Here is a 72,089-nt window from a genome sequence, read left to right as displayed (position 1 = left end):
CCATCACCGAAGCCTTTTTTCGTTTGGCTCTGTCTCCTTCCAATAATCATAACACCCCCCAAGTATCTACCTCTAGTGGCTTACCCTCTCAACCTCAACCAAACCCCAAAGGAAGCATTAATGCAATCACCCTAAAGAGTGGTACAAGGTTGGATGAAGTTGGTCTTAAGCCTACATGTGTGAGCAAGGGAATCTACAATAAAGAAATAGAAGAGGAGGTAGAGTCGGATGGAGTTGAGAAGGAAGAATGTTGCAAAAGAAGAGGAGGACCCATTGAAGGTCAAGGAACCCAAAAGGAAAAATTCCCTTGAGGAACCCACACCAATTCCTTTTCTATCAGTGGCTAAAAAAGCCAAGAAGCATGAAGACATTGACCCTAATGTGGTGAAAATTTTCAAGAATGTGGAGGTTGCCGTTCCCCTTTTTCAAGCCATCCAATAAGTTCCAAAATATACCAAATTTCTAAAGGATGTTTGCATTCACAAGGAGAAAATTGGTGAGCTAGGAAAGAGTCTGGTGAGTGACTCTATCTCTTCTCTTATTCTGGAAAAGTGTAATGATCCCAGTCCTTGTTTGGTGACTTCTGTGATTGGTGGGATAGAATTCACGGATTGCATGTGTGACTTGGTAGCTTGTGTGAGTATCATGCCTCTCCCCATCTATGAAAAGTTGAACTTGACACCATTGAAGCGGTCCGGAGCAAAATTTGTGTTGGCGGACAAAAGTATTATGTCGGTTGTGAAAATTGTGGAGAATGTGTTGGTAAACATTCAAGAGTTGCTACTATCAGTGGACTTTCATATTTTGGAGACACCTCCAATTGATTCGGACAAACCGTCTTCCATCCACCTTGGGAGGCCATTTTTTAAGACATCCCGGTTCAAGTTGGATGCATTTTCGGGAGCTTACTCATTTGAAGCCGAAGGAAAAGTGGTAAAGTTCACCTTGGATGGAGCCAAGAAACAAACCCATGAAATATATTCTATCTTTGGTTGTGATCTAATTGAAGAGCAAGTGATTGAGTCTAATGTGGGACAAGAGGAAGAAAAGGTTGTCAAGGAGCCTATCTCATTGAACCACACACAAGTTAAGCATGCCAAGGAGTTGGAGATTTTTCTCCTTGGGGAGGCTTCAAGTATTGATCATTGAATTCATGCACATCTAACTTAAGGACGTTAAACCAAAGTGCTAAGTGGGAGACACCCCACCATGGTAACATCTATTTAACCCTTTCTTTGTTTATATTCTTGGTTTATTGCATTTTTTCTTGTCTTAGCTAGCTTAGGATTAGTTTAATTTTCAGTTTAGTTAGATTGATTTTTGTACGGATCATGAATTTGTGAGTTTCTGGATGTTTTAGGGTTGAAAACCCCTGTTGAAATTTAGTGGTACCTTAGAATTTGAGAAATTTTTTTTTGAGAAATGGTGGACGAAATTGTTATTCATGTGTTATTCCATTTTGCAAAATTCATTGCTTTTCATTTTCTGGCAATGGCGCCAAAAACATGATGCCAATACCATGGTTCACAACTCCGTTCAACTTAACCAGCAAGTGTACTGGGTCATCCAAGTAATACCTTACGTGAGTAAGGGTCGATCCCACAGAGATTGTTGGTATGAAGCAAGCTATGGTCACCTTGTAAATCTCAGTTAGGCAGATTAAATGTTTATGGGTTTCGAAACTAATAATAAAAAGAAAATAAAAGGGATAGAAATACTTATGTAAATTAATAGTCGAAATTTCAGATAAGTGTATGGAGATGCTGTGCTCCTCTTGAATCTCTACTTTCCTATTACATTCATCCAATCCTTCTTACTCCTTTCCATAGCAAGCTGTATGTAGGGCATCACCGTTGTCAGTGGCTACATCCCATCCTCTCAGTGAAAACGTTCCTATGCTCTGTCACAGCACGGCTAATCAGCTGTTGGTTCTCGATCATGTTGGAATAGGATCCATTGATCCTTTTGCGCTTGTCATCACGCCCAGCAATCACGAGTTTGAAGCTCGTCACAGTCATTCAATCCCAGAATCCTACTCGAAATACCACAGACAAGGTTTAGACTTTCCGGATCCTCATGAATGCCGCCATCTATCTAGCTTATACCACGAAGATTCTGTTGGGGAATCTAAGAGATATGCGCCCGGCCTTGAGTAGAATGGAAGTGGTTGTCAATCACGCGCGTTCATAGGTGAGAATGATGATGAGTGTCACGGATCATCACATTCATCAAAGTTAAGTGTAGCGTATATCTTGGAATAAGAATAAAAGAGAATTGAATAGAAAGTAAGAGTAATTGTATTGAAACTTGAGGTACAGCAAAGCTCCACACCCTTAATCTATGGTGTGCAGAAACTCCACCGTTGAAAATACATAAGTGAAAGGTTCAGGCATGGCCGAATGGCCAGCCCCTAAAATGTGATCACAGGATTCAAAATACAATCCAGGATCCAGGATGAGATTATGATAGTCAAAAGTTCTATTTATAATAAACTAGCTCCTAGGGTTTACATGAGTAAGTAATTGATGCATAAATCCACTTCCGGGGCCCACTTAGTGTATGTTTGGGCTGAGCTTGATCTATCCACGAGCTGAGGCTTTTCTTGGAGTTGAACTCCAAGTTATAACGTGTTTTGGGCGTTCAACTCCGGATCATGACGTGTTTCTGGCGTTTAACTCCAGACAACAGCATGTACTTGGCGTTCAACGCCAAGTTACGTCGTTAATTTCCGAATAAAGTATGGACTATTATATATTGTTGGAAAGCTCTGGATGTCTACTTTCCAACGCCGTTGAGAGCGTGCCATTTGGAGTTCTGTAGCTCCAGAAAATCCATTTTGAGTGCAGGGAGGTCAGATTCCAACAGCATCAGCAGTCCTTTTGTCAGCCTTTTTCAGAGTTTTGCTCAAGTCCCTCAATTTCAGCCAGAAATTACCTGAAATCACAGAAAAACACACAAACTCATAGTAAAGTCCAGAAATGTGAATTTAACATAAAAACTAATGAAAACATCCCTAAAAGTAGCTTGAACTTACTAAAAACTACCTAAAAACAATGCCAAAAAGCGTATAAATTATCCGCTCATCACAACACCAAACTTAAATTGTTGCTTGTCCCCAAGCAACTGAAACTCAAATAGGATAAAAAGAAGAGAATATACTATAAATTCCAGAATATCAATGAATATTAATTCTAATTAGATGAGCGGGACTTGTAGCTTTTTGCTTCTGAACAGTTTTGGCATCTCACTTTTTCCTTTGAAGTTTAGAATGATTGGCTTCTCTAGGAACTTAGAATTTCGGATAGTGTTATTGACTTTCCTAGTTAAGCATGTTGATTCTTGAACACAGCTACTTATGAGTCTTGGCCGTGGCCCTAAGCACTTTGTTTTCCAGTATTACCACCGGATACATAAATGCCACAGACACATAACTGGGTGAACCTTTTCAGATTGTGACTCAGCTTTGCTAGAGTCCCCAGTTAGTGGTGTCTAGAGCTCTTAAGCACACTCTTTTGCTTTGGATCACGACTTTAACCACTCAGTCTCAAGCTTTTCACTTGGACCTTCATGACACAAGCACATGGTTAGGGACAGCTTGGTTTAGCTGCTTAGGCCTGGATTTTATTTCCTTGGGCCCTCCTATCCATTGATGCTCAAAGCCTTGGATCCTTTTTACCCTTGCCTTTTGGTTTTAAGGGCTATTGGCTTTTTCTGCTTGCTTTTTCTTTTTCTTTCTAATTTTTTCGCCATTTTTTTTTCACAAGCCTTTTACTTTTCACTACTTTTTCTTACTTCAAGAATCAATTTCATGATTTTTCAGACCATCAATAACATTTCTCTTTGTTCATCATTCTTTCAAGAGTCAACAGTTTTAACATTCATAAACAACAAGATAAAAAATATGCACTGTTTAAGCATTCATTCAGAAAACAAAAAGTATTGTCACCACATCAATATAATTAAATTAAATTCAAGGATAAATTCGAAATTCATGTACTTCTTGTTCTTTTGAATTAAAACATTTTTCTTTTAAGAGAGGTGAAGGATTAATGGAATTTATTCATAGCTTTAAGACATGGTTACTACATACTAATGATCATGAAGTAGAGACACAAAACATAGATAAACACAGCATAAAAACCGAAAAGCAGAAAGAAATAAGAACAAGGAATGAATCCACTTGAGTGAGGGTGGCGCCTTCTTGAAGGTCCAATGGTGCTTTTTGAGCTCCTTTATGTCTCTTCCCTGCTTCTGTTGCATGATTCCTAGTAATTTTGGTGTTCCTATCCTTAGTTTCTCCCAATAATTGTGTGGAGGACAATTTATCCCCTGAGGTATCTCAGGGATCTCTTGATTTGCAGTCAAATGTTCTACCACTGAGCTATAAACCCTTTACATGAGTCTTTCCATCTCCCATGACTCAGAGGTGAAAGCTTTTGTCTTCCCTTTTTTTCTCTTCTTCTTTTTTTTTTTTGGATGTCTCTGGCCTTAGGTGCCATTAATGGTTATGGAAAAGCAAAAAGCTATGCTTTTACCACACCAAACTTAGAAAATTGCTCACCCTCGAGCAAGAGAAGAAAGAAGAGAAGAAGAAGAAGAAGAAGAAGAAAATATTGAGGAGAAGGGAGAGATGGTGTTTCGGCCAAGGTATAGAAGAGGGGGTTGTGTTGTGTGAAAATGAAGTGGAATGGAGGGGTTTATATAGGGAAAGGGGAGAGGGTAGGTTCGGCCATTTTAGGGTGGGTTTGGGTGGGAAAGTGTTTTTGAATTTTTAAAGGTAGGTGGGGTTTATGGGGAAGAGTGGATGGATGTGAGTGGTGAATAAAAAACAGAAGGGATGACCATGAATGGAGAGAGAGAAGGCGAGGTATGTGGGGATCCTGTGAGGTCCACAGATCCTGAGGTGTCAAGGAATTCCATCCCTGCACCAAATAGGCATGTAAAATGCCTTTGCACACCATTCTGGCGTTTAAACGCCCATTGGTGCACGTTCTGGGCGTTCAATGCCCACATGTAACATGTTTCTGGCGTTGAACGCCAGTTTCATGCTTGTTACTGGCGTTCAGCGCCAGCTTTTCCTCTCTAGGCACATTCCTGGCGTTCAGCGCCAGAATGTTGCTTGTTTCTGGCGTTCAGCGCCAGAATGATGCTCTGTTCTGGCGTTGAACGCCGGCCAGATGCATCTTACTGGCATTGAACGCCAGCTTGTGCTTCCTCCAGGGTGTGATTTTTTTTCTTCTGCTGTTTTTGATTCTGTTTTTAATTTTTATGATTTTTTCGTGACTCCTCATGATCATGTACCTAATAAAACACAAAATAACAATAATATAGAATAAAATAAAAATTAGATAAAATTGGGTTGCCTCCCAACAAGTGCTTCTTTAATGTCAATAGCTTGACAGTGGCTCTCATGGAGCCACAAAGGTGATCAGGTTAATGTTGTATAGTCCCAACACCAAACTTATAGTTTGGATATGGGGTCTTAACACCAAACTTAGAGTTTGGTTGTGGCCTCCCAACACCAAACTTAGAGTTTGATTGTGGGGGCTCTTCCTGACTCTGAACTGAGAGAAACTCTTCATGCTTACTCTCTTTTATCACAGAGGGATAGGCATGTGCCTTAAACACAAGGTAGTCCCCATTCAATTGAAGGACTAATTCACCTCTGTTGACATCTATCACAGCTCCTGCTGTGGCTAGGAAAGGTCTTCCAAGGATGATGCAATCATCCTCTTCCTTCCTAGTGTCTAAGATTATGAAATCAGCAGGGATGTAAAGGCCTTCAACCTTTGCTAACACGTCCTCTACTATTCCATAAGCTTGTCTTAATGACTTGTCTGTCAATTGTAATGAGAACAAGGCAGGTTGTACCTCAATGATCCCCAGCTTCTCCATTACAGAGAGTGGCATAAGATTTATCCCTGACCCCAGATCACACAGAGCTTTTTCAAAGGTCATGGTGCCTATGGTACAAGGTATCAAAAACTTGCCAGGATCTTGTTTCTTTTGAGGTAAAATTTGCTGAATCCAGGTATCCAGTTCACTAATGAACAAGGGAGGTTCACTTTCCCAAGTCTCATTACCAAACAACTTGGCATTCAGCTTCATGATAGCTCCTAAATATTGAGCAACTTGCTCTCCAGTTACATCTTCATCCTCTTCAGAGGAAGAATAGTCTTCAGAGCTCATGAATGGCAGAAGGAGATTTAATGGAATCTCTATGGTCTCTATATGAGCCTCAGATTCCTGTGGATCCTTAATAGGAAACTCCTTCTTGCTTGAGGGACGTCCCAGGAGGTCTTCCTCACTAGGATTTTTGTCCTCCTCCTCCCTTGTGCATTCGGCCATATTGATTATATCAATGGCCTTGCACTCTCCCTTTGGATTCTATTCTGTATTGCTTGGGAGAATACTGAGAGGAGTTTCAATGACTTTCTTACTCAGCTGGCCCACTTGTGCCTCCAGATTTCTGATGGAGGATCTTGTTTCACTCATGAAACTGAAAGTGGCCTTTGACAGATCAGAGACTATAGTGGCTAAATTAGAAGTGTTTTGTTCAGAATTCTCTGTCTGTTGCTGAGAAGATGATGGATATGGCTTGCTATTGCTCAGCCTATTGCGTCCACCATTGTTAAAGCCTTGTTGAGGCTTTTGTTGATCCTTCCATGAGAAATTTGGATGATTTCTCCATGATGAGTTATAGGTGTTTCCATAAGGTTCACCCATGTAATTAACCTCTGCCATGGCAGGGTTCTCAGGATCATAAGCTTCTTCAGAAGCTGCCTCTTTAGTACTGTTGGATGCATGTTGCCATCCATTCAGATTTTGAGAGATCATGTTGACCTGTTGAGTCAACACTTTGGTCTGAGCCAATATGGCATTCAGAGCATCAATTTCAAGAACGCCTTTCTTCTAAGGTATCCCATTATTCACGGAATTCCTCTCAGAAGTGTACATGAATTGGTTGTTTGCAACCATGTCAATGAGTTCTTGAGCCTCTTCAGGCATTTTCTTTAGGTGAATAGATCCACCTGCAGAATGGTCCAATGACATTTTCGAAAATTCAGAGAGACCATAATAGAATATATCTAATATGGTCCATTCTGAAAACATGTCAGATGGACATCTTTTGGTCAGCTGCTTGTATCTTTCCCAAGCTTCATAGAGGGATTCACCATCTTTTTGTTTGAAGGTTTGAACATCCACTCTCAGCTTGCTCAGCTTTTGAGGAGGAAAGAATTTATCCAAGAAGGCAGTGACCAGCTTATCCCAGGAGTCCAGGCTATCCTTGGGTTGTGAATCCAACCATATTCTAGCTCTGTCTCTTACAGCAAAAGGGAAAAGCATGTGTCTGTAGACTTCAGGATCAACTCCATTCGTCTTTACAGTCTCACAGATCTGCAAGAACTCAGTTAAAAACTGATAAGGATCTTCAGATGGAAGTCCATAAAACTTGCAGTTTTGTTGCATTAAGGCAACTAGCTGAGGTTTCAGCTCAAAGTTGTTGGCTCCAATGGCAGGAATGGAGATGCTTCTTCCATCAAATTTGGACGTTGGCTTTGTGAAGTCACCAAGCATTCTCCTTGCATTATTATTATTTTCGGCTGCCGTCTCCTTCTCTTGTTCGAAAATTTCTGAAAGGTTGTTTCTGGATTGTTGTAATTTAGTTTCTCTTAGTTTCCTTTTCAGAGTCCTTTCAGGTTCAGGATTAATTTCAACAAGAGTGCCTTTTTCCCTGTTCCCGCTCATATGAAAGAGAAGAAAACAAGAAAAGAAGAGGAATCATCTATGTCACAGTATAGAGATTCCTTTATGTTGGTAGAAAAAGAGAGGGGAGAAGAATGTAGAAGAGGGGATTCAGATATTTAGATGGAGAGAGGTGAAGAGAGGTGTTAGTAATTAAATAATTAAATAGAATAAGAAAAGAGAGGGAGAATTTCGAAAATAAATTTAAAAAAGGGGTTAGTAATTTTCAAAAACTAAAGATAAAATATAATTAAAATTAAAATTTAGAACAAAAAAAATTTTTGAAAAAGAGGTGAGATAATTTCAAAAATCAGAGAGGGAAAAGTAGTTAGGTGACTTGGTGGGTTTGAAAAAGATAAGAAACAAACAAAAAGTCAAATAGTTAGTTGAAAAAGATATTAAAATCAAATTTGAAAAGATAAGAAGATAAGAAGTTAGATAAGATATTTTGAAATCAAATTTTGAAAAAGATAAAATTTTGAAAAAGATAAGATAAAAGATAAAAAGATATGTTTGAAAAATATTTAATTTTTAAAATTACTTAACTAACAAGAAACTTAAAAGATATGATTTTAGAACTTAAAGATTGAACCTTTCTTAACAAGAAAGTAACAAACTTCAAATTTTTGAATCAATCACATTAAATGTTAGTGTAATTTCGAAAATATGGTATAAAAGATGAGAAAAATATTTTGAAAAATAATTTTTTTAAAATTTTTGAAAATAAGAAAAAAAAATGGAAAAGATATGATTTTTGAAAAAGATTTTGAAAAGATAAGATTTTTAAAATTGAAATTTTGACTTAGCTTGTAAGAAACAACTAATTTTAAAAATTTTTGACCAAGTCAACCCAAAATTTCGAAAATTTGGAGGGAAATAAGGAAAAGATATTTTTTTTATTTTTGAATTTTTAATTATGAGAGAGAAAAACAACAAAAATACTCAATGCATGAAATTTTTAGATCAAAACAATGAATACATGCAAGAATGCTATGAATGTCAAGATGAACACCAAGAACACTTTGAAGATCATGATGAACATCAAGAACATATTTTTGAAAAATTTTTTATGCAAAGAAAACATGCAAGACACCAAACTTAGAAATCTTTAATGCATGGACTCTAACAAACGAAAAATGCATATGAAAAACAACAAACAACACAAAACAAGAAAACATCAAGATCAAACAAGAAGACTTATCAAGAACAACTTGAAGATCATGAAGAACACTATGAATGCATGGATTTTTCGAAAAATGCAAGAAAAATTTTTTAAAACATGCAATTGACACCAAACTTAAAAATTGACTCAATACTCAAACAAGAAACACAAAATATTTTTGGTTTTTATGATTTTCTAATTTTTTTGTATTTTTATTAATTTTTTTTCGAAAATAAAGCTTGGAAAACGAAAAATAAAAGAAAAATTTTGAAAAAGATTTTTGAAAAGAAAATTACCTAATCTGAGCAACAAGATGAACCGTCAGTTGTCCATACTCGAACAATCCCCGGCAATGGCACCAAAAACTTGGTGGACGAAATTGTTATTCATGTGTTATTCCATTTTGCAAAATTCATTGCTTTTCATTTCCTGGCAATGGCGCCAAAAACATGATGCCAATACCATGGTTCACAACTCCGTTCAACTTAACCAGCAAGTGTACTGGGTCATCCAAGTAATACCTTACGTGAGTAAGGGTCGATCCCACAGAGATTGTTGGTATGAAGCAAGCTATGGTCACCTTGTAAATCTCAGTTAGGCAGATTAAATGTTTATGGGTTTCAAAATTAATAATAAAAAGAAAATAAAAGGGATAGAAATACTTATGTAAATTAATAGTCGGAATTTCAGATAAGTGAATGGAGATGCTGTGCTCCTCTTGAATCTCTACTTTCCTATTACATTCATCCAATCCTTCTTACTCCTTTCCATGGAAAGCTGTATGTAGGGCATCACCGTTGTCAGTGGCTACATCCCATCCTCTCAGTGAAAACGTTCCTATGCTCTGTCACAGCACGGCTAATCAGCTGTTGGTTCTCGATCATGTTGGAATAGGATCCATTGATCCTTTTGCGCTTGTCATCACGCCCAGCAATCGCGAGTTTGAAGCTCGTCACAGTCATTCAATCCCATAATCCTACTCGAAATACCACAGACAAGGTTTAGACTTTCCGGATCCTCATGAATGCCGCCATCTATCTAGCTTATACCACGAAGATTCTGTTGGGGAATCTAAGAGATATGCGCCCGGCCTTGAGTAGAACGGAAGTGGTTGTCAATCACGCGCGTTCATAGGTGAGAATGATGATGAGTGTCACGGATCATCACATTCATCAAAGTTAAGTGTAGCGTATATCTTGGAATAAGAATAAAAGAGAATTGAATAGAAAGTAAGAGTAATTGTATTGAAACTTGAGGTACAGCAGAGCTCCACACCCTTAATCTATGGTGTGCAGAAACTCCACCGTTGAAAATACATAAGTGAAAGGTTCAGGCATGGCCGAATGGCCAGCCCCCAAAACGTGATCACAGGATTCAAAATACAATCTAGGATCCAGGATGAGATTATGATAGTCAAAAGTTCTATTTATAATAAACTAGCTCCTAGGGTTTACATGAGTAAGTAATTGATGCATAAATCCACTTCCGGGGCCCACTTGGTGTATGTTTGGGCTGAGCTTGATCTATCCACGAGCTGAGGATTTTCTTGGAGTTGAACTCCAAGTTATAACGTGTTTTGGGCGTTCAACTCCGGATCATGACGTGTTTCTGACGTTTAACTCCAGACAACAGCATGTACTTGGCGTTCAACGCCAAGTTATGTCGTCAATTTTCGAATAAAGTATGGACTATTATATATTACTGGAAAGCTCTGGATGTCTACTTTCCAACGCCGTTGAGAGCGCGCCATTTGGAGTTCTATAGCTCTAGAAAATCATTTTGAGTGCAGGGAGATCAGATTCCAACAGCATCAGCAGTCCTTTTGTCAGCCTTTTTCAGAGTTTTGCTCAAGTCCCTCAATTTCAGCCAGAAATTACCTAAAATCACAGAAAAACACACAAACTCATAGTAAAGTCCAGAAATGTGAATTTAACATAAAAACTAATGAAAACATCCCTAAAAGTAGCTTGAACTTACTAAAAACTACCTAAAAACAATGCCAAAAAGCGTATAAATTATCCGCTCATCAAGAAACAGAGCAGTGTGCGTAAGCACACATACCCCAAATTCTACATCCTGTGCATACGCAAGTAGATGTGCGTATGCCAACTCATTTACAACCCTTCTGCTGGGAGCACTCACACCTGCTTGTGCGTTTGCACCCCAGCCTTTTACCTTTTCTGTGCGTGCGCACACACTTGTGCGTACGCACACCAACCCCAAATCCTGCATCTTGTGCGTACACACCTAACTGTGTGTATGCCAACTTAATTTCACATTCTCTGCTAGGAGCGCTCGCACCTGGTTGTGCATACACAACCTAGTCTTTTTCCCTTTATCACTGTGCGTACGCACCCAGCTGTGCATACCCCTCGCAGTTTGCAACCCTTCTGTTGGAGCGCCCGTGCACCCTTCTGCGTCCGCATCCCCTGTGTTTTCACCTCTTGTGCGTACGCACGGACTTGCGTGCGTACGCACAGACGTTGAATTGGGCATCAATTCAAAAGATGCCCTGTCGCGTCAGATCATCCCCAAAACTCTTCTCTTCTTCTTCGTCTGGTGCGCCACACCACTATCCTCCCCACCCACCCTTCTTCTGCCGGCCCGCAGCTGCTACGCCATCGTGCCCCCTCCTTCTTTCTTTTCTTCTTCTTCTTCTTCTTCTTCTTCTTCTTCTTCTTCTTCTTCTTCTTCTTCTTCTTCTTCTTCTTCTTCTTCTTCTTCTTCTTCTCTCTTTCTTTCTTCAACCGCGAGCCTGCCCTGTTCTTTCTCAGGCACCGGTTCTATCTTCGGCGAAGCTCTACCGCCGTGAGCATCACAATGGCTGTCATAAGTGCCACTGTTACATCATTTCTTCTTACATTCTTCAACTTTACATTTACAGGTTCTAATTTTCTTTATGCTATTTAGATGCTTGCTTAATTATTTTTAGCTTGTTTTGATTTCGTTTTAGTAAACTATGTTAGGTTTAAATTATTTGATTAATTGTTGTCGAATTGCAAAGTGTTCAATTTCTAAATTTTTGGGTTGTTATTGCTTGAATTTAATCTTGAAATTGATGATTTGCACAATGCACGCTAAGTGTTCGATGAATTTTCCCAGTGAATCTTTTGTTTGATTCATATATATTCAACCTCTTTCTTGTTTGGCAAATTCCATGAATTGTGCAATGTTAAAGATGATTCTTGATGATGTTACACTTGAATTTCTCAATGCATTTCTTTGGTTGTTAATCTTGAACTTACACACACCCATGTGATACATGCCTTAACTTTGTTGCATAAAAGGTAACTTTTTCATGAATGCATTGACCTTAATTGGATTGAATTGTTCATTGTTCATCATGATTTTCAAATTATGCTAATCACATAACAAAGTGCTTATTCCATGATGTTTTGATCAAACATCTTTTGCTTCAACTCAAGCACATTGCTTATATGATTCCTACATTATTTGGATGAACAAATGATATCTCTCTTTGATTGAATCAGCTGTTGTTATTATGCAACTTTCATAGCATTGAGCTTTCATTTCCACAACTTCAATACATATTTTCTCAAAGAATTCAATTAAGTTTCCTTGTGTTTGCTTAAGATTGCTCGTGTTTCAAATTTTGGTCTATCTTTTGATTTGCAACCTAAGCCACTTTATTGAGAAGCTTAAGCTTTAAATTTTTTGTTGTGTGATTGCTGTTTTAACCAACCAATGTGTGTGTTCTAGTTGCGCACACACTTTGAATGCACACATTGTCTTTTGTTAAGCCGCACTAATTTGTAAATCTCCTCGATTAAGTGTTTCTACTTTGTTTATATTGTTAATGCTTCCTCGTTGTTCTTCTTGTGCCACTTATCGTGTCATCTTGAAATCTATTTTTATGTTCCTTTTCAAGATACGCCGAAAAGGCAAAGAGCCGACTATACCACCGGTGAGTCCGAGAGGTATTCTTCCATGCCCCTTCAATCACCGGAGCGATACGTCGAGCACCTTTACCAATGAGAGAGCCGACCTCCAATATGACAAACTTGAAAAAAGGGCAATACATTGGGAGTGGAAGCTCAAAATTCTGGAAGAATATGTGGCGGCCATCCATGATAGAATTGCCCCATTTCAATGGAGATTTCTTGAACAAGACCCCATTGAAATCAATGAATCTATGGTGCAGAAATTTTATGCCAAATATCAAGCTTGGGAAGCAGAGACGGTATTCCTCCGAGGAAAGACATTGGATACTTCCGATCAAGCTATTGAAGCTCTTCTAAAGATTTTCCACATCCCGCCTAATAGAGATGCATACCGAAAGATCAAAACAGATGTGATTAAGGGGAGGATTTCCTTGGCTCCCATTCTGAAGAAAATTGGTCGTCCCGATGCCTTTTGGGAGTATAGTAAGGGAGACAAAGTTGTTTATATACTTCCCAACACCCATGCTACTCATATCCAAATTAGAGCTGTTGTGCTCTTTTTGGCTATTCTGGAGGGCAAGAAGATAACTATCCTGCCCCTGATTCAAGAGTCGATGTGGAAGATGATTCGAAAGATGAAGTTCAGCATCCCCTTTCCATCTCTAGCGATGAAATTCGCCATAGTAGCTAGGGTAGAGAGGAGGCCTATAGATGTCATGTTTAGGTTTCCGACAGGCCACCGGTTCATCCCATATGGATATTTGGATGGGTCGGCAAAGAAGACCACCAACAAGAGGAAAGCACCTGAGCCCACATCATCATCAAGACCACCACCTTCATCAACACCCACGCCTTTTGCCCGGCCTCTTTATGACATGGTCCAGGACCTATTACAAGATGTTCGCCAAAATGAGCACCTTGATCAAAGGCGTTTCGACTGGTTGGCGGCAAGGCTAGAGGGAAGAGATCTTAGCCCGTTTCCAGCAGTGTCACCTGAGCCGGTTGTGGAGGAAGATGATGAAGATGATTAACCCGAACTCCGGTGCACACCAGCTGAAGGTGGAGTCTCTTAGATCTTCACCTCCCGGATTATGTGCATGCACGGAGGACCGTGCAATGATTAAGTGTGGGAGAGGATCCGCAACTTTGGGGTGTAAAAATTTTTCTTTCTAAACACTTTGCACTATTTTCTAGTTTTAGTGGTTATATCTTTTTTGTGAATATTTGTTGGTATTTCATTAAATTAAACTTTACTTAGTTTGGATATATATATATAAGGCCCGAAGCGAATCAATGAGGGAAAGGGGAAGAAGGCGTAATAAAATAAGAAAATGCAGTTATGTATATATAATGTAGAAAATAAAAGAGCATAAAGTAAATAATTAGTAAGGCGGTATGATAAAATCAGCCATTAATATTAGAAGAAAGTCATCACTAGCGGTAGTCTGCTTGCACTAGCTAAGGGAGAAAGAGATATATGATATAAAATTATATTTTATTGATTGAAAATATGATTGAAAAGAAGAAGGGGGAAGAAGAAGAGCTGGAGAGCTTACATGGGAACTCTCAGAGCTTCTCTCTCTAACCTCTCTCTATGATTGTATAAAATGAAAGGGTGCCTCACAATGAGAACGATGCCTCCTTTTATAATTGAAGATTTTACTGTTTCTACAGTACAGGTAAACATGACCTAGACTATAGCCACAGTACTGGTAAACATGACCTTGTATTGAATCCTATAGATTAAAGCGGCTGGGATAGATCCTTCCTTCATGTTAAGACCATGAATTCGGATGTTTAGGAAAAGAGAGTCAAGGATGTTGACATCTAACAAACTGACCGTTTTATTTGGAAAATAGTTGAAGTAAATTGGACCGTGTCCTAAGCTTGTTTCTACTGTTCTGATTAAGGAATCTTGGAAATTATTGTGCCTAATATCTCTAAGACACATAAGGATGGAAGCATTAAGACCTTCTCTAATGAGAGGTTTGACAGCTAGCTGGATACAACCTATGTGAAGATATTTGTAGTGACGAGCATGTTCTCTGATAGATTGCTTGGTTAAAAGATCGAATTTCTCGCCGGAGTTTGGTCTTGAAGGACTATTGTTTTCAGCGGTTTTGATAATGAAATCCATTTTTTTTGTCATCAGGGACATATAACTCATCTTGAGGGATTTTGGGTATTTCCTAATTTTCTATGGCTTGATTTATATCTTCGAAGCACACTTCTTCTTCGAAGATATTGTGTTTGGGAGAAAGTTCCTCAAGCCGAGTTACTTTCTCAATAAGAGGATTGGAAGAAGAATAGGGTAAAGAAGTGGAGGAAGAAGACGGAGAAGATCTCCTAATGGAGAGACGTCTAGAGAGTGAACGGAAGAGGTTAGTCATATTAAAAAAAATCTGATATCATTTCCCTTCTTTGGTTCAGACAGAACATATATATATTATCACTAGACTATCACTCAAAATTTTGAATCTGGAGATTATAACTCTTTTGAATCTGCCCCTGATCTAGCTCTCGAAGAAAGGGAACTAGGTTTTGTCAACTTCAATGCCAATAATGTTTATGAATGGAATATAGATGGCAAAACTGAATACAACATCATAAGTATTCTCCAGCATATGACAATGGTAGGCACAACCTATCAAGCTGCTCATGAAACCTCTGAGAAAGCAATAGCCAATGTTATTGTTTCTGGGTTCTCTGGTCAACTCAAAGATTGGTGGGATAACTACCTTTCTGATGACCAAAAAGAATCAATCTTTTCTGCTGTAAAGGTTAATGATAAAAACGAACCCATCATTGGAGATGACGGGAAACCTATCCCTGATGCTATTAACACCTTAATCTTTACAATAGCGAGCTATTTCATAGGTGACCCATCTCTTTGGAAAGATCATTCTGTTGAATTACTTTCCAATCTCAGATGCAAAACTTTGTCTGATTTTAGATGGTATAAGGACACCTTTCTTACTAAGGTCTATACCAGAGAAGACAGTCAACAACCTTTCTGGAACAATTTGTAAACTTTCTGTGAATAATTTGGTCTTCCTGCTTGTCATCCAAGGAAATCTAAAAGACCATCCAATCAAAAAATTTTTAAACCTAATACTGAAAAGAATTTCAGAAGACCTAGAAAATATTTTCAAAAACCCATGAATGAAAAAAGTTTCGAAAAGAATTTCCAAAAGTATCCCCAGAAAAACCCCATTATTTGCTATACATGTAAAAAACCAAGACATGTTAGCAAATACTGTAGATTAAAAGGAAAGATTAATAACCTGAACCTTGATCCTCAAATTGAGGAACAGATTAACAATCTTTTAATTGAAAGTTCAGATGATGATTTTGGACCGGAATCTTCGGATGATATTAATAATATCTAAGTTGATGATATTAGATCATCCTCAGATTCTGATGTCAAGAAAATTAATGTTTTATCCAAAGATCAAGATCTCTTATTTGAAGCAATAGAGGCTATTGGTGATCCAGAACAAAAGAAAGACTTTCTTTCTAAATTAAAAAAATCTTTACAAAAAAAAAAAGAAGCCCAAAAATCTTGTCCTTAGCAATAAATATGATGTCAAACCTATTTTCAAAAAATTAGAAAAATAAGTTATTCGTCCTATAACCATTCAGGATCTCCAGACTGAGGTTAACAACCTTAAGAAGGAAATCCAAGGAATCAAAAGAAATCAAGACGATCATCAACTCATTCTCTCGCAATTAATGCAAGGTGAAGAGTCTGATGATGAAGAACTTGACTCTTTTGAAAAATAGCCTGAGTTTTCTGGAAAATGGGAAATGAAAGCTCTAACGACAATAATTAGAAAAAGAAGTTATTCGTCCTATAACCATTCAGGATCTCCAGACTGAGGTTAACAACCTTAAGAAGGAAATCCAAGGAATCAAAAGAAATCAAGACGATCATCAACTCATGCTCTCGCAATTAATGCAGGGTGAAGAGTCTGATGATGGAGAACTTGAATCTTTTGAAAAATAGCCTGAGTTTTCTGGAAAATGGGAAATGAAAGCTCTAACGACAATAATGGAAAAAAAATCTTGAGATTAATAAATATATTCTCTTTTATGAAGTGTCATGTTAATATCCGAATTGTCGTTAAAGATTTTGTTCTCGAAACAATCGCACTCTTTGACACATGTGCAGATTCAAATTGTATTAAAGAAAGTCTGATCCCCACAAAGTATTTTGAAAAAACTAATGAACTTCTTAGCTCGATAACGGGTGAAAGACTAAAAATCAATTTCAAATTAACCAATGCTTTTGTTGAAAAGGGTAATCTTAGGATTCCAACTAATTTCATCATAGCAAAAGATATAAAAAATGATGTAATCTTGGGGACACCTTTTATAATCCTTTTGTTTCCAACCTAGCAGATTTTCTTGGAATTACCTCTTATGTGGGTGGACAGAAAACTTTCTTTCAATTTCTAGACTCACCAATCCAGAAAGCTTTAAACCAAATTGAATCCAAAACCAAACAGATTTATTTTTTGGAAGAAGAATGGGGTAAAGAAGTGGAGGAAGAAGATGGAGAAATATTTGCATGTTGCCTAGTATAGGAATTAAGTTTGGTAAAAACAACAAAGGAATTTTCAAGAAATCTCTTTCAGGGCATTCCATTGATTAGATTTGAAAACTTATTTTTCAACTTGCTTGAAGTATTTTGTAAAACATAGAAAGAGCTAGAACAAAATACCAAGTAAGCTTTGAGCTTCAATTGTGTGGTTGCATATTTTCAACCACAAATTTTGTTCTTGTGTGTTATACTCCTTTTATGACTGTGATCTTAGATTTGATTGAGTCTTTATGTCCTATATTTGATGTTTTGAGTGCATTTAATATGATTGAGACCATTTTTGAAATTAAAACTCATTAACCCATGTGGTCATACCCTTATATCTACCATTGTAACCCACTTTTGAGCCTTTTAATTTCCCTTTCATTCTAATTTTAAGCACATCATTCTCCCTAAGCAAAAAACCATTAATGTCCATGAATTGTATCTTTGATTAGTTTAGGCTGAGGAGTATGTGTTATTTAAGTGTGGGGGAGGGGGAAATTATGGAGAAATATTAGTAGTAAGTTTACTTTGGGTATTCATTGAGAAATTTTGGAAAAATGGGTAAACACTCATGCATTCATTACTTAAAACATATGCATCTCTCTTTAGTGATAAAATAAAAATTTTGGTGTATATACTTTTACAAATTTAAAAAAAAAAAAGAGAAATGTTATTAACAATGTTAAATAAAGAATGCATATGTGTGAATTAGAAAGATGATGCATGAGTGAATGTGAGAAAGGCGATGAATGGAAAGTTAGGTTATTTTTTTGTGTAAATAGGTTGATATAGGATTAGGTGGGATACTTAAGCTAATCAAAGATCCAATCTAATATTCCACTTAACCATATTAATCCTACCCTTACCCTAACCCCATTACAACCCTCTAAAAACCTCATGATATTTGTATTCATGCATCAAGTATTTGTTGATTGTTAGATGACTAAAAAATCCTAAAAAATATGATTAAAGGAGAATTGAGTGATTAAGCCCTAAACACTAAGCGATTAGAGCGTATACACATTCGGTGAGGGGTTCGATTGCTCAACTCTATAATTCCTTCTCTTATCTTGTGCTTTCTTGCAAGTTGCCGAATTAATCTTGAAAACTTTGAATCAAATCTGTGGACATTGATCATATTGCATTCTTTACTTGCCTTAGCCCTAATGATCTACTTTGGATTGATTGGAATTCTATTGCTTGTTTTTGCCAAATTTAGTAGAGACCTTAATATAGATATAAGTAGATAATATTTAGCATAGTTACATGCATGTATATAGTGCATTAAATAATTTGCTTGCCTATTTTCACATTTCTCCTTTAATTGTGATTAGCATGAGGACATGCTATTGTTTAAGTATGGGAGAATTGATGAATCCATATTCGATGATAAATTTAGGGTTGAATTGAGTGGATTTCTTCATACAAACCCACATTTATTCATTTAAATAGCATACTTTTGTGTTTTTCTCTCCCTATTGTGCCTAATTGTGAAAACATGCTCTTTTGTGCTTAATTTAATTAATTTTATTCCACTTTCATTCCATTCGATGCCTTGATGGTTTTGATGAGTGATTTCAGGTGTAATAGGTAGGAATGACTTGATAAAAGCGGAAGAGAAGCATGCAATTGGGAGGAAACATGGAGAAAACAAAGAAGAAAAGCATTTCAGAGTGTGCGCACGTACAACCACCTGTGCCTACGCACAGAATGAGAATCGGCCAGTGTGCGTACCCACACACCTGTGCGTACACATAAGTACCAACGCGTGACTTCATTAAAAAATAACTTGACTCGCGATTTTGAGGGATTGGAGGCCCAAATCTGATGGCCTAGAGCTCATATGGAAGGGGCAAGCATGAGAGGACCATAGCATAACATTAGGAACATTATTAGATAGTTTTAGAAGTTTTTAGTTTGTTTTTCTTAGGCTTTTTTCTCAACTTTCTTAGGGTTTAATTAGGATTTATATTACAAATTGCAATTTCTATTTTTTTATCTTGGATTCTAGCTTGCTTCTATTTTAAGTATTTCTTGAGTTTATCTTTAATTTCAATACCTGAGCTACACTTTCTTATAGTTTAAGCCACTTTATTTATATATATACACTTTTACAATTTTGATTTCTAGTTGATGAATTTGATGATTGTTGGTTAATCCATGTTTATTTGAGTTATCATTGTTGATTTTGTTCATTAATTGCTCATAGTTTTAAGTATTTTTACAATATGGCTATGTTTGGTGATTATGCCCACCAAGTGTTTGTGAAAATGTCAATTTTGAATATGGAGTAAATTTTCACTCCTTGACTTGGGAAAAATGAGTATATGGGATACTAGAGTCATAATGTCCGACATTTAGTGATAATTCTTGGATTGTTAGTTGTTATTGTTTCCACTAACGCTAGCTTTTTACTAAGGTAATTAGTAAGTTAGCTAGGATTTGTGGATTAAGAACAATTATGCTCACTTGACTTACTCTTCGATATTAAGGGTTGACTAGGTGAGATTAATCCATTATAATTATTATAGTTGTGGTTATGACAAGGAAGAAAATTCTTAACTCAACCCAAGCCAAGGTTCCTTTTATGTTTTGAACCACAATTCTATCATTTTTTTTATCTTTACTTGTTCTTACTACATTGATAGTCTTTAACTCATTTAATAGTTCATTAATTATAATTTTAATTGTTCATTAAATCCTTTAATTGTTTGCTTCATTATTGAAAACCCCCCGAATTCACAACCAAACTTGTGCACTTGTGGTCACTAGCTCCTTGGGAAGACAACACGGGATCCTACTCCCGGTTAATTTGGTTTGAATTGTGACATCTCTATTCTAAACTTTGGTCGAGGGTCATTTTGTTGGTTAGGGCTATACTTGCAATGCAATCTTCATTCTTGAGAAATTCCTACCGATGATCCGGCCTCCACCAGTGGCCGAGCGAAGCAACATTCTCTTGACTCTGAGCAAAGTTTCTTCCAAAGGAAGTTTAGCCAAACCCGACTTTGTCTTCTCAGTAAGAAGATATTCATCGACGAACTCAGAAGCCTGAAACCCCGTTTTGCTTTTTCTTGTTGAGGGAAGAAAGGGGAGAAATATATCCAACATCGTGAACCTCGAGACCAGCTTCCGAGTTGGATTTTAGCGGAGGAAGAATATTGCTCAAGGTGGCAGAAGAAGAAACTCGGTCACCACTACCCGGGTTAGTAGCAACATTAGCATCGGAAGAAGCCAATAAGTAGTAAAATCAAATGTATTTACCAATGGCATTCCGAGTTGCATGCTCGTCGACCAAAAAGGTCCGAAGACTCAAATGGTTTTCATTCCAAAGTTCCAAAAGCATTTGAATGCTCGCAAACTCGGATGAGTTAACACCTTGAAATTGAATGTTAGAAGATGATACGTTAAAATTCCAATATAAATTAAACATTTTTTTTTATCTTCTAAAGTCATAAAAAAAGGTTTAGTTTCCTCTACCCTCTCAATCTTAAAAAACTTTTTCTTAAAATCATGGTAAGACTCCTAAAAAAGGTAAAAATCATCCTATTCGAGATACATTGGAAATAGATGAACCCACGACCCTGGGAGCTAAAAGGCATGGTTAAAGTTAAAAAAATAGAAAAAGAGCCTATACGAAGTATTCAACCCTAAGAAAGAGAACAACAACTGAAACCTCGGATGATAGCCTAAGTGTTTAGATACAGTTGCAAAGGTGCACAACCAGTATAACTTAAAATATCTTGTTGGAAGCTGGAAAATAGGACGGACTCCGAGACATGTGAATAATGTCTCATACATCTATAGCCATTCAGGTTGGGAACCCATGTAATGGTTAAAGTGGTAGAGGAAATCATTCTGATGAAGAATAGAAAGCACGTATAGATTCCCCAAGTTTGAATAAAAATAACCTCAGCTACTCACAAAGCTTCGAGCTCATCCTTGGTGATAGTGGAGGGAGTAGATTTCACTTTCTCGAAAACTCAGAAATACGGATCCACGCATTGACCTGCACGTTGGGGAGGACGTAGAGCTGGCCTAAAGGATGACGTCCCAACCCGCTCGCGAGAAGCCACCACTTTTTTTCTCGGCATCTCGGTATATCTACAGGGGCACTACCACTATATCACAGATGGAAAATTTCTTTTTCTTCCCTATGAGAAAGAGACTTTCTACCCTTAACTACCAAAAATTCCAGGAAAAATAAGAACTTTACAAACTACTCAAAACCTAAGAAAGGGAAAGAAGTAAACAGTGGTACCCCCTCTAAAGCGATTCGATTGTTTAAACACTCAGAGAAAAAACAACAGAAGGAATACCTCACTTTTAGTACGATTACACATGAAGGGAGAATGTCACTCCATTTCCACAAAGCCTAAGGTAACAAAGCAAAAATGGGGGAGTAAAAGGAGCGAAAACCTCTTACCTGGATGAAAGGGAATAACCACAAGGAAGAAGAAACAATGAAGTCCCAAGCGACCAAGAAACACGGGCAGAAGTCCAGGGGGTCTATGGCGAGTAGTGGAGAGGGTTTCTCTTCTCTTCAAAAAACAAAGAATGACTTCGGAAAGAAAATGCGGAAATGAATGAAGTTAAGTTAAGTGGAACTTTTTCCTAGTAAGGATAAATGCTTCATTAATTAATTGATTGATGGAAAGAGAAAGGAGTATAAGGGAAATGGTTCAAGAAAATGATTTGAAAACCAAGAGAAAATAAAACCGCTCTTGAAAATTTGAAAAGTTTCTCTTGAAAGAAATTTTTTGGTGCCAAAAAAGCCCCAAAAAAAGAACATGGAAGGTTAAGTGGGCCTGGTCCATTAAAATTTGGGCATACTTGACCAACTCGCAAGACAAGAAACCCAAGTTAGGAAACTGTTTTGGACAATAATAGCGAGAATCTGACTATACGAAATCATGTGTTATCAACATTATGCAGAAAATACGGATAACTCATACAAAAATAACTTTAGGTTGACAAAACAGTAAGCATACAAGATAAACGTATATTCGACAATAAATGCTCAACAAATACTTAAGAAGTATATAAAATAAGAGTTCCAAAGACAGGTAAAATAAGATACATTATCTCTATTAAACATACTATTGACTTAAACCTTGAAGTATCATTAGATTACCTTTTCAACTTAATTTATAAACAATCTACATTAAAATCTTAGTTTTTTTAAGTATGTATCTCAAATCAGATACGAACAGATAAATTGAGAGAAATATAAAAATAAAATGACTTGGTGCCAATTTCATTCCTAAGAAGTAGAAGATGGCAATAGGAGGCTACCTCCAATCTTAAATTTAAATAATAAACTTTTGGTGTTGCTGTGTGAATTTATTTGTAGAAGGGGTGGAAATATATATAGTGATAAAATTCTTTCTAGAAGGAGCTATTGGATCAATAAACAAGGGGATCGGAAATCAAAATGAAAGCTGAATGAAGAAAGACTTTAGGCACACGAGTAAATGGAGAATTTTGCAAAATCAGCTAGTAATGAGAGATTACCTTGGCGTGAATAGATAGAAATAAACTAAGGAGGCCACTTACATAAAGACACAAAAAATGTCTTTTTTTAAAGACATTCATACGTGTCATAATATGATTGGATATCTTTATTAAACCGGTTAATAAGTTATTTTTTAATAATTCAGAATAAAATCGGTTTATTAGAAAAAAATAATAAACCTAATTGTCCGTATTATAATTCTTAGATTCGGTTTGTTCCAATCAATTTACACAATATAAACAGAATTATATTTAAATTTTTTATAAAAAGATAAATATATCCTTAATTTTTATTTTACAGACATTTAAATTCCTAATAATTTAAAAATACAATTAAGTCCCTACAAAAAAATTCTAATCCTAAGCCCTTATTCTGCCCAAGCCCAAATTCAAGCCTAACGGTGAAATGGTGAAATAATTTGCAGCCTTCTGGGATTCTCCCAAACTCACTCGATCATGCTCAAACCTGGAAAGAACTGATGTTCTCGGTAATACAATTCATCAATTCCCAGATTCAAAGTCGCAATCTTTCGAGAATTTACAAGAACTTACAGTAGGTAAAGTGGCTGCTAATCTTGAAAGCTCCAGGTCTGTGATGACTCACTGCAGTGCTGATAGAGTTATGTTGAGAAGGCATTCCTCAAGCCAAGTTCTTCCTTCTGAAAGTAAGAGACTCTGGTGGAAGATGTTCCTCTGGAGCCATAGGAACATGCATAGACCTATTTTAAGCAAATCAACACAGGTGAATCCTAGTGTGGCTGTAACGTACAATCCATACGGGTACTCTTCCGACACCCTTGAACCGAAGCACAAGCAGTCACCAAGAATTGTGGAATGGTAAGTATTGTATTCTATTCGTTACGATTAATCACATGAAACCTTACCAGTTACCAATTATGAACGTGAGTGTGATTCAGAAGAGAGACGAGAGGATGTTTCGGTTGAGTAAGAACAAGGCTTCTTCAAAATCTGCAGCTGATACAAGATTTGAGTTCTAATTCTCTCATTTTAAGGCTCTTCAGGTAATTTAATTTAATTTTTATTTTTCCCTTATTCTTCCATTTACGTTGATAAATGCTAATGCAATAGTGTGTGAAGTAGAGTTCCATTTTTGTTTTTTTTTTTCACATTAGCTTAATACGCTTCGTATGTTCGCAATTGTTGATCCGCGCTGATGAACTGATTATGCGTTTGGTGCCGAATTTGCAATGCAAGCCTCAGAATCTTAGATCCTACTGTTGTAATTTAGAAACAGCGAAAACTAGTGCTTTATTTGTTGAATTTTATCAAAGAAGATTAAATTTATTATGTGAAGAAGTTTAGTATTTTGGATATGGATGATCATTAATTAAGGTGAACTAAAGTGAAGTTGTTCTGTTGAGCTATAATATAGAATCCTTGAGACTTGAATGTTTTATCAAATGCAAGTAGCCGATCGGATTGTTGGTTTGATATGAATAACAAGTGTTCATACATATTTTTGTTCACATTATTAATAACTTAATACTAAGCAGTGGGACAAATCATAATATTGAATGACTACAGTGACATGATAAAAGTAAGCAAAGATGACTTATCTTTAAGTTCTAATGTAGTTGTAATCAAGGGGAGAAATGTTTAAATCACCAAAATTATACTCTTTTTATCCAAATTTTGCTGCTAAAAAAGTCGTATGTTGATTTTAGAATTATTTTCAATAGTAATTCAGTGTGCAGGAAAATAAAGGAAATAGATGGTTCTGTTAATAATAACAAATGCTGATTCTCTTGTTTGTAGGTACCCAAGGGATGGGAAGCTCTTTGTTTCTGTTGTTTCGGTAGAAAGTGGTAAAGCTATTGCAAAGTCAAGCAAGGTGTTGGTGTAAAATCGGATAAACTCCATGACTACAACTCTTTCCCCTGGTGCTTCGGAGAATCCTATGATTGGAACAACGTTAGGGTGTTGTGCCAATGAGAGCCGCTTCAACACAGATGAGAATCCAAAGCCTGCATTGCTCAAAACAAGAAAAGGGTGGATCCTCTTCACAGCTACAAGCTCTGCATTCGATAGCATTGCGGTGTAAACCGTTCCTAGGCGACCCTGGCCAATAATTCTCCTATGGTTGAAGCCACCAGTGGCAACATCAAGTTTCATTAAAGGGGATGCACGAGTACAAAATTTTATCGGAAGTGTTTCCTCGGATTCAACCGGCTTTTTCTTGTGTGCAAAGAAACAGAACAACACCAAGAACTATAAGAGATATGGATAGAGCCACCATGACTAAATCATAAGCAATCTTGGCATGGTCCATTTCTAGTTTTGGTCCTTCTTTTCTCTTTTCAATTGCTTGCAGGAAGTGAATTGGAATTTGGAGGGTAGTTTGTCAAAGTGGTATGAGGAAACTAGCTTTATATTATATAAATGTGATTTAATATAATTGGATGAGAGATTTTATCAAACAGTTGGAGGGTATGTTTAAACTTTGGAGGAAAAAAAAGAGAGCATAAGTTTGACAAAAGGAGATTTAGTATTTGCCTATTTGGTGAGATTAGTTGTGGTAGCTCAATGTTGGAGCCATGCCACTGTTTTTATATACGTTAAATTATGACATACAGATATTTAAATAGTAATGCTAGAAAGACAATAATTTAAAATTATTTTATTTAATTTAATATTTATAATTTTATATATTTAACCTTTAAAAATTTAAATTGATTTAAGTTAATTTTTATTGTCTCTCAAATATTTCTGATTTTAAAATAAGACTTAGGAAGATCCATTTTTAGTTCGACAAATCACTTAGATCATGACCAATCTACTTTTTCATAAGGGTCATTCTCACAATTAAATAAATGGGACTATGGTACAAAATGGGATCATGACCAATCTACTTTTTCATAAGTCAAGCAAGGTGCTGGTGCAAAATGAGAGTTGTCAGTGGTCAGATTCTTTTTCAGAATTTGTATTGTTTCCAGGAGATAATTCTTCCAAGGAGATTGATGAATGTCTCCTCAAGCTTATTGTTGCCATGGTGCTGATACTATTGTTGTTTACTTTTCCTATTGTGTATACTCTACTTTATAGTTAAGATGTTTCTTTATTAGTTAGAAGTTTGTTTGAATTATGATGTGGCTTAACAGGGACCATCAAGGTCTAGTATCCTTGAAGAGGTCACTGTTGGCAAGTTATGTGAGTTCAAATGTTGAATCTCCACTTTCAGTCAAGCTAGGTAAGTGCAACCATGGGACAGTTTTATATGTCAGATATACAAATAAACTTGTCTTTTTTATTGAGTGCAGAAACCTGGATGGTTATGTGTTACTGTGATTGGTTACGTCGGGATTTAATTGTAGTCAACTTTGGGGGAAAAGTAATATTGGAAATCTGGAATATATTGCTGAGTATTGAATGTATCTTATTAATTCCAATTACTCTTGTTAATCGACAACTTGTTTTCTTTGGGTAATCTCTGTTCATTCAAGCGGTATTCACTGTGATTTTTATCTCTGATATACATTGTTGCATAGGATCATATGGAATTATATGTCTGCCCAAAGTTTTATGACTTGTATTCAATTGACATCTTAGCCACTAGATTCTGTGAGAGAGAAATGATAATTAATTAGTTAGAGATTTGGTTGGAACGACATGCATCATTCTCTTGTAAACAAATCTTTTAAGATTACATCATTGAAATTATGAACACATAATAAAGTCACAAAAAAGTTAATTACAATTAAAGACTTTGTTGGCATTGTCCATTGAAGTTGTACTCTCTGATTTTTTACAATGAAGCAAAGCTACATATTTGTACTTGATTGATTCTCCTATACATATCACTAAATGTATTTACACAGCATGACTCAAAACCACGACGAAACAAAACCTCCTTCTAAGCAATGGGTTTATCAAAAAGCTTAACATCCATGTTCACATTCTAATACTTCTTTCCTCCTATTTGCTATCATAAACCAGGTTCATGAGCCCAAAAAGCATCTGAATCCGGACAAAAGAGAGAAAAATCTTGGAATTCTCTATTTGCTATGTGCCAATTGACAAAGCGAGCTTGTATCGACTTGAACAGAAAAAGGATGACTGGAAAAAGACAGCATTTATCATCTTCCCTACAAGATCATATTCAAACTTGAAAACAAGGACCAACATAAAATATACTAGAAGCAAAGCAGAAAGCCCATCTAAAAGCAGTTTCTCAAAGGAATAAATAAATGGAGTTATTAACATTTTTCTTTTTTTATCACAAAGACAGTGCTTTATATGTGATAACTCTAAACTCCAGGAACGAAAAATTATGAGGGGCATCCAGCAGTTATTGGCAAGTGGTGGCCTACTGGAAAGAAATAGATAGAAGCTACAAACCCAAATTACCGTGGATGGGACCTTGGAAATTTGGCATCTCAAATATTACTCTATGTTAAAATGTCTATATAAATTTTGAAACATGTTAGAACATCTTAGGATTATGATTTATCTATTAGAACATGTTATTCATTGGAACCTATATAAATTTTGAAATACCATCCTTCTTTCTCAGAACAAAAAATAAAGCATACACAAAGTTGTTAGCTATTTTCATTTTTTTTAGTAGATAATATTCTTTCGGTGAAAGTTCTTTACTTGTAGAAAACAATAAATTAAATGCACACAAATTGAGGATTCACCCAAAATTCAAAAATTATGAACATAGAAATCATATAGGTGTTGACAAAACAAAACAAAATCAATGTGCTAATGAATTATAAATTGAACAAGCATCAAAATATAGCCAAAAGTGCCTCATCCAAGAACAATGTGCCTAACAAAAAGCAATTTAATCTTTATAGTAGATACAACACATAAATAAAATGCAAAACATTACATAGGCATTCAATCAAGCATGTGGTCTGCAATGCAGAAATTAAGCATAATCAAGCAATTTTCAGTGGCATTCAAACCATAATAGCCATAATCCAACACTTGCAACTTAACAAAGATCTACTAAACTAATCCTAACCTATCTTAACCGCTTAAATCCACTAACAACATGTAAATTCTAACTAACTAACTAATTAAAGAAAATAGACTAGAAAGCAGAGCAAAGAGAGAACCTGAGGTGATGACTAGGGTTCTTGAAGCAGAGAAAGGGAAAAAGAATGTAGTGGTACTATGTTATTGCCACTGCTGGAGGTGTAGTGACAATGACGCCAAAGAGGAGGAGCTGGGCTGAGCTCCGAGTTGGAAAGAGAGAAGATGAATGTCGCTGAGGGTGAGAAAAGAGAGAGGAAAAAAAGAAGAAGAAGAAAGTTGCGGTGGGAGAAGGAGATCAAAAAGTGACCCTGCGACCAGAAGATTGGGTTATTTTTAAATATCGACCCAAGGAGCTTTGGCGACCGGGCCTCTTCAGAAGGCTAACCAGAAGAAGAAGAAGAAGAAGAAGCGTGACCCTTTGACCGAGCCCCTGTCTCGACAGGGCAAGCGCTGGCGCCTCCTGGAAGAGAGTGTCCTCACTACCACTGAGGAAGGCGTGTATCAGCCCAAGGCCAAAGAGACTAGGGCTGCCTATGAGGCCATGCTGAGTGTCATTCAATAGCAGCTTAGCCGGTAGCCTCTCAGCATTGTTAGCGGTGTGGCTGATGAGATTCTTGCAGTGCTTAAGAATGATGCTGTTAAGAATCCGGACAAGAAGAAGGAAATTGAGAAGCTTTTGAATCCTATTCCTAATCAAGTGTTTGAGAGGCTGTATCCGAAATAGTGTTAAATAAAATACAAGTCAACTATTTAGGTTCTGAAAAAAGATTGAATTTTTGGCAAGGTAACCTAGCTACATGTGATACGTGGGAGAAGACACTCCAAAACTGAAATTTCCTGAAATTAAAAGACGATTTTGAATAAAATTTTAATTTTTGGCGCAAAGTAAATAAGCAGCTTTGAAATAACTATATATAACAAATTTGGAAAGTAAAATTTTATCTAAAAGATAGATATTTAAAAAATTATATTTAATATTAATTTTATAATATTTAAATTAAATTATATTTTTAAATCTTCGTTATATAATAATCTTAAAAGATAAATATTTAATAAAATCAACATTTGAAATTAAATATTCTTTTTATATAGTCACCAAAAAAAAATATTCCTTTTATATTAATAGATAAGATAAATAAAATAAAATAATTGTCTCGAATTATATAAAGAAGAGCCATAGACCTCTAAGTTACGTTCAATATTTATTTTTTTTAATATTTAATATACCTTAATCTTACGAAAAAGAATATGATTTTTTTATTTTACGTGATTTTTTATTAATTTTTACCATAAATATGATTAAATCTAACAAAAAATGAAAGAATAAATTCGAAACAATAAGTAACGTTCTTCAAAATAACAAAAAATATAAGAGTTATCTAGCGTATATATATTCTATCAAATTTTGTTTGGTTTTACTTTTATTTTATTTTATTCTATACTTTTGTGTGGATTAAAAAATAATGTTTCTAAGATATGAATAATGTTAAAACACAGTAAACTAATTTTGCAAAGGAAAAAATTTCAGTTGCTATAAAAGATGGGTGCATAAATAAACACTAACGTACCTATTAATCTAATTTTTAAAAAAATGTATAATAATAAATGAGATGTTAATTATTATGATGATTATTTCATATTTTGATCAAGAGATTTTGGAATTGAGTCTTAGAAACAAAAAATTGTACCTTTTCATAAGTTATATAATTAAGGTTATTTTAGGAAAAAAATTTATTTTGGAATAATAAAAATATTTAGGATAAATCATAGACTAATTTAATATATAGACAATAGTTTTATACTAAATGTTAAAATTTTTCAATAAATTTTGTATTTAAATTTTGTCAGGGATGTATTTGTCAAAAATTTAAAAAGTTAGGGACCTATCTGTCTTTTTTCCTTTGATTCTTTAGGCTAAAAACAAATAATTAGATATAATTGTAGTATAACTAGTATTAAATTAGAGCAGTTTTTTGGAGATTAAACTAATATAATTCTAATATTAGAATTCAGTTATTTAAATAATATCTATGGTATTAAATTTTAGACCTTAGATATTTATACATTAACATTGTGTTTGCAACTACAAGCAATAAAAATATCCTGACCAAACTGAATATACAAAAATTACTCAAATTCAGACCATCTTTTTTACTACAATAAAATACTAACAATTGTAATATGTTTATAGAAAAAAAAATAAATAAAAAAAAAGAAGCTAAGAATATATTCGTGTAGTTACACAAAAACATTACTAGTTATAAAAAGAGAAAGATAAGAAATCCAAGATATTATAAATAGTTATAATAATATATTATTTTACAAAATATTAATAGTATATTGTAAAGATACTTTCATTTAAGTAAAAAGGTTTTTGGAAGAAAAATTTATTAATAGTATATTAATACTTACAAAAAATAAAATAAAATAAAATACTAATGATTTAATGCAACTTTAATACAATATTAATATAGTAGTGATAACTTGAATTTGATTCGTTTATAGATTTGTAACTGAGTCAAGACAAATTGTTATTGTAACTTGGTTCGTTAACAGTTTAATAAGTTAAGGTTATGATTTTTGGGATGAATTTTGAACTGTAATTTGAACTCATTTATTAATGTGAATTTAATATGGTACTAAAAAAAAATAAAGTCAAAGTAATAAAAGAATAAATTAAAAAATAATGAGGTAACTATTTGATATAAAAATTAAATATAACAAGGTATATAGCAATTTGTATTAAAAATTTAATATTAAATATAATGAAAATAAAAGAATAAAAAAATACTCATAAATATGATTAAATCTAACAAAAAAAATGAAAAGATAAATTGAAAACAAAAAACAACATTCTTCAAAATAACAAAAAATATGAGTGTTATCTAGCGTATATGTATAATCGTAGGCTCCAATGATTTTATTATGCAAAATTTGCAAAGTTGCTAACTTTTCTATAGAGGTATTTTCGGTAAAAAATTTTTAACTAACTTTCATAAAATAATTGCATAATATTTATATTAATAGGAAAAACTATTCATTAATAATACAATTATTTGAATTTATAATTTAAAAACAAATAATTTGTAAAATTATAGTATAATTTAAAAAAGATATAATAGTAATTGGTGCACGAAATTGTGATCACTACTTTTCACAACTCAAATAATCCCCGGTAATGAATTCAAAAACTTGGTGCTCAATACCATGGCATAAACATAACTTCGCACAAATAACCAGCAAGTGTACTGGGTCGTCCAAGTAATAAACCTTACGCGAGTAAGGGTCGATCCCACGGAGATTGTTGGTATGAAACAAGCTATGGTCATCTTGTAAATCTCAGTCAGGCAGACTCAAATGGTTATGGAGGATAACATAAAATATAAGATAAGGATAGAGATACTTATGCAATTCATTGGTGAGAACTTCAGATAAGCGTATGAAGATGCTTTGTCCCTTCCGTCTCTCTGCTTTCCTACTGTCTTCATCCAACCCTTCTTACTTCTTTCCATGGCAAGCTGTATGTTGGGCATCACCGTTGTCAATGGCTACAGTCCCGTCCTCTCAGTGAAAATGTTCAACGCACCCTGTCACGGCACGGCTATTCAGCTGTCGGTTCTCGATCATGTCGGAATAGAATCCAGTGATTCTTTTGCGTCTGTCACTAACGCCCCACAATCGCGAGTTTGAAGCTCGTCACAGTCATTCAATCATTGAATCCTACTCAGAATACCACAGACAAGGTTTAGACCTTCCGGATTCTCTTGAATGCCGCCATCAATTCTAGCTTATACCACAAAGATTCCGGTTAAAGAACCCAAGAGATAAACATTAGAGCCTTGTTTGCTTGTAGAACGGAAGTGGTTGTCAGTCACGCGTTCATAAGTGAGAATGATGATGAGCGTCACATAATCATCACATTCATCAAGTTCTTGGGTGCAAATGAATATCTTGGAATAAGAACAAGCTGAATTGAATAGAAGAACAATAGTAATTGCATTAATACTCGAGGTACAGCAGAGCTCCACACCTTAATCTATGGTGTGTAGAAACTCCACCGTTGAAAATACATAAGAACAAGGTCTAGGCATGGCCGTGAGGCCAGCCTCCCAATAATCTAAGAACTAGACGTCCAAAGATGATCTAGAGATCTGAAGTGATCAAAAGATGAAAATACAATAGTAAAAGGTCCTACTTATAGGGAACTAGTAGCTTAAGAATTACAAAAGATGAGTAAAAGACATAAAAATCCACTTCCGGGCCCACTTGGTGTGTGCTTGGGCTGAGCATTGAAGCATTTTTGTGTAGAGACTCTTCTTGGAGTTAAACGCCAGCTTTTGTGCCAGTTTGGGCGTTTAACTCCCATTCTTGTGCCAGTTTCGGCGTTAAACGCCGGGCAGTTTTGAGCTGATTTGGAACGCCGGTTTGGGCCATCAAATCTCAGGCAAAGTATGGCTGGAAAGCCCAGGATGTCTACTTTCCAACGCCATTGAGAGCGCGCCAATTGGGCTTCTGTAGCTCCAGAAAATCCACTTCGAGTGCAGGGAGGTCAGAATCCAACAGCATCTGCAGTCCTTTTAGTCTCTGAATCAGATTTTTGCTCAGATCCCTCAATTTCAGCCAGAAAATACCTGAAATCTCAGAAAAATACACAAACTCATAGTAAAGTCCAGAAAAGTGAATTTTAACTAAAAAACTAATAAAAAATATACTAAAAACTAACTAAATCTACTAAAAACATACTAAAAACAATGCCAAAAAGCGTACAAATTATCCGCTCATCACAACACCAAACTTAAATTGTTGCTTGTCCCCAAGCAACTGAAAATCAAATAAGATAAAAAGAAGAGAATATGCAATGAATTCCAAAAACATCTATGAAGATCAGTATTAATTAGATGAGCGGGGCTTTTAGCTTTTTGCCTCTGAACAGTTTTGGCATCTCACTCTATCCTTTGAAATTCAGAATGATTGGCTTCTATAGGAACTCGGAATTCAGATAGTGTTATTGATTCTCCTAGTTAAGTATGATGATTCTTGAACACAGCTACTTTATGAGTCTTGGCCGTGGCCCAAAGCACTCTGTCTTCCAGTATTACCACCGGATACATACATGCCACAGACACATAATTGGGTGAACCTTTTCAGATTGTGACTCAGCTTTGCTAGAGTCCCCAATTAGAGGTGTCCAGGGTTCTTAAGCACACTCTTTTTGCCTTGGATCACAACTTCATTATTTTTTTTTCTTTTCATTTCTTTTTCTCTTTCTCCTTTTTTTCGTTTTTTTTCTCTCTTTTTTTTTCACTGCTTTTTCTTGCTTCAAGAATCATTTTTATGATTTTTCAGATCCTCAGTAACATGTCTCTTTTTTCATCATTCTTTCAAGAGCCAACAATTTTAACATTCATGAACAACAAATTCAAAAGACATATGCACTGTTCAAGCATACATTCAGAAAATAAAAGTATTGCCACCACATCAAAATAATTAATCTGTTATAAAATCTGAAATTCATGCAATTCTTCTCTTTTTCAATTAAGAACATATATTTTTTTTTAAGAAAGGTGATGGATTCATAGGACATTCATACTTTTAAGGCATAGACACTAAGACACTAATGATCATAAGACACAAACATGGATAAACATAAGCATGAAAATTTGAAAAACAGGAAAATAAAGAACAAGGAGATTAAAGAACGGGTCCACCTTAGTGATGGCGGCTTGTTCTTCCTCTTGAAGATCTTATGGAGTGCTTGAGCTCCTCAATGTCTCTTCCTTGCCTTTGTTGCTCCTCTCTCATGATTCTTTGATCTTCTCTAATTTCATGGAGGAGGATGGAATGTTCTTGGTGCTCCACCCTTAGTTGTCCCATGTTGGAACTCAATTCTCCTAGGGAGGTGTTGATTTGCTCCCAATAGTTTTGTGGAGGAAAGTGCATCCCTTGAGGTATCTCAGGGATTTCATGATGAGTGGGATCTCTTGTTTGCTCCATCCTTTTCTTAGTGATGGGCTTGTCCTCATCAATGGGGATGTCTCCCTCTATGTCAACTCCAACTGAATAAAAGAGGTGACAAATGAGATGAGGAAAGGCTAACCTTGCCAAGGTAGAGGACTTGTCCGCCACCTTATAAAGTTCTTGGGCTATAACCTCATGAACTTCTACTTCCTCTCCAATCATGATGCTATGGATCATGATGGCCCGGTCTAGAGTAACTTCAGACCGGTTGCTAGTGGGAATGATTGAGCATTGGATAAACTCCAACCATCCCCTAGCTATGGGCTTGAGGTCATGCCTTCTCAATTGAACCGGCTTCCCTCTTGAATCTCTCTTCCATTGGGCGCCCTCTTCACAAATGTCTGTGAGGACTTGGTCCAACCTTTGATCAAAGTTGACCCTTCTAGTGTAAGGATGTTCATCTCCTTGCATCATGGGCAAGTTGAATGCCAACCTTACATTTTCCGGACTAAAATCTAAGTATTTTCCCCGAACCATTGTAAGCCAATTCTTTGGGTTCGGGTTCACACTTTGATCATGGTTCTTGGTGATCCATGCATTGGCATAGAACTCTTGAACCATTAAGATTCCGACTTGTTGAATGGGGTTGGTAAGAACTTCCCAACCTCTTCTTCGGATCTCATGTCGGATCTCCGGATATTCACTCTTTTTGAGTTTAAAAGGGACCTCGGGGATCACCTTCTTCAAGGCCACAACTTCATAGAAGTGGTCTTGATGCACCCTTGAGATGAATCTCTCCATCTCCCATGACTCGGAGGTGGAAGCTTTTGCCTTCCCTTTCCTCTTTCTAGAGGTTTCTCCGGCCTTAGGTGCCATAAATGGTTATGAAAAAGCAAAAAGCAATGCTTTTACCACACCAAACTTAAAAGGTTTGCTCGTCCTCGAGCAAAAGAAGAAAGAAGAGAGTAGAAGAAGAAGAAGAAAGTGGTTTGAATTTTGAATGGTAAGGTAGGTGGGGTTTTATGAAGGATGGATGTGAGTGGTGAAGAGAATAGTGGGATTTAATAGGTGAGGGATTTTTGGGGAAGAGTGGTAGAGGTGATTGGTGAATGAGTGAAGAAGAAGAGAGAGGGTGGTGGGGTAGGTGGGGATCCTGTGGGGTCCACAGATCCTGAGGTGTCAAGGAAAATTCAACCCTGCACCAAGTGGCGTGCAAAAATGCACCCTTTGCCAATTCTGGCGTTAAACGCCGGGCTGATGCCCATTTCTGGCTTTTAACGCCAGCTTCTTGCCCATTCCTGGCGTTTAACGCCAGTCTGGTGCCCCTTTTTGGCGTTAAACGCCCAGAATAGTGCCAGACTGGGCGTTAAACGCCCATTTGCTGCCCTTACTGGCATTTAAACGCCAGCAAGGCCTTCCTCCAGGGTGTGCTATTTTTCTTTTTGTTTTTCATTCTGTTTCTGCTTTTTCAATTGATTTTGTGACTTCCCATGATCATCAACCTATAAAAATCATAAAATAACAAAAGAAATAGATAGATATAATAAAATTGGGTTGCCTCCCAACAAGCGCTTCTTTAATGTCAGTAGCTTGACAGTGGGCTCACATGGAGCCTCACAGATACTCAGAGCAATGTTGGAACCTCCCAACACCAAACTTAGAGTTTGAATGTGGGGGTTCAACACCAAACTTAGAGTTTGGTTGTGGCCTCCCAACACCAAACTTAGAGTTTGACTGTGGGGGCTCTATTTGACTCTATTTTGAGAGAAGCTCTTCATGCTTCCTCTCCATGTTGACAGAGGGATATCCTTGAGCCTTAAACACAAAGGATTTTTCATTCACTTGAATGATCAATTCTCCTCTGTCAACATCAATCACAGCCTTTGCTGTGGCTAGGAAGGGTCTGCCAAGGATGATGGATTCATCCATGCACTTCCCAGTCTCTAGGACTATGAAATCAGCAGGGATGTAATGGTCTTCAATCTTTACTAGAACATCCTCTACAAGTCCATAAGCTTTTTTTCTTGAATTGTCTGCCATCTCTAGTGAGATTCTTGCAGCTTGTACCTCAAAGATCCCTAGCTTCTCCATTACAGAGAGAGGCATGAGGTTTACACTTGACCCTAGGTCACACAAGGCCTTTTTGAAGGTCATGGTGCCTATGGCGCAAGGTATTGAGAACTTTCCAGGATCCTGTCTCTTTTGAGGTAATCTCTGCCTAGACAAGTCATCCAGTTCTTTGGTGAGCAAAGGGGGTTCATCCTCCCAAGTCTCATTACCAAATAACTTGTCATTTAGCTTCATGATTGCTCCAAGGTATTTAGCAACTTGCTCTTCAGTGACATACTCATCCTCTTCAGAGGAAGAATACTCATCAGATCTCATGAATGGCAGAAGTAAATCCAATGGAATCTCTATGGTCTCATTTTGAGCCTCAGATTCCCATGGTTCCTCATTAGGGAACTCATTGGAGGCCAGTGGACGTCCATGGAGGTCTTCCTCAGTGGCGTTTACTGCCTCTTCCTCCTCTCCAAATTCGGCCATGTTGATGGCCTTGCACTCTCCTTTTGGATTCTCTTCTGTATTGCTTGGAAGAGTACTATGAGGGAGTTCAATAACTTTCTTACTCAGCTGACCCACTTGTGCCTCCAAGTTTCTAATGGAGGACCTTGTTTCAGTCATGAAACTTTGAGTGGTTTTGATTAGATCAGAGACCATGGTTGCTAAGTCAGAGTAGCTCTGCTTAGAATTCTCTGTCTGTTGCTGAGAAGATGATGGAAAAGGCTTGCCATTGCTAAACCTGTTTCTTCCACCCTTATTGTTGTTGAAACCTTGTTGAGGTCTCTGTTGATCCTTCCATGAGAAATTTAGATGATTTCTCCATGAAGAATTATAGGTGTTTCCATAGGGTTCTCCCATGTAATTCACCTCTTCCATTGAAGGGTTCTCAGGATCATAAGCTTCTTCTTCAGATGAAGCATCCTTAGTACTGCCTGGTGCATTTTGCATTCCAGACAGACTTTGAAAAATCAAATTGACTTGCTGAGTCAATATCTTGTTCTGAGCCAATATGGCATTCAGAGTATCAATCTCAAGAATTCCTTTCTTCTGATTTGTCCCATTGTTCACAGGATTCCTTTCAGAAGTGTACATGAATTGGTTATTTGCAACCATTTCAATTAGTTCTTGAGCTTCTGTAGGCGTCTTCTTCAGATGAAGAGATCCTCCAACAGAGCTATCCAAAGACATCTTGGACAGTTCAGACAGCCCATCATAGAAAATACCTATGATGCTCCATTCAGAAAGCATGTCAGAGGGACACTTTCTGATTAATTGTTTGTATCGTTCCCAAGTTTCATAGAGGGATTCTCCTTCCTTCTGTCTGAAGGTTTGGACTTCCACTCTAAGCTTACTCAATTTTTGAGGTGGAAAGAACTTTGCCAAGAAGGCATTGACTAGCTTTTCCCAAGAGTTCAGGCTTTCTTTAGGTTGTGAGTCCAACCATATCCTAGCTCTGTCTCTTACAGCAAAAGGGAATAGCATAAGTCTGTAGACCTCTGGGTCAACCCCATTAGTCTTGACAGTGTCACAGATTTGCAAGAACTCAGCTAAAAACTGATGAGGATTTTCCAATGGAAGTCCATGGAACTTGCAATTCTGTTGCATTAGAGAAACTAATTGAGGCTTAAGCTCAAAGTTGTTTGCTCCAATGGCAGGGATAGAGATGCTTCTCCCATAGAAGTCGGGAGTAGGTGCAGTAAAGTCACCCAGCACCTTCCTTGCATTGTTGGCATTGTTGTTATTTTCTGCTGCCATAGGTTCTTCTTCCTTGAAGAATTCTGTTAGGTCCTCTACAGAGAGTTGCGCTTTAGCTTCTCTTAGCTTTCGCTTCAAGGTCCTTTCAGGTTCAGGGTCAGCTTCAACAAGAATGCCTTTGTCTTTGTTCCTGCTCATATGAAAGAGAAGAGAACAAGAAAATGTGGAATCCTCTATGTCACAGTATAGAGATTCCTTGAGGTGTCAGAGGAAAAGAAAAATAGAAGGAAGAGGTAGAAAATTCGAACTTATCAATGAAAGATGGAGTTCGAATTGTGCATTGAGGAGTGGTGTTAGTCCATAAATAGAAGGATGTGAGAAGAAGGGAAGAAATTTTCAAAAATTAAGTAAAAGATTTTTGAAAATATTTTGAAAAACACTAATTGATTTTCGAAAACCAAGAGTGGAAAAGAAATCAAGTGATTTTTGAAAAAGATTTTGAAATCAGAAATAAAAAAGTTATGATTGAAAACTATTTTGAAAAAGATGAAATAAAAATATATGATTGAAAAGATATGATTTGAAAAACAATTTAAAAAAAAAGATTTGATTTTAAGAATTAATGACTTGGCTAACAAGAAAAGATATGATTCAAACATTAAACCTTTCTCAACAGAAAAGGCAACATACTTGAATTGTTGAATCAAATCATTAATTGTTAGCAAGTATCTTTGAAAATGGAAAGAAATTGATTTTGAAAATATATGATTGAAAAGATATGATTTGAAAAAGATTTGATTTTGAAAAACTTTGAAAACTTGAAAAAAATTTGCATTAAAAACAGAATCTTCCCTCTTGTGCCATCCTGGCATTAAACGCCCAGAATGGTATCCATTCTGGCGTTTAACGCCCAAAATGCTACCCTTTTGGGCGTTAAACGCCCAGCCAGGTATCCTGGCTGGCGTTTAAACGCCAGTTTTCCTTCTTCACTGGGCGTTTTGAACGCCCAGCTTTTTCTGTATAATTCCTCTGCTGCATGTACTGAATCTTCAGTTCTCTGTATTATTGACTTGAAAAGACACAAATTAAAAATATTTTTGGATTTTTAATAATGAGGAATAATCAAAATGCAACTAAAATCAAATAACAATGCATGCAAGACACCAAACTCAGCAGTTTGTATACTACTGACACTAACAATGAGAATGCATATGAGAAACAACAAAACACTCAAGTCAAGAGAATTCAAAGATCAGAGCAATGAGATCATCAAGAACATCTTGAAGATCACTTAAGACACATGAATGAATTCGAAAAATACAAGAAGAACAGAAACATGCAATTGACACCAAACTTAAAATGAGACACTAGACTCAAACAAGAAATATTTTTGGTTTTTATGATTTTGTAATTTTTTTTTTGGATTTTTCGAAAATTAAGTGGAAAAGAAAATAAAGATATCAAAATTCTTAATGAGAATTCCAGGAATCATGCAATGTTAGTCTAAAGCTTCAGTTTAAAGGAATTAGACATGGTTAGCCAAGCTTCAGCAGGACATTGCATTCAAGAGCTAAATTGATGAAAATCAATCAGCTTTGGTGATGACAAGAACATCACCTTGAAACACTAGAATTCATTCTTAAGAACTCTGAAAAATACCTAATCTAAGCAACAAGATGAACCGTCAGTTGTCCATACTCGAAACAATCCCCGGCAACGGCGCCAAAAACTTGGTGCACGAAATTGTGATCACTAATTTTCACAACTTAAATAATCCCCGGTAATGAATCCAAAAACTTGGTGCTCAATACCATGGCATAAACACAACTTCGCACAACTAACCAGCAAGTGCACTGGGTCGTCCAAGTAATAAACCTTACGCGAGTAAGGGTCGATCCCACGGAGATTGTTGGTATGAAGCAAGCTATGGTCATCTTGTAAATCTCAGTCAGGCAGACTCAAATGGTTATGGAGGATAACATAAAATATAAGATAAGGATAGAGATACTTATGCAATTCATTGGTGAGAACTTCAGATAAGCGTATGAAGATGCTTTGTCCCTTCCATCTCTCTGCTTTCCTACTGTCTTCATCCAACCCTTCTTACTTCTTTCCATGGCAAGCTGTATGTTGGGCATCACCGTTGTCAATGGCTACAGTCCCGTCCTCTCAGTGAAAATGTTCAACGCACCCTGTCACGGCACGGCTATTCAGCTGTCGGTTCTTGATCATGTCGGAATTGAATCCAGTGATTCTTTTGCGTCTGTCACTAACGCCCCACAATCGCGAGTTTGAAGCTCGTCACAGTCATTCAATCATTGAATCCTACTCAGAATACCACAGACAAGGTTTAGACCTTCCAGATTCTCTTGAATGCCGCCATCAATTCTAGCTTATACCACGAAGATTCCGGTTAAAGAACCCAAGAGATAAACATTAGAGCCTTGTTTGCTTGTAGAACGGAAGTGGTTGTCAGTCACGCGTTCATAAGTGAGAATGATGATGAGCGTCACATAATCATCACATTCATCAAGTTCTTGGGTGCAAATGAATATCTTGGAATAAGAACAAGCTGAATTGAATAGAAGAACAATAGTAATTGCATTAATACTCGAGGTACAACAGAGCTCCACACCTTAATCTATGGTGTGTAGAAACTCCACCGTTGAAAATACATAAGAACAAGGTCTAGGCATGGCCGTGAGGCCAGCCTCCCAATAATCTAAGAACTAGACGTCCAAAGATGATCTAGAGATCTGAAGTGATCAAAAGATGAAAATACAATAGTAAAAGGTCCTACTTATAGGGAACTAGTAGCTTAAGAATTACAAAGATGAGTAAAAGACATAAAAATCCACTTCCGGGCCCACTTGGTGTGTGCTTGGGCTGAGCATTGAAGCATTTTCGTGTAGAGACTCTTCTTGGAGTTAAACGCCAGCTTTTGTGCCAGTTTGGGCGTTTAACTCCCATTCTTGTGCCAGTTTCGGCGTTAAACGCCGGGCAATTTTGAGCTGATTTTGAACGCCGATTTGGGCCATCAAATCTCGGGCAAAGTATGGATTATTATACATTGCTGGAAAGCCCAGGATGTCTACTTTCCAACGCCGTTGAGAGCGCACCAATTGGGCTTTTGTAGCTCCATAAAATCCACTTCGAGTACAGGGAGGTCAGAATCCAACAGCATCTGCAGTCCTTTTAGTCTCTGAATCAGATTTTTGCTCAGATCCCTCAATTTCAGCCAGAAAATACCTGAAATCACCGAAAAACACACAAACTCATAGTAAAGTCTAGAAAAGTGAATTTTAACTAAAAAACTAATAAAAAATATACTAAAAACTAACTAAATCTACTAAAAACATACTAAAAACAATGCCAAAAAGCGTACAAATTATCCGCTCATCAGTAATAAATGAGACTATTTACTTTCTCCTAATAATATAATCATATACTCCAAGAATAATGCTAAGAAAAAAATTTTTATTTTTTAATCATTTACTAAGAAAATAACAAGGAGTGAATTTTCATACATTTTTTATTCAAATGATAAACAATTTGCAAAAATAAAATTGATGTGAAATAGGGTCTAGGAGTCAAAAAGAGGTGGAACTTCTATTCTATATATACGCTATTTCGCGCTGAGCGAGGCTGCTTTCCCTCCTTACGTTGGAGTATAGGCTTTCTATACTTTTTATTCCATACGTTTTTTCTTCCAATGATAAACAATTTGAAAATATACTAGTTTCAATTTAAATTTAAATTTGAATATCAAATGAAAAAATTAAATATCTTAGTTATTTGTTACAATATATTGACAAAAAATTGGATTTAGTTTAAAAATTAGATATCTTTTCGCATTTATTAGGATATCTTTATTTAAAAAAAAAATAGATTTTTCGTTATCTTTGTTAGTTATATCTATAAATAACCGTGTTTATCATGAAGTTTTAAACCTAACACTTTTTTTTTTTACCAATCACTGCAGATCAGAAAAGCAGAGAATATGAGTAAGGTAATCACGCTTGTTTTTGTTAAATGATTGGATTATTAGTTTTTTGTAAATTTTGTTTAGTAGTTTTTTTAGTCTAATAAAAATACTGAAATTTATTTGGCTTGAGCAGTTCTCACTGGATGTCTCTGTAACTTCTAAGGAAGAATCAAACATGCACTTTTCTGCCTTGGATGGAAAGGTAATCCATTTTTTGGGCTACAATACCCGAATATGCATTACTTTCTTGGCATACTCTATTTAACATGTCTTTAATTATCTTTTGTGATGTTTATAGTTGCTGTGTTGTAACCTTAGTATATAAGTAACGCGTCTTATTGTATGGCATCTTGTAGCTCGGAAAGGGTGTTGCCGAGACACTGTCGACGATGATTCGCGAAGCTGTTATGCAAGGGATAACAGCAGTTCTCCCAGAAATTGTGAAAACAGTTGGTTCTTCACCAAAAGTGGGAGTGACGGTGTAAAGCTTTCAATTGCTACTCCAGTTGTTACACCGCCGTCGGACACTTTGAAACGCAAAAAGCTTTCGAATACTGCTCCAGTTGTTACTCCGCTATCAGACCCTTTGAAAGTAATACTTGATGCCAATTCCTCAATGTATTTGGGTGACGAACCAGTCACAAAGAAGAGTACTTGGAGGTGCAAAGGAAAAAAGCGTGGATTACCGGTCAACGCAGTTAAGGTTTTATCTTTTTATTTTTAAATAACAACCATCCACATAGCTGCCACTGACAATGCGCCATAGCGCATTAAAAATTCTCTTTCTCTGTCTTGCGTAGTGTCTCCAGCAGAACTTTCATCCAGATACTTCTTGGCATCCTTCGACCATCTTCTCAAAAGAAGACTATCTGGCAACTTCTGTAAACCTAACCTTTTCATTGCACAAAACGTGGCTGCAAGGAATGCCTTCACTTCTCCACCGACTACATTCACACTCCATATGCTCAGTATTGCGATAATAAAGTACGTTATAAATATGTTGTCTCCTGTCACACTCCTTAACTTTTAACACAACAGTGGTTGATATGTTTTCCTCGTTTATTACATCTAATGCGACTACTCCTTGAATCTCCTTTTTTACTTCTCCAAGAATCTCCCTTGTGCAAAAATTGGCAGCAGAAAGCTCTAATGCTTCTAGCCCAGTAGTTAGAACGGGCTCCCCATACAGCGTCTTAAATTGAGAAACTAATTCATTGTTTCTATAGTCCCTGAGAGCATGTTCAAGATTTTGGACCAACTCTAGAAGACTTTGACGAATGCCAATAAACCTCTTGATGAAGTTGTTTATCGCTTCACACCTTGATGTTGTTCTAAATCCAGCACAGAATTTATTCCTCAAGTAAGCGCTTGCCCAACTTTTTCTCTTCTCATATTCATTTAGAACCCATTCATTTTCCTCCAACCCATATTTTTTTATCATATTCTCCCAATATTCTTCAAATTCATCCGGATGCCATGGAGCATACAAACATCTTCTGAAGTCATTGAAAAAATTTTTGTTTTTTATGTTTGCCGTTACATTCTTCTGAATGTGCCAACCACATAATCGGTGAGTTGCATCTGGGAAGATTTCTCGAATTACTGCCTTTATTGCTTCGTCTCCGTCTGTGACCACAACACTGGGAGACTTATTCAGCATGACTTCTAGAAAGTTTTGCATCAACCACGTATATGTTGGTCCATTCGTCCTCTACCAAGGCAAAACCAAATATACATGTTTGGCGGTGATGGTTACAACCTGAGAAGATTACCAACGGCCTTCTGTACTTATTCTTCCGGTAGGTTGTATCGAATGTAAGCACATCTCCAAAGCACTGATAATCGGACCTACAAATGCCATCTGCCCAAAATAAATTTGCCAGCCGACCTTCATCAGTAGAACTGTACCTTGCCATGGCCATCGAGTCGACATCTGCTTTCCCAAGTAGATAGCTAATCGTTGCATTAGAATCCCCACCAATGAACTTTGCACGACGAGTTCTTTGAAAGTGATTATCTAGGTCCTTCTTTGTGAACCCGACATTGGCATAACCATCGACTTGGCCTACCATTAGTCCCATTATTTTAGAGGTTGAAGACCATGATCATGCATGGTATTCACCTGAGCTTTTTGTGGCTCAGTCAACCCTCGGTGGTTTGGAATAAGGTGTACCAAGCATTGTGGGACAAGATCGTGGTTGTGTTTCTCGACTAATTTTTTAACCCTCCAAGTCAAAGTTTTAGTGTCAAGATACACCGCAAGCATGGCTTCACAGCCAGTGCGAGTCAGCGCTCTATGCTCCCTCTTCCTACTCATACTAGATATGTATTTCTCGGCTCTCTTTCCTTCCTTGCTGCAAAAAAACCTCCTTCTACGCTGTGTTCCATCTTTTCCACGTGCTGTATCACCCTTGCAAATTCCAAACCCGAGACACATCGCATAACGTACATACAAGTTATAAGCTGCATCTGATGATTCAAAGGTCTGGTTTATAATATCATCGGCCGTCACAGACACACACTTACTACTGTTGCCACCGCAATCACAAGTGCAGTTAATATTTTCTTCTGCACCAGTCATAATGGAATCTTTGATGTTGTCTTGTGAACTGAGTGGTTTCGAGTCAATATTCATTGCACCCTAATATTCAGGACAATTACCTAGTAATTAAGCCTAAGTACATAATGATTATATAGCCAAGTACTGAAGCATTTCAACAATGGCAAGAATTTTTACAATGTTAGGAAAACTAGGAAGTTGAAAACTTCAACAAGAAGACTCAGCAATTCAACTGATTAATTTAACTGCTAATATATAACAGTATAGATCATAGAACCATCAGGAGTAAAATGCGCGTGAAATTAGCATTCAGCAACAATTCGTTACAAAAATATAGCAAGATACAACAATAGCATGGCAATTAGGCAACGGAAAAACTTAGCTAAATTCATAACAGCAGCAAAATTAATACTACCAACAGTATTCAGCATTAAGCAAGAAAAATTATCTTTCAGCAACAAACAACACTTGATTTGATTTCCATTTTTGACATTCAGCAACAATTCGTTACAAAACAGTAACTAGTAATCCCTAATCACACTAAACCTGAAATTAATAAAGCTAAACAAAAATTTCAATAATGAATTGATCTCTATTTTTAGCAGCAGCAAGAAAATTTCAACAAAAATTTCAGGAATTAAAAAAAGGGCAACAACACAAAATCAATTATTTGCTATAATCCATTTACAGTTTCACATTGAACAAAAACTTCTAACCTTTAATGTTGTAATTTATTAGCTAGTGCAAGAGGTTCAATTTGTGGTTCAGAATTTGATTTCACTACTAGTGTTACCTGCAGTGGTATAGCATAGACTATTCTAGTCGTAGATTTTGCAACTGTACAGTTTGACAGGACATTAATACAAGATTTTGCAATTATTTTTGAATAGTCTGAAAATATAGAAATAGGTTCATCTTTGAATATAAATCAACCAATGTTCTATAGAGTGATAAGAAAAAGAATAAAAGAAAAAATAACACAAACTACTGCTGGAATAACCTATCTCAAAAATGATGAACAAAAATGATCAATAAAAACTACGAAGTGTATATAGTGGCTATATGTAAAGAATGAAAAAAACCAAGCGAGTTCCAGAGTACCTAACAAATCAGGAAGATTCACAAGATGTTTTATAGGAATCAATAATATAGCAAGATACAACAATAGCATGGCAATTAGGCAACGAAAAAACTCATCTAAATTCATAACAACAGCAAAATTAATACTACTAACAGCATTAAGCAAGAAAAATTATCTTTCAGCAACAAACAACACTTGATTTGATTTTCATTTTTAACATTCAGCGACAATTCGTTACAAAACAGTAACTAGTAATCCCTAATCACACTAAACCTAAAATCAATAAAGCTAAACAACAATTTCAATAATGAATTGATCTCTATTTTTAGGAATTAAAAAAAGGGCAATAGCACAAAATCAATTATTTGCTATAATCCATCCACAGTTTTACATTCAACAAAAACTTCTGGACCTTTAATGTTGCAATTTATTAGCTGGTACAAGAGGTTCAATTTGTGGTTCAGAATTTGATTTCACTACTAGTGTTACCTGCATGATTTCACTACTAGTGTTACCTGCAGTGATATAGCATAGACTATTTTAGTCATAGATTTTGCAACCGTACAATTTGACAGGAGATAAATACAAGATTTTGCAATTATTTTTGAATAGTCTGGAAATATAGAAATAGGTTCATCTTTGAATATAAATCAACCAATGTTCTGTAGAGTGATAAGAAAAAAATAAAAGAAAAAATAACACAAACTACTGTTGGAATAACCTATCTCAAAAATGATGAACAAAAAAGATCAATAAAAACTAAGAAGTGTATATAGTTGCTATATGTAAAGAATGAAAAAAATCAGGCGAGTTCCGGAGTACCTAACAAATCAGGAAGATTCACAGGATGTTTTATAGGAATCAATAATATAGCAACATCTTGGGAGAAAGCAACAATTCATATCATTGATGAAGATGGGAGAAAAATTTCTTGAGAGATAAATTCTATATTATAAAAAGCTTATTTAAAAATATACAAATAATATATAATGTTCAAAATTAGTTTAGGCGAAAGAATGAAAAAGATGTTTTTCATTATCCATTCATAGTTTCACATTTAAAAATCAACAATGGGTCACATTCAAAAATCAACAACAGCGGGTAGTGAAGAAGAAGAGAAGAACCGAGGAAGTGAAGGCAGTGCCGCTTACCTTCGACGGCGACATGGACAGCGCCCGGCGAGACTACAGCGAGTGGCTACACAGCTGCGAGCTGCTCCAAGTTCGAGAGAATCCAGAGAGGACAGGGACAGGGGAAGGAGAACGCCGAATTACAAGAGAGGAAGCAGAGGCGCCGACAGCACGGACGGCGGCGGCACCGAGGCAGAACCGTAGCAGGGAGAACTTAGGGTTTTGGTAGGGTGAATTTGATTTGGGTTTAGCGTTCAGGGAGATACTGATATATGAATTCACGTATTGGGAGTGGGGTGGGTGCTAGGGAGAATGGGTGGGTGTTAGGGGTAAGGGGTGGGTTTGGAAAGTGGATCGGACCATTTTTTAAGTCAGTTTTTGATTGAATCGGTTAGACCAATCGGTCTGATCGGATTTTAGAATATTAAAATTAGTTTTATTTTGGTTAATTAAAAAATTTTTAAAAAATCAGTTCACTTAGAACGTTCAATAATACGACGACACGTAGGCATCTTTATAAAAAGACATTTTCAGTAACTTGATGGGAGCATCCCCCATAAACTAAAGGGATGATTTATGCAATTAGTGTATGTATCTTGATTAAATTCAATTCACCTTGATGCTAATGTCGAAGGAGTATTTTTTAAGTCATAGATATTTTTTTGAGTTGTTGTGTTTATGTGTTAGATAATTTTAGATACGATATTTATTTAGTATTCGTTCGATATATGTGTCTAATTGTATTTTAATAAAAAAATATTTCTTTAAACATATTGACACACACTTAAATATTATTATGCATTAGTCATGTCCAACTTCATTTTTAACTTATATTCTTAAAATACATTTAGACATAATATATATTATATTTATTAATAAAAAATCATTTTAAATATTTTATATAATTAAAAAATTAAAAATAGTTAAAATATATAATATATTTTAATATTAATAAAATATTAAAATATTATTTTAATATCCCTATGTCTTATAAAAAATTAAAATTTATATATTTATGTGTCTTGTGTCATCTTGTATTCTGTTTCTGTGTGTTAATTTCTATACATGGCTAATCATTATACAAAAGGGAAAAAAGAGAACTAGCTAGTACATTGCTTCTAATTTACTAAATAAAATATGTATTTTATGAACAAAAAATTTTGGAGTCAAGTAGTTTTTAACAATTTTATTTTGTATTTAATTAGTATAAATATTAAATTATTTTTAACAAATAAATTATATTAATTTATATGTAGTATATAAATTGTGTTAATTTATGTATATGTAAAATTCTAATAAATATTAATGTTAAATTGTTAATTATATATTTATGTAGGTAAATTCTTATAAATATAGGTATAAAATATTACCGACTAATTATTGGCGATAATATTTGCTTATTAATATAACGGTTGAATTACAATAATTCATAATGAAGAATTGACATAAATATTTCAACCATACTTATTGCGAAAAAAGAAAAATATTGTTCAACATAGTGTAACAATCGTAAAAGCTACACTGTTATTATTCGATACTAACTCATCATTAAAGCACATAAAATAGCAATTAGTTTAAAATAAACCTAAGGTCCATTTGATAATCCTTTTAGCAATCAAGTTATATGCTGCCTCTGTCAAGTGTATACCATCCCAAGAAATATAATGGGATGGATCATAACACGCACTTGGACAACGTGATCCATTGTTAACTCCAGCAGCACAACATGAATTTTGAATTGTTTTGAATCCTGCAATGGCATGATGACGAATAAACCACAATTATATTATTACTGATAATCACCGTTAAAAATAAAAAATCCTTTGTTAAAACGTAATCTGCAATTTATTTGTAATAATGAATGAATATATTCTCTATCATTATTGTGGTTGAATATAAAAAATTAAATTGTTTTATAAGTTTTTATAATTTTATTAAATTTATAACTAAATTTTATAATTATTTTTAATTAATTTTTTATAATAATTAAATTTTTATTTTTACTGTACCAAAAATTTTATTTAAAGTTAATATAATATTCTTTAAAATTAAAAATATCTATACTTAAGAACTAAATCATTAAATTTGAACATCTTCTTATTTTTAAAATATTTTATTAATTTTAATATTTTTGAAAAAAAAAACTACTTAATTATAAAATTTAAAATAGTATAGAGACACAACTAAAAAAATTTTAAATTATAAGAATTTAATTATAAAGTTAGTAAAATTACAAAATTGATAGAATAATTTAACCAATATAAAAAAAATATTTTAAACATGGCCAACTAAAAAAGACATGGATTTATATGTGTATATACTTACCATATCGTTTTGGAGAATGATATAATGGCAAGGCAGCACGGTAATAATCTGCATAGATGATATTTGTATTGGGATAAAGCCTTTGAAGTCGATTTATTTCTACACGAAGTTTCTTGTTATAATCTTGAGCAAGCTCATTTAACCTTTTGAGACAACCAGCTTCATCATATTCCTTCATATTCGTAGTATTGAATATTCTTAAATAGATGACATTGCATCCAATTGGGAAATTTCCAGGAACAATCATAGTTCGAGCCCCTAGATGAATCAATTCCTGACAATAAGCATAAAAAAAAGTAATACATTATGGTGAGAGGAAAAAACGAATCTTTCATTGTGAAACACAACTATTAAAATATATGAACTATAATTATTTAATTAATCAAGCTTACATTTATAGCTGAAGAGATTTCATTAATCACAAAAGGTATGTATGCCTTGATTTCTTCAACACTCTTCCTCAAAAAAAGTGGGTGATTGAAGTCATTGCCACCAATCTCCCCCACAAGAAACAAAGAGCTCCCAAGAACTTTTTTACAGTCTGCAAAAATAGAATAATAGACCATGTGTTTCATTTATATTTCTCATGTATTTAATATACTATATAGATATAATATATAATAGAAATATGAAAAACGTGTAATAAATAACTTATCTTATAAAAATAAATTTTGCTAACTTGAACTCAACATAGCCTCTTAGTTAGAATATAAAATAAAGTAATTACCGTAGAAAAAGTTTAGGACTCACCATTAAATTCTAATCAACATATAACTAACAAAAGAAAAATGAATAATCTCACATCATTAGATGAAATCTTACACTATTAAAAAATTATTAATAACTATTTGATGGCTACAAATCATAAAAGTTATTGCTCTAAGCACTCCTGGTTACTATGTCGACTAATTTTGCATTTATTAGTATTACATCAATTACTAATAATACACTAATAATTATGAAGGAAAATTTCTTCATTAAATCAATTTTTTCTTTAGAAACTTTTATTTTTTAATTATTCATCGATGTTGTTTTAATTTTAAGTTTAGTCTTGGCACATATATAATCAACATTGTGAAATATATTATGGAGATAAATTGTCAAAAATTAATAAAATTTGAACTAATTAATAAGAATGTACGTAATATATATATTGTGTACTTAAAAATAATAAATGTATAGCTCTTATATTATTTGCTTTTCAACCATATATACTGCATAATTTTTATGTACTTAAAAAGCATATCGAACTATCTTAGAAAGCTAGCTAAAGAATTAATATTTAGCAAATAAAATAAAAGTAAGAGTTACCTGAAGAAGAATTACAAATTGAAGGGAGCAAGTGTTTGAACCAATCTAACTGGACGGCAAGGGAATAGTTGGTGGCAATATTAAGGATACCCCTCTCTATGAAGAAGCTTGAATTCAAGGCAGTGGCACCTGCAACCGCAAAGTTCACTCCCTCTCTTGCCTTCCAATCTTTTTTTATCTTCCCATTCTTGATTCCTAGATACGGTTTCAGCAGTGGTAGCCCCATCTTCTGAGCTGCCAAACACAAACAAAATTAATAATATGGATAACAGAAATTAGCCATCCATATCAAAATAGAAAAGAGTCTTTATATATAATGTCTTTTATAATCAAATTTTATTGATAAGGAGAAGATAATTTTATTGATGAAATTTTAAAGAGAATAAATACAAATTACTAATTTTATAGTTTTTTAATTCTCTCACTATTATTCTATTTATAATAAATTATTCTATTCTTAATGAGAATTTTTTTAGTTGGGTTATAGGGTCAGATCAGTTTTACTCCTTATATTTGACTGCATATATGTTGGCTAAAAAAGTGTCACCTATAGGCCTTTATAAATGAGAATCTCATGATATTATTTGTGAAATTTTATTACAAATATAAATCAACTGTAATTATATTATTTCTAAAATTTGAATATATTATTTATATATTAATTTAGTGACAATTTTATTAATAACTTATGAAAATTTTTAATTCCCACAAAAATAAATGACCAACTACCACTACCAATATTATCACTGCTCTTATCCTCGTCACTATAACTTCTAATCCACAAAGTTATATGCATTAAAAAATTCAATACCACTACCTTTTTCATTATCATCATCGACATAACTTATTAGCTTCAACATCCACTATTTCTTTTATACTATCATACATCATTATTACTAGTCACCAAAAAAATAAAAAAAATACATCATTATTACTATCACTATGTTCTCCACCATCACTACCAACACCATCACATTACTATCTTCTGTTTTTCAAAGTAATAACGAAACAATTAAAAAGAGAGAAAGAATAATGGGAAGGGAGCATACAGTTGTTAGTTCTTTACCAAGAAAATCAACGATAAGACGGCCGTCGGAGCACCTTCCAGTTGGGCGATGAAAATAAGTTTCTCCATAAGGAAGGTGTAAGCATGAAGTACGTGATGCCGAAAGCTTTTCAGTCTCATAATACAAGTTTCCGGTGTCGGCCAGGGAATCTCCGAAGCTGTATATTGCTTTGTAGCGGTGGCTTTGACCATAGGATCCTGCTACACCCATTGAAATCATGGACATAGCAGTCACATGAAGAAGAAGAAGAAGAACTGTTAAAGAAGAAGAATAAGCAGCCATGAATATTGTAATGTAGTGGCGTGAAGCGTTCTCAACTCTCAACTTTACTCTCCACGTTTTAAAGGATGTGTTTGGAATAATAAATAATAAATTGAAATAAAAAATAAAAAATTTATCTATTTTATCTACTCTATTGTATAAAAATTGAATTTTTATCTTTAACAAAACTCACATAGCATGAGAGTATTTTTTGATTTATTTCTTTTAATTCGTTAAATATAATTTATTACGATAAATTAATTATATCAATTAATTAATTTAATTAGATATTTAAATATCACGCAATTTATTATAATTTTTATCAATTTATTTTAATAGTATTTATAATTTATTTCTTTTAATTTATTAAGCCAAATTATGTATATTAATTAATTAATTTGATTAATTTATTAGTCATTAAAATAATAGATTTATGAATAAAATAGACAATTGAAGTATTTTTAACTAATAATTAAATCAAATTAAATTATATATATTTAGCTAAATTCAAATCATATCAATTAAGGACTAAATTAAAATAAGATAATTTTTTATTTATTCAAATTAAATGTAATAAATACAAATTAATTTTGTTAGATAATCATAAATTTATGATCTCCTAATTTTTTATATATAAATTACCAAATAAAATTACAAAAAATTATTATTTTTATTGTTTTTACTATTTTAACTATTTTTTTTATGTATAATTTTTTTTATATATAAATATACTCAAAATGACAATCTATTATTTTTATCATTTTTTCTTGATGTATATTTATAAAAATTTTAAAATATTGATTAGATAAAAAATACTAATATCTCTATAGGAAAAGTACCATAACAAATACTTAATATCTGTCGTAAAATGTATTATTGTAAGCAGCAACTCGTGCCATATTACATACATACATATATACACACACTTAGCCTCACAAGCCATGCTACACTGGTTTTTTTTTTAATAAATAAAAAATCTTTTATTTATAAAAATATATCATTTATAGTATTTTTATCATTTTGTATTTTATTATTTATCTTATTTACAGTATAAACAAAATATTATTTTATTTATATTGTAAATAAGATAAGACACAAAATGACGCAGTCGTATGACATTTGCACATGTGCTGTGTAACGTGCTTATAATGTATTTATCTCGTTTACAGTGTAAACGAGATATATCACAATATTATTTCGTTTACACTGTGTAAATGAAATAAGCTAGAAGTGTGCATATATATTGAACTCGTTTACAGCGTCTTTTGAAGTAACGTTTTCTCTATTTTTTCTACTTTTCTCACACTTTTAACATTTTCTGATCATATTATCGGGGTACTCGAAGAATATGACGCACGCAGATGCACGTGATGAAGACATTAAATATCTGAATGTAACATGGCATATCGCTGGGATAATCAATTTCTAGGTTAGTATTGTTATTTTCATATTTAAATTAAATAAGTATATATTTAGAGTTATGGTTATGGTACTTTTGTATATATAGTATACGTTAGGTAGTAGAATGTATTATTAGTAAGTATTAATTGATAGGATTTAGTTTAACTTATTAGGTAAATTATTTTATTAAGTAAATATTTTGTGTATTTTATTATTTATTTAATTTGATTTCTATATTTTTAATTTTAATTTTGATAACTTGGTAGATATCTTTTTTTAGTCAATGGTAATGCATAAGTATGATTTTAGTTATTAGTTAAATTAATTTATTAAGTAAATGTTAATTTTATTTTGTTTTTATTTAATTTGATTTCTATGTTTTTAATTTTAATTTTTCAACTGTTATTCAATGTTTTAATGAGACTTACGATTATTTGATATGTTTTTTCGAATGGTTGGCTTTTAAAAATTAATTATTCTATTTTCAACTGAGTTATAAAATGTGGAATACTTGTTTAATATATTTTCTTATTTCGACTTTAAATATTTACTTTTGAAATAGATTTTTTATTCCAGTTTTTAATTTTTTATTAGAGGGCTCGCCTATTTCTTTCTAGGCGAGTGAATCGCACGCTTGCACCACTGAACACCATTGTTCTTTATTTGAGGGAGGCTGGATTTGGCGACATGATGCCGCTCAGAGACTTCGTGTTTGACAATTCCCTGATCACGACATTCGTAGACTGCTGGCATCCGGAGACCTACACTTTCCACTTGCCATGGGACGAGTGCACCATCACCTTGCAGGATGTTCCATACCACCTCGAGTTATACGCACATGGAGAGCTAATGGATGGGTGCTTCCATGATTTTCAGACATAGTATGAGCACTCGACCTGGGATTGGGTGGAGTAGCTACTTGGTGCCAGACCTACTCATAGTTAGTAGCAAGGTGCTTAGAGAAAGGAGTCTTTCTCCATCAAGTTGACATGGCTTCGGCACCAGGTCCGTCATATGGCCGATACCACTGATCCAGCCACCCTCTGACAGTACACGAGGTGTTATATACTATTGCTAATTGGGGGCTACCTGATGACTGACAAGTCAAACAATCAGGCCCATCTCTGGTGGCTGCCACTGTTGGATGACTTCTAGAGGTGCCACAGATTGTCTTGGAGATCTGCTATACTTGCATGGACGTATCATTTCCTATGCTCTACAGCATATCGAGACATCACTAACATTGCTGGATGCACTCTGCTTGTAGTCTTATGGATATACCATAGATGTTCCCAGTGGTGTCCACCTGAGAGATAGGTTCTGACATATCCCATGGTTGCGAGGTAACTATTAGTACTTATGGTTTTATTTCTCTTTAATTATGTAATCGAAGATCCTCTTACATATATTGATACACTTTTATTCTTGCATATGTCGACAAGTTGATAGGTATGGCCCAGCAGAGTAGGAACCAACACGAATAGAAAGTCCTCCGATGGCGGCTGGCATTGGATCGGTTACAGTTACATGAGGTAAGCGAAACTCTTTTATTTAGTTACAACTAAATAAATTACATATCTGGAGTCAGTAGCTATCGACTGGCGTGGGTTGATTTGGACAACCTTTTCGGGTATGCCCTGTCTGCCTGCAAAGACCACACCATTTATCTTGGCGTTCTCCCTCGTCCATCTCATTACCAAACCTCGTGGAAATTGGTCTGCCAGTTGCTTTCCTACATGCATGGATGGATTAGGACACAACCGTGTCTCGTACCATTTCAGCCACAACTTTTTGTCTAGAATCAGCGAGAACTCCACGTCAAACATCTTGAACACAGCCTCCTGTATGTACACCGGATGAACATATGGACTCCATTCGACGCTTGCGGTGGCACAAGGGGTAAGGGCGTGATGACATGAAAAATGGAGTGATTAGAAAAGGCCACAGTCACACGTGCCCACCATCAACCGAGCACGGAATGAACCTTGAGACCAACCCTTGAAAGGTTTTAACTGCTCAACCACAAACACTAAAGCCCTTCAGTTGCAATGAGTAACATGCATTTTTGAGATTCCCTCTTTGTTCTTTTCAGTAGCAGCTACCATCCATTGAGAAAATTGATTCCCCATTGCCAGCTATGCTTGTGCCTCCTTGCCTTTTCTGACAAACAACTGATGTAGCCTCTCGTAAGTACATCGCACGATAGCTACAATCAGTAAATAACGCTTACCCTTAAGAACTACATTTATGCACTCAGAGATGTTTATTGTCATGTGTCCAAAATGGCAACCACTGTCTTAGTGTTGTAAACATATTTTCTTATTGAATTTGCCAGCCCAGTCTGCCATCTCACATGACAAACCTCTCAATGCATCCATGTAACACTCGTACCCAACCTAGGCTTGAACTATATGCAGTGTTAATGAGATATCTCTTTCCCTCGGTAGACTTGAAACGAGACATGAAGTTTGCGGCCATGTGCCTAACGCAATAAGCATGAAACGCTTAGATAGGGTGCCAACCACTATCATCGGCTCTCAGTGCAGGCTTAATCATCTGGGATCTATTAGATATAATTGACAAGCTTTCTTGTGGTGAGGTCACATGTCATCTCAAGTTGGTAAGGAAGAACGATCAGGAATTTTTAGTCTCAGACTCAACAATTACAAATGCTACTGGAAGGATATTACTGTTACTGTCTTGTGCCACTCTAATAAGAAACATTCCACCATATTTCCCATACATATGCATACCAACGACAGAGACGAAGGGCTTTCAATACTTGAAAGCCTCCACACAGGCAGGAAAGCCCATAATACCTTATCAAATTAGCTATAGTCACGTACCATGAAGTTCCAATTTGATGACACGTTATTTTAAGCTACTTTTAGGGTTCTTTTTCATTTGAATAATGAATCCAAAACCAAAGTGGTGGTGCTCAAGAATATGTGGTACATTTGATGAACTTAAGATATTTGAATCTTATGGAAACGAAAGAAGAATTTTCATAAATAGAAACTTAAAGAAGTATTATGAGAATTCAAATAAACTCCTTAAAGTAGTAAAAAAAAGTCTGGAAAGATAAAAAGTTTCAAAGTTATAAGGCTCTCAGCACCAATGACTAGGGTCATTTATGTGCCTGTGATGTTTGTATTTCAAGGAAAGACTTGGGTAAGTAAATTTGAGGGGTGCTTTATCACTCGATAACTTGGGCAACTAGACAAGGATTATCGATTGAAAGCCTGCTTAAAGAGTTGTCTTAAGACAAAACATTAAGAAGTTCAAAGAGGTTCTGGGCATCAATGTCTAGATCAACAAAATCCTAATTATGTGCTTGTGGTGTAATTATGTCAAAGTGAGGCTTGGGTAATTATATTCAAAGGGTGCTTTACCACCTGGTAACTTGGGCCAACTGGCTCAGGATTATCGATCGAAAGCCCATTAAAAGCTGCCCTGTGATAGAACACTTAGAGTCAAAAGCCTCAAAGATCTTTCTCCAAATTAAATATGAAGTAACTGCCTTCAAGTCATATAAGCCCAAAAGAATTCTCATAATGCAATTCGATTCTAAGTTTTTTGGAAATTATCAAATCCAAAGTATACAAGATTCATCAAGGATAAGAGAAACCAAATGTAACCACAAGGACTATCATAAATCCCAATTTTTGAAATTTTAATTTTGCAAACTTTTTAATTCTTTTCACTTAAGGTAAACTCTGTTTACTTTTCTTTTTGCTTGAAGACAAGCAAAGTTTTAAGTTTGGTGTTATGATGACATATCATCTTAAGCTATTTTTAGGGTTCTTTTTCATTTGTTTTCTTAAGTTTTCTTAGATTTTTAATCAAATTTTTTATGTTTTCTAGTGAATTTTCATAAATAAACAAATATTTAGAGTTGTGTTAGTATTATTGTGTTTTCAGGTATTTTTAGCCTAAAATAATCAAGGATTAAAAGTTTTTTGACAAAAAAAATATACATACAGTTCAAGGACGCTTCAACCGAGCCCAAACCAGATGCCCAAGTATTCAAACAAGGACACCTGGTGGTCCTCCTCAGCCCAACATGGATGCCCGGCGACTACACATGTAAGCCCGGCGTCCCCCTCATGTGATTATGCATGCTCGACGGCCAAAGTCACAAGCCCGGCATGCCTTCCTTCTTGGGACCCACATCCGACTTCTCTCAACACAAGCCCAGCATCCAAGCTCCCTGAAAGGTGTAATTGGGCCTACGACCACATTCAAGGATGTAAGCTCAACATGCCTTAAGCTCAACTCCCAGGATTCATTTCTTCAAAACATAACAAGGCCCAAATTTAATTATCAAATTGTAAAACCCGGTTAATTAACGGCTAATTAACCCATAAATGAGAATTTATTCTAGAAAGCCTAAAATGTGATTTTTATGGCTAAATGTGATAGAGGAGACTGAGACGAGAATTTTGGTACCAATTTTATAGAATTCGGACCAAGATTGGACCGAACGGGCCAAACCGGGCCAACCGGACCCAAAGTGGGCCCTTGGCCCAACATAACTTAACCAAAACCCTAGTTTTCAGCACTCTCTCTCCTCATTTGTTACACACACAAGCTGAAATTAGAGAGAAAGGGAGGAAGAACACTCTCTCAAGTTCTCTCCCTTGGTTGATCTTCAAACCATCATAACTTTTGATCTAGAGCTCCGATTGCCGCCCCGTTTGCGGCCACGCGTTCACCGCGGAGAGCTCTACAAAACCCATATAATCAATCTTGAGGTAAGCCACGTGTTGCTGTTCGAAATCTCAGCCCTTATTTTCGAGTTTCATGGGTTGAATGTTGAGATTTTGGGTTCTTTGATGTTATAGGACCCAACTCTCTTGAAGGAGAAGGTTAATCTTGTCTCCTTGGACCTTGGAGGTGGTAAGATTCTCAACCCTAGTGTATTTTGTTGTTCTATGATGTTTGGGTTTTGAGATGTTGTGTATGGGTATGATGGTTGTGGCTTAGGTTGTGTATATGTGAATATTGGAGCTTAATTGGTGACTTTGAAAAGCTTGGAAAGGGTTTGGTGGTGCAAAATCTGTTCTTGGAGGTGTTGAGGCCTTGAGAGCTTGTGGATAAGTGGTTTGGAAGTGCTCCGGTGGAGCTTGGGAAATTCGGCTAAGGTATGGTTTCGGTTTCCCGTATCTAATATGTAATGTGGTAGGAAATACTTAGGCTAGGGGCCCTAAGATAGGCATTGAATCGTTGATGTTGATGGATGATTGAGATATATGATGTGGTCATATATGTGATGATGATTATTGATGCCTTGGTGGTATGATGTATAAGAAATATGCATGTTGTGATATATGCTTGATGATTGGTTATGGTTGAATTGTGGGTTGAACCATGTTGATGGTGAGTATGATGTTGATTATGTACAATGATGATTTATTGGAATTGATGTTGTTGGGAATTGGCATGAGGATTAGTATATGATATGTCAATATGTTTGAGTTTGAGCCACTTGGGTGAAGTGTGCTAAAATGATGAGATAGTGATTTTGTATATTGTGGTAATGTGTCAATGTGTGAGTTGAGGAGGCTTGATGTTGAATTTGATACATTTGATTGATTTCAAAGAAAAGGGATGAAATTGGCATGTTTTGATTGATTTTGAAAAGAGTTGAAAATGGTTGTTTTGAAAATGGCATATTGTGGTTTTGTATGAAAATGTGGGTTTGGGGCATACTTTGACGGGACATAATTTGGACTACGGATCTCCGTTTTGTATCAAATCTGTTTAAAAATGAAATTGGATCCGGGATGTCCATGCCGTTCGAAGAACGGTTGAAAAACGATTTAAAATGAGGAAGTTATGTCCGTTGGAAGATTGGGGTAAAAATCTGTGAATTCTGCAGCTTTTAACTTAGAAAATTTTTAGCAGAATAACCCCTTGCGCGTGGGCGCACCTGGCGCGTACGCGCCGATCTTCCAGGAAGTGCCATCCACGCGTGCGCGTGATGTGCGCGGGCGCGCCGATTGTGCTGCACCCAATGCCCAGCTATCTTCCCGAGAGTTATGCCAGAACTGTGCCTGAGTTGTGCCTAGGGCATGAGAACACCCACGCGTACGCGTGGTTGACGCGTGCGCGTCGATTGGCAAGTTTTAAATCCACGCGTTAGCGTGCATGACGCTTGCGCGTCGATGAGTTTTTGAGGCCATCCACGCGTGCGCGTGGAGTGCGCGCACGCGCGGCCCTGTTTTCATCCCAAAGTTGATTTTTGAGTTTTAAAAGCCAAATTTCATACTTCTAAGCCTCCGATCTCACCATTTATGTCTTAAATCATTATGGCATGCCTAGCTGTTAAGAAGGGGCTAGTGAATGAGGTAACTTGCGAGTGAAGCAAGGGAAATATGAATGATCAATGAGGATCAAGATGATTATGTGAGTTGCGGAGGATGGTGGTGGAAGTGCTTGTTATGCCATGGGCCGAAAGGCTATAATTGTTAATGAAATGGCTGGTTATGGATTTAACCGTGAGCCGGAATAGCTGTGTATGCTATGAATATTGGCTGGTTCTGGATTGAACCATGAGCCGGAATAGCTGTGTATGCTATGAATATTGGCTGGTTCTGGATTGAACCATGAGCCGGAATAGCTGTGTATGCTATGAATATTGGCTGGTTCTGGATTGAACCATGAGCCGGAATAGCTGTGTATGCTATGAATATTGGCTGGTTATGGATTTAACCGTGAGCCGGAATGGCTGATATGGATGTTGATCCATGGATGAGGATTCATGCATGTTTATGCTGAATCATTGATAATTGTGATTTTGCACTTCCACTATCAGAGATACGAGTTTCCCTGGGTAGTAGCAGTGGCTAGCCACCACGTGCTCCAGGTGGAGGCTCGAGACTCTGTTGACCCTATGTCGTAAGTGTGGCCGGGCACTGTGAAAGGCCCGGATGAGCTCGAACCCCCGTAAATATTCACCAGTGAGGGTGATGGATATGGATCATGTTTATAACGAGTATAACTCGAGTTTGGGGATGCACGACAGAGGGACAGTCCAATGGTTAGCGACCAGGACTTGTCGGGTTGGCTCTATAACCGACAAGATGATATCATCGGCCACTAGGGACAGGCATTCATCATATGCATATTATGTGAATTGTTTGAGATTGCCTATTTGACTGCATATAACTTGCTAATTGTCTAAATGTCTTACTTGCTCCTATTTGATATTCTTTGTTTGATATAACTGTGGTTGCTATATTATATCCTGCTGGTGGTTGGGAGGTTTGAAGGAATTGGAAAGGGAAGTATTAGTTAGACTGAAGAATCTTTAGTCAGATGCCCTTATACGGTTTAGCTTGTTTATAAGCTTTGATATTATTTGGAGGAGGTTCTAGGATTGCCTTCGACTTTCCTCCATTATTATGTATTATATATGTGGAAACTGTTACCATGCTGGGGACCTCTGGTTCTCACCCATGCGGATTTTGTGGTTTTCAGATGCAGGACGTGAGGCGTCCCGCTGATGCATGCTGGAGACTTCTATATTGCGAAGATCCTTTGTTCTCGGGGCTATGTTTTGGTTTATATGTTTTGCTTAGATACTTTTATCTCCATTAAATAATACAAACTGTGATGACTCCTCTTATGGGAGATTTTGGAGAATAGGTTTTATGTATTTGTGTCCCTTTGGGTTTCCTTTGGGGTTTTCCTTATTTTATCATATGTATATATTGTTATGCTCGGACCGGTTATCTTCGCATCCGGATCTTGAGTCTTGATATTCCTGTTTTTGACACTCCTTTGTATATATATAATCTCGCGTTGGTTTATCCTTGTTCGTTACGTTATCGATCGGAGTGATGCGCTTTTGAGTTGCGGTTTTTGTTTACCCCTTTTTCTACAAAGGCTCCTAGTTATAATCATTCATTCATACTACTATACATACTAAATTTTTATTTTAGAGGTCGTAATACCTTGCCATCTCTGAATTATGACTTAAGCATAAGACTCTGTATGGTAGGGTGTTACATTATGGTATCAGAGCAGTTCGTTCCTGTAGAGCCTGAGGGATGGACTGATTATGCTTCTGTGCATTCTCTATGTGTGTGTTATGTGCTATTAGTATATCTGCTTGATATATTTGGCATAAACGTTCATGAGCATGCATTTGGGACTTTGAAGCACTAGACTTCCGATATTGAGACTGATCAACTTAATATCGATTGTTGGGTGTGTATAGGAACCAGATGGCGCCTCGTGGACGCGGTAGAGGTAGTGCGAGAGGTCGTACGTATGCTCGTGCACCGGAGAATAACCCTAATGACCCGGTGAACTTTATGGCTGCGTTGGAGAACATGGCTGCTGCTATGCAAGCCACTGCTGAGGCTCTTGGTCAACAGATGAACAACCATGGTAATGATGGAGGTGGAGTTCAGGGCCCGATGACCTTGGCAAACTTTTTGAAGGTTAATCTGCCTAAGTTCAAGGGGACTTCTAGCCCGACTGAGGCTGATACATGGTTTCAGGCTATAGAGCGAGCACTGCAAGCACAAGTGGTACCTGAAGGACAGCGTGTTGAGTTTGCTACCTATATGCTCATAGGTGAAGCATCGCATTGGTGGCAAGGCATCCGACGTCTTCTGCAGCAGGGTGATGACTATATCACCTGGAATGTCTTTCAAGAAGAGTTTTATAAGAAGTACTTTCCGACTTCTGCTAGGACGGCTAAGGAACTTGAATTGTTACAGCTGAAGCAGGGTACTATGTCCATATCAGAGTATACTGACAAGTTTGAGGAGCTGTTCAGGTTCTCTCGTATGTGCCAAGGGACTCCGGTGGAATATGAGGAATGGAAGTGTGTTAAGTATGAAGGAGGACTCCGGAGCGATATCTTCAGTTCAGTGGGACCAATGGAGATTAGGACTTTCTCCGAATTGGTGAACAAGTGTAGGGTTGCTGAAGAGTGTGTAAAAAGGGCAACCGCTGAGAAGGGGAGTCACAAAGGATCATTCCCACAGAACCGAGGGAAGAGCTTTGCACCTAGAGGTCCGCCTTTCAAGAGGGGAGGCTCCTTCAGGAGGCCCAACAACAACAACTCCCAAGGAAAGAAGTTTGGGAAGCAGCCTCAGAATGATCAAGCTTGCACTAGGTGTGGGAGTCACCATCCGGGAGCACCATGCAAGGCCGGATGGGGTTTGTGCTACAATTGTGGAAAAGCGGGGCATAAAGCCGCCAATTGTCTGGAAAGGCAAAAACAAGGTGCTGGGAAGGCACAACAGACTGGTCGGGTGTTCACCACTTCAGCTGTAGGAGCTGAGGGATCTGAGACACTCATTCGAGGTAACTGTGAAATAGCTGGTCAAACTTTAAATGCTTTATTTGATTCGGGAGCATCGCATTCATTCATTGCATTTGAGAAAGCTCATGAGTTAGGGTTGAAGATTGTAACTTTAGGTTATAACCTAAAGGTATATAATGCTACCCATGAAGCCATGGTAACTAGGCTAGGATGTCCGGAAGTTTCCTTTAGGTTCAAGCAGCGTGATTTTGTTCATAATTTAGTCTGCTTGCCGATGATTGGTCTTGATCTTATCTTGGGATTGGACTGGTTATCTAAGAACCATGTTCTGCTTGATTGTTCTACAAAATCGGTGTACTTTATGCCGGAGGATACTGAAGGACCGGTCGTGGTGAATAATTATTACTTGAATTCGATGATGGTGAATTGTTCCGGAACCGAATGTCAGGGTATCTTGTTGTTAGCCGCGGGTGTTTCGGGTGATGATCAAAGGTTGGAGCAAATTCCGGTTGTGTGTGAGTTTCCGGAAGTATTTCCCGATGATATTGATGAGTTTCCACCTAACCGAGAGGTTGAGTTTGCTATTGAGTTGGTGCCCGGGGCGGGACCAATCTCAAGTGCTCCTTATAGGATGTCACCGTTAGAGATGAACGAGTTAAAGTCTCAGTTAGAGGATTTGTTGGAAAAGAATTTTATACGACCAAGTGTCTCTCCGTGGGGTGCTCCAGTGTTACTGGTAAAGAAAAAGGATGGGAGTATGCGGCTCTGTGTGGATTACAGGCAGTTGAACAAGGTTACAATAAAGAATAAGTACCCATTGCCGAGAATTGATGATCTCATGGATCAGTTACAAGGAGCTGGAGTTTTCTCTAAGATTGATTTGCGATCTGGTTATCACCAGATAAGGGTGAGGGGTGAGGATATCCCTAAGACCGCTTTCAGAACTCGTTATGGTCATTACGAGTACACTGTGATGTCTTTTGGGTTGACGAACGCTCCTGCGATATTCATGGATTACATGAATAGAGTCTTCCGTCCGTTTCTGGATAAATTCGTTGTTGTCTTCATTGATGACATACTGATTTATTCCAAGACTGAAGAAGAGCATGCGGAACACTTGAGGACCGTGTTGCAGATTCTAAAGGAGAAGAAACTTTATGCAAAACTGTCTAAGTGTGAGTTTTGGAAGAGTGAGGTGAAGTTTTTGGGCCATGTGGTGAGTAAGAAGGGAATAGCCGTAGACCCAACTAAGGTGGAAGCGGTGATGGATTGGAAACAACCAACCACCATAACAGAGATAAGGAGTTTTCTGGGTTTAGCTGGCTATTACCGAAGGTTTATCAAGGGCTTTTCACAGATAGCTTTGCCAATGACAAAGTTAACCCGCAAAGACACTCCGTTTGTTTGGACTCCTGAATGCGAGGAGAGCTTTCAGACATTGAAGAAAAAGTTGACTACTGCACCTGTGTTAGTGTTACCCGAGCCGAATGAGCCATTTGAGGTGTACTGTGATGCCTCATTAAAGGGTTTAGGGTGCGTGCTGATGCAGCATCATAATGTGGTGGCGTATGCCTCACGACAGTTGAGACCTCATGAAGTTAGTTACCCTACGCACGATTTGGAACTCGCTGCGGTTGTGTTTGCCTTGAAGGTGTGGAGGCATTATCTCTATGGGGTTAAGTTCCAAGTTTTCTCTGATCATAAGAGCTTGAAGTACCTCTTTGATCAGAAAGAGCTTAATATGAGGCAGAGAAGGTGGATGGAATTGTTGAAGGACTACGACTTTGAATTGCATTACCATCCGGGAAAGGCGAATGTAGTGGCGGATGCATTAAGTCGGAAGTCGTTATGTGCAGCTTGGATGATGCTCCAAGAGGAGAAGTTGCTCAAGGGATTCGAGAGTCTGAAAATTGGTACTCAAGAAGTATCCGGAACCTTGTGTTTGAGCCGATTAGAAATCTCAAGTGACTTTAAGTCCGAACTCCTGAAGGCTCATCAAAATGATGAAGCGTTATGGAAAGTGTTACCGGCCATTGAGCAAAGAAAACAGTGGAGAGTGTCGGAAGAAAAAGATGGGTTATGGAGATTCAAGGGTAGGATTATTGTGCCGGATGTTGGCACTTTGAGGCAAGATATTTTGAAGGAGGCACACAAAAGCGGATTCTCCATTCACCCGGGAAGTACTAAGATGTACCATGATTTAAAGGTGATGTTTTGGTGGCCGGGTATGAAGAATGATGTGGCGGAGTATGTTTCAAAGTGCTTAACTTGTCAAAAGGTAAAGATTGAACATCAAAAGCCCGCCGGTATGTTGCAACCTCTAGAGATTCCACAATGGAAGTGGGAAAGTATTGCAATAGACTTTGTGTCAGGATTGCCAAGGACTAGGGCTGGCTTTGATGCTATCTGGGTGATTGTGGACCGATTGACGAAGTCAGCTCACTTTTTGCCCATTCGTATGACTTACACCCTTGAGGAGCTAGCACGGTTATACATAAAGGAGATTGTGAGACTTCATGGTGTACCTGCTACTATAATCTCCGATAGAGATCCTCATTTCACTTCAAGGTTTTGGGGTGCATTTCAGAAAGCTTTTGGAACCCGATTAAGCTTGAGCACGGCTTACCATCCTCAAACAGATGGTCAATCTGAGAGGACAATCCAAACACTAGAGGATATGTTGAGAGCTTGTGTTTTGGACCAACCGGCGAGTTGGGATCGGTATATGCCATTGGTGGAGTTTGCATACAATAATAGTTATCATGCGAGCATCGGAATGGCTCCGTATGAGGCCTTGTATGGGAGAAAATGTCAATCTCCGCTATGTTGGTATGAAGCTGGAGAGAAAAGCTTGTTGGGGCCAGAAATGATAGCTGAGACTACTGAACAAGTCAAGAAAATCCGTGATAGGATGCTTACGGCGCAGAGTCGTCAAAAGAGTTACGCCGATCAGAGGCAAAAGCCCTTAGAATTTGAGGAAGGAGACCATGTTTTCCTAAAGGTTACTCCGACCACGGGAGTAGGTAGGGCGATTAAGGCAAAGAAGTTAAATCCTCGATACATTGGTCCATTTCAAATCCTGGAGAGGATTGGACCGGTGGCGTATCGGATGGCTCTACCACCTCATCTTTCGAACCTGCACGACGTGTTTCACGTGTCGCAGCTTCGGAAGTACACTCCTGATGCTAGCCATGTGTTAGAACCTGAGTCGGTTCAGTTAAGGGAAGATTTGACGCTTCCAGTGGCTCCGGTCAGAATTGATGATACTAGTATTAAACGGTTGCGTGGGAAAGATGTTTCACTAGTCAAAGTGGCATGGAGTCGAGGCGGTGTTGAGGAACACACTTGGGAACTTGAGTCGGAGATGCGAACGGATTATCCGCATTTATTCTCAGGTAATTGCATTTGAATTTTGTGGGCAAAATTCCCAATTAGGTGGGTAGAATGTAAAACCCGGTTAATTAACGGCTAATTAACCCATAAATGAGAATTTATTCTAGAAAGCCTAAAATGTGATTTTTATGGCTAAATGTGATAGAGGAGACTGAGACGAGAATTTTGGTACCAATTTTATAAAATTCGGACCAAGATTGGACCGAACGGGCCAAACCGGGCCAACCGGACCCAAAGTGGGCCCTTGGCCCAACATAACTTAACCAAAACCCTAGTTTTCAGCACTCTCTCTCCTCATTTGTTACACACACAAGCTGAAATTAGAGAGAAAGGGAGGAAGAACACTCTCTCAAGTTCTCTCCCTTGGTTGATCTTCAAACCATCATAACTTTTGATCTAGAGCTCCGATTGCCGCCCCGTTTGCGGCCACGCGTTCACCGCGGAGAGCTCTACAAAACTCATATAATCAATCTTGAGGTAAGCCACGTGTTGCTGTTCGAAATCTCAGCCCTTATTTTCGAGTTTCATGGGTTGAATGTTGAGATTTTGGGTTCTTTGATGTTATAGGACCCAACTCTCTTGAAGGAGAAGGTTAATCTTGTCTCCTTGGACCTTGGAGGTGGTAAGATTCTCAACCCTAGTGTATTTTGTTGTTCTATGATGTTTGGGTTTTGAGATGTTGTGTATGGGTATGATGGTTGTGGCTTAGGTTGTGTATATGTGAATATTGGAGCTTAATTGGTGACTTTGAAAAGCTTGGAAAGGGTTTGGTGGTGCAAAATCTGTTCTTGGAGGTGTTGAGGCCTTGAGAGCTTGTGGATAAGTGGTTTGGAAGTGCTCCGGTGGAGCTTGGGAAATTCGGCTAAGGTATGGTTTCGGTTTCCCGTATCTAATATGTAATGTGGTAGGAAATACTTAGGCTAGGGGCCCTAAGATAGGCATTGAATCGTTGATGTTGATGGATGATTGAGATATATGATGTGGTCATATATGTGATGATGATTATTGATGCCTTGGTGGTATGATGTATAAGAAATATGCATGTTGTGATATATGCTTGATGATTGGTTATGGTTGAATTGTGGGTTGAACCATGTTGATGGTGAGTATGATGTTGATTATGTACAATGATGATTTATTGGAATTGATGTTGTTGGGAATTGGCATGAGGATTAGTATATGATATGTCAATATGTTTGAGTTTGAGCCACTTGGGTGAAGTGTGCTAAAATGATGAGATAGTGATTTTGTATATTGTGGTAATGTGTCAATGTGTGAGTTGAGGAGGCTTGATGTTGAATTTGATACATTTGATTGATTTCAAAGAAAAGGGATGAAATTGGCATGTTTTGATTGATTTTGAAAAGAGTTGAAAATGGTTGTTTTGAAAATGGCATATTGTGGTTTTGTATGAAAATGTGGGTTTGGGGCATACTTTGACGGGACATAATTTGGACTACGGATCTCCGTTTTGTATCAAATCTGTTTAAAAATAAAATTGGATCCGGGATGTCCATGCCGTTCGAAGAACGGTTGAAAAACGATTTAAAATGAGGAAGTTATGTCCGTTGGAAGATTGGGGTAAAAATCTGTGAATTCTGCAGCTTTTAACTTAGAAAATTTTTAGCAGAATAACCCCTTGCGCGTGGGCGCACCTGGCGCGTACGCGCCGATCTTCCAGGAAGTGCCATCCACGCGTGCGCGTGATGTGCGCGGGCGCGCCGATTGTGCTGCACCCAATGCCCAGCTATCTTCCCGAGAGTTATGCCAGAACTGTGCCTGAGTTGTGCCTAGGGCATGAGAACACCCACGCGTACGCGTGGTTGACGCGTGCGCGTCGATTGGCAAGTTTTAAATCCACGCGTTAGCGTGCATGACGCTTGCGCGTCGATGAGTTTTCGAGGCCATCCACGCGTGCGCGTGGAGTGCGCGCACGCGCGGCCCTGTTTTCATCCCAAAGTTGATTTTTGAGTTTTAAAAGCCAAATTTCATACTTCTAAGCCTCCGATCTCACCATTTATGTCTTAAATCATTATGGCATGCCTAGCTGTTAAGAAGGGGCTAGTGAATGAGGTAACTTGCGAGTGAAGCAAGGGAAATATGAATGATCAATGAGGATCAAGATGATTATGTGAGTTGCGGAGGATGGTGGTGGAAGTGCTTGTTATGCCATGGGCCGAAAGGCTATAATTGTTAATGAAATGGCTGGTTATGGATTTAACCGTGAGCCAGAATAGCTGTGTATGCTATGAATATTGGCTGGTTCTGGATTGAACCATGAGCCGGAATAGCTGTGTATGCTATGAATATTGGCTGGTTCTGGATTGAACCATGAGCCGGAATAGCTGTGTATGCTATGAATATTGGCTGGTTATGGATTTAACCGTGAGCCGGAATGGCTGATATGGATGTTGATCCATGGATGAGGATTCATGCATGTTTATGCTGAATCATTGATAATTGTGATTTTGCACTTCCACTATCAGAGATACGAGTTTCCCTGGGTAGTAGCAGTGGCTAGCCACCACGTGCTCCAGGTGGAGGCTTGAGACTCTGTTGACCCTATGTCGTAAGTGTGGCCGGGCACTGTGAAAGGCCCGGATGAGCTCGAACCCCCGTAAATATTCACCAGTGAGGGTAATGGATATGGATCATGTTTATGATCAAGTTTATAACGAGTATAACTCGAGTTTGGGGATGCACGACAGAGGGACAGTCCAATGGTTAGCGACCAGGACTTGTCGGGTTGGCTCTATAACCGACAAGATGATATCATCGGCCACTAGGGACAGGCATTCATCATATGCATATTATGTGAATTGTTTAAGATTGCCTATTTGACTGCATATAACTTGCTAATTGTCTAAATGTCTTACTTGCTCCTATTTGATATTCTTTGTTTGATATAACTGTGGTTGCTATATTATATCCTGCTGGTGGTTGGGAGGTTTGAAGGAATTGGAAAGGGAAGTATTAGTTAGACTGAAGAATCTTTAGTCAGATGCCCTTATACGGTTTAGCTTGTTTATAAGCTTTGATATTATTTGGAGGAGGTTCTAGGATTGCCTTCGGCTTTCCTCCATTATTATGTATTATATATGTGGAAACTGTTACCATGCTGGGGACCTCTGGTTCTCACCCATGCGGATTTTGTGGTTTTCAGATGCAGGACGTGAGGCGTCCCGCTGATGCATGCTGGAGACTTCTATATTGCGAAGATCCTTTGTTCTCGGGGCTATGTTTTGGTTTATATGTTTTGCTTAGATACTTTTATCTCCATTAAATAATACAAACTGTGATGACTCCTCTTATGGGAGATTTTGGAGAATAGGTTTTATGTATTTGTGTCCCTTTGGGTTTCCTTTGGGGTTTTCCTTATTTTATCATATGTATATATTGTTATGCTCGGACCGGTTATCTTCGCATCCGGATCTTGAGTCTTGATATTCCTGTTTTTGACACTCCTTTGTATATATATAATCTCGCGTTGGTTTATCCTTGTTCGTTACGTTATCGATCGGAGTGATGCGCTTTTGAGTTGCGGTTTTTGTTTACCCCTTTTTCTACAAAGGCTCCTAGTTATAATCATTCATTCATACTACTATACGTACTAAATTTTTATTTTAGAGGTCGTAATACCTTGCCATCTCTGAATTATGACTTAAGCATAAGACTCTGTATGGTAGGGTGTTACACAAATCATTAGAAACCTTAAATCACATTCGAAGATTGAAGATTCAAGAGATTGGTTATCATTAATTCCTTCTAGAAAGATAAAGATTCGGTTGCTAGAATTTATTTCTAGATTAGATTTGAATTATTATTTTGATTTGAATTTGAAGTAGGTAGTTAGCTATCTTATCTTTCTTAAAGATAAGATTAGATTGAGATTTTGAATTTGAATTCTAGATAGAACTTAGAATATAAATAAGTGAACAAGGTTCACAAGAGAGGTCACCCAATATCTGGGATCCTCGGATCCCTAGCATCTCTCTCATCTCTTTAGTTTTCTTTTCTATCATGAGTCACTAAACCTCCCCGTTGAAGGTTAGGAGCTCTGTTTGGTTTTAAGATTAATAATGTAAGTGTTTTCTTTATTTTAATTCATACTTCTTTACTTTTTCACGATTGAGTTTTGTTCTTCATCAATAAGGGTTAGAACTATTGGAAAATATTCTATATCTGTCTTGGATTCTGATTTTATATTTGGAAAAATTAATTTTAAAATTAGCTTAAAACTCATCACATAATCTTCACTTATCTAGATCTAGTTCGAATACGTGACATATAATTTAGCTAGTTATAGTTCTTGAAGTTTGTGCGGCTTAAAATTGAAACCGTTCTTCACCTCTTTTCTCAATTAGTTGACCAAAGGATTGGCGATTAATTGGGTTTAGAGAAACTAAATCACCAAGGATTGGGGTTTAGTTATAAATAATTTGCTGTAAAAATATTTTTACATGAATTAAATAACAAAGCATAACCATTGTTCTTACAAGAATTAAACATCTTCGAGGCCTTCAACATTCTCATCTATTGATTTCTCTTAACTTCAAGCATTCTCCTGATTCTCTTCTTCATTTCTTCTATTCTATAAGATCCACAATCCAAAATCTAAGCTTTTATCGATCTAATTAGATATTTAATTAGACTTTTCTTGCCTTAATCTGTTAATCCTCATGGGATTGATATCCACTCACTGTGGTATTACTTGAACAATCCGGTGCACTTGCTGGTATCCGTGAGCTTTAATTTTCACTCATCACCATCATAGTACAGGACGGCCCTGAAATCACATATTGTTCCGGGACAACAACTCTGCAATGCTCGGAACAACCTCGACATCTTATTATATGACTCATTCCAATCACCATATATCTGCGCAATTGTCTTTGCTTTGCCATCCAGACCTTTCTGTATGAGGGTTTCAAGTGATAGATTTATCTAACTGCACCTTGTAGAATAGAGATACTAACGGATGGGCTGGACTATATTAAAGGGAAGATGATTCTGTAGATGAAGTTGCTGTTCAACTGTCAATGGTCTTGACTCCTGAGACATGGTGGGGCTAAACATGTATGCGAACCTCTAACCCTACGCACTTCCCAAATGAAATAAAATATACATGGTTGTCATTTATAACAATATAATAATAATAAATAAGAAAATACAACACAATTAAACTTGACCTCATCAATATTTGAGGTTCTGTCGAAAGGCAACATGGAGATTCCAAAGGCATCCTACTGCAGATTGTTGGCAATGCACATGGTACTTTAATTTGTCCAACTCCACAACTGGTATTCAGCACTTCTACGAATGCTATAATTCCTTAGACTTTACATTACTGCCTCTTCGCTTTTGAATCTGTAGCCCACCCAAAGCTCCACACCACTGTCTAAGATGTAATGGTCTCTGCCCATGTTGAAAAATGGAGTTTTCTCATGCATCACATCCAGATCCAATGTATGATAGTGACTGGGTACAACTGATAAGGTCAAAATTGGGTGCGGGATAAGCAGAAGATACCGAATTGGTGTGTCGACCGACATCTTTGGTACAAACTCCTCCTCATCACCATCTTCAGAAGAACTACTATCATTGCTATCGGCAACATACTCCTAATTGGACTCCTCACCATCCATGTTCGTATCTTCCAATGGACTAGCAGCGTGTAGAGGTGGGTCATCCTACACAAAATTTGAGTGGCCAGATCCACCGCCACCAACATCACCAACCTTTGCAAAAAGTTCCATCATTTGTTCTGCCATGATTCTCCCATGGATGTTAAATATGAGGCACACATGCTCGTTGCCATGGAGCAAAAAAAGGCGAAACCAAAAAACTCCATTTTCCATTAGTGCTAGCAACCTATACCCAACCTTTCCAACCTCTATTCTCCCGCTAGGACCAATGCTCCTCAATATCAGACTCTTATGCTCAGACAAAGAACTTACTCGCCGAATGCGCAACAGAATGAGATTATTACACTTAAATATCACTCTGTATCCCTATTTTTCATATGACAATTGGAATACACACTTACAACCACATACCCACTACTACTAGACATTTTTCTTAATTTTTGGAAGAAAAATGAAAGAGAAGAACAAGTGAGTTCTTTGTGGAGAATACAAATAGTTATACATCCTTTTATAGTTGTTGAAAATTTGTTGTACCGTATCTCGTTTACAGTGTAAACGAGATATACATATTTGTCGTTTCATATCTTATCTCGTTTACATTAAAATGTAAACGCAATATACATAATGTTATTTTGTTTACACTGTAAACAAAATAAATAATTAAATACAAATCGATAAAAACGCTATAAAGTACGGAGTTTTTTCTTAAATAAAAAATTAATTAATTCCCCAAACAAGATTTTTGAGCTTTATTTTTTAGAATACGATTCTTTTTTGGTAATTAGGGCAAGTTTGCCGCACCCCCCGGCGAACTCTAGGATGAGTTTGGCAGACTATATAAAGCTGGTGGGGCCATTTTCATTTGTCCCTTTCTTTCCCAATCTCTCCTCCAAATTTAATTTGTTCATCCTTTCTATCTTTTCGACGTCCGTGAAGTTTGTTATCGATGACATTCTCAGTTTCACGTTAGTAAATAATATATTAGTTAGAGTTACTTTTTTCATCTTAGTTAGAGTT

At 36.6% G+C, this 72,089-nt stretch overlaps 4 protein-coding genes across 5 annotated transcripts; 1 reads left to right on the top strand and 3 right to left on the bottom strand.

Moving 5' to 3' along the window:
* Positions 1-42,335: 42,335 nt before the first annotated feature.
* On the bottom strand, positions 42,336-43,696 carry LOC130934127 (protein FAR1-RELATED SEQUENCE 5-like). The gene is made up of 3 exons (XM_057863715.1): positions 43,375-43,696; positions 42,630-43,280; positions 42,336-42,559 (listed from the first exon to the last, which is right to left on the bottom strand). The coding sequence occupies exons 1-3, from the start codon at positions 43,694-43,696 to the stop codon at positions 42,336-42,338; spliced, it is 1,197 nt and encodes a 398-aa protein (XP_057719698.1).
* LOC130934126 (protein FAR1-RELATED SEQUENCE 2-like) lies at positions 43,696-45,346 on the bottom strand. Its single transcript, XM_057863714.1, has 3 exons — positions 45,277-45,346; positions 44,969-45,066; positions 43,696-44,256 (listed from the first exon to the last, which is right to left on the bottom strand). The coding sequence occupies exons 1-3, from the start codon at positions 45,344-45,346 to the stop codon at positions 43,696-43,698; spliced, it is 729 nt and encodes a 242-aa protein (XP_057719697.1).
* Positions 45,347-47,864: 2,518 nt separating this feature from the next.
* LOC130936335 (GDSL esterase/lipase At1g28570-like) lies at positions 47,865-51,390 on the bottom strand. Of its 2 annotated transcripts, none has more exons than XM_057866389.1 (5): positions 51,072-51,390; positions 50,023-50,251; positions 49,104-49,252; positions 48,712-48,985; positions 47,865-48,136 (listed from the first exon to the last, which is right to left on the bottom strand). In XM_057866389.1, the coding sequence occupies exons 1-5, from the start codon at positions 51,369-51,371 to the stop codon at positions 47,961-47,963; spliced, it is 1,128 nt and encodes a 375-aa protein (XP_057722372.1). In that variant the 5' UTR covers positions 51,372-51,390; the 3' UTR covers positions 47,865-47,960. The 2 variants fall into 2 exon arrangements, with proteins under 2 accessions (XP_057722372.1, XP_057722373.1); XM_057866390.1 differs by having other exon boundaries at positions 50,023-50,256; positions 51,089-51,390.
* Positions 51,391-65,014: 13,624 nt separating this feature from the next.
* On the top strand, positions 65,015-65,419 carry LOC130935117 (uncharacterized; the record flags this gene model as incomplete). Its single annotated transcript, XM_057864692.1, has 1 exon — positions 65,015-65,419. A coding segment is annotated over one exon (405 nt), but the record flags the coding sequence as incomplete, so codon positions are not given.
* Positions 65,420-72,089: the final 6,670 nt, after the last annotated feature.

This window comes from Arachis stenosperma, chromosome 6 (assembly GCF_014773155.1).
Source record: "Arachis stenosperma cultivar V10309 chromosome 6, arast.V10309.gnm1.PFL2, whole genome shotgun sequence".
In the NCBI taxonomy this organism is placed as follows: Eukaryota; Viridiplantae; Streptophyta; class Magnoliopsida; order Fabales; family Fabaceae; genus Arachis; species Arachis stenosperma.
The sequence above is the reverse complement of the archived record's forward strand: the minus strand, read 5'-3'. Positions and strand labels throughout refer to the sequence as shown.

What these genes read in the sequence shown, in the direction of transcription:
- LOC130934126 (XM_057863714.1), bottom strand. Translation starts at nt 45,346, where the DNA reads ATGCTATTGTTGTATCTTGCTATATTATTGATTCCTATAAAACATCTT. An exon ending in GAATCTTCCTGATTTGTTAG is followed by an intron (nt 45,067 to 45,276) that starts GTACTCTGGAAC and finishes CTATATTTTCAG; the next exon opens with ACTATTCAAAAATAATTGCA. An exon ending in TCTATGCTATACCACTGCAG is followed by an intron (nt 44,257 to 44,968) that starts GTAACACTAGTA and finishes CCTGAATATTAG; the next exon opens with GGTGCAATGAATATTGACTC.
- LOC130936335 (XM_057866389.1), bottom strand. Translation starts at nt 51,371, where the DNA reads ATGGCTGCTTATTCTTCTTCTTTAACAGTTCTTCTTCTTCTTCTTCAT. An exon ending in AAATCTCTTCAGCTATAAAT is followed by an intron (nt 48,986 to 49,103) that starts GTAAGCTTGATT and finishes GCTTATTGTCAG; the next exon opens with GAATTGATTCATCTAGGGGC. An exon ending in TCATTCTCCAAAACGATATG is followed by an intron (nt 48,137 to 48,711) that starts GTAAGTATATAC and finishes ATGCCATTGCAG; the next exon opens with GATTCAAAACAATTCAAAAT.
- LOC130934127 (XM_057863715.1), bottom strand. Translation starts at nt 43,696, where the DNA reads ATGGGACTAATGGTAGGCCAAGTCGATGGTTATGCCAATGTCGGGTTC. An exon ending in GCCGTTGGTAATCTTCTCAG is followed by an intron (nt 43,281 to 43,374) that starts GTTGTAACCATC and finishes AAAACTTTCTAG; the next exon opens with AAGTCATGCTGAATAAGTCT. An exon ending in TGTGTTAAAAGTTAAGGAGT is followed by an intron (nt 42,560 to 42,629) that starts GTGACAGGAGAC and finishes GTGTGAATGTAG; the next exon opens with TCGGTGGAGAAGTGAAGGCA.